Here is a 72,089-nt window from a genome sequence, read left to right on the forward strand (position 1 = left end):
GACTTCAAGAAAGAAATGGACAGCAACACAATTATAGTGGGAGATTTTAACACCCCACTATCAAAAATGGACAGATCTTCTAAACAAAATATCAACAAAGATATTGTGGCATTGAACAATACCCTTGATGAAATGGACTTTACTGATATATACAGAGCCCTCCACCCAAAAGAAGCTAAATATACATTCTTTTCAAATGTACATGGAATATTCTCAAAGATAGACCACATGATAGGTCACAAAACAAGCCTCAAGAATTTCAAGAAAATTGAGATCATACCAAGCATTTTCTCAGACCACAAGGGACTGAAGCTAGAAACCAATCCCAAGGAAAAAAACCAAAAACACTCAAAATCATGGAGATTAAATAGCATGCTATTAAACAATGAATGGGTCAAGGATGACATTAGGGAAGAAATCAAAAGGTTTCTGGAAACAAATGAAAACGAACTCACAACAACCCAAAACTTATGGGACACAGCCAAGGCAGTCCTGAGAGGGAAGTTCATAGCGATACAGGCCCACCTAAAAAGGTTAGAAACATTCCAAACAAACAACCTAAGCCTGCGTCTACAAGAACTCAGGAACAACAACAAAGGCAGCCCAGAGCAAGTAGAAGGAAGGAAATAACCAAGATCAGAGAAGAATTAAATGACATAGAGACTAAAAGCACAATTCTAAGGATCAATGAATCCAAGAGCTGGTTCTTTGAAAAGATAAACAAAATTGATAAGCCTTTAAGCAGACTCATCAAGAAAAAAAGAGAGAAGACCCAAATAAACACAATCAGAAATGAAAGAGGAGAGATTACAACAGATACCACAGAAATACAAAGGATTGTAAGAAATTACTACAAAGAACTGTATGCCAAGAAATTTGAAAACCTAGGTGAAATGGACAACTTTCTAGAAAAATATAATCTTCCAAAACTCAATGAAAAAGAAGCAGAAAGCCTAAACAGACCAATAACAACAAAAGAAATTGAAGCAGTAATCAAAAAACTCCCAACACACAAAAGCCCTGGGCCAGATGGTTTCACAGGAGAATTCTACAAAGCATTTAAGGAAGAGCTAACCCCTATCCTTCACAGACTATTCCAAAAAATCCAAAAAGATGGGAGTCTCCCAAACTCTTTTTATGAGGCCAACATCATCCTAATTCCAAAACCAGATAAAGACACAACAAAGAAAGAAAACTTCAGGCCAATATCACTGATGAACATTGACGCTAAAATCCTCAACAAAATCCTGGCAAACCGCATCCAACAATACATTAAAAAGATCATACACCATGACCAAGTGGGATTCATTCCAGGGATGCAAGGATGGTTCAATATTTGCAAGTCAGTGAATGTAATACATCACATAAACAAAAGCAAAGCCAAAAACCACATGATCATATGAATAGATGCAGAAAAAGCATTTGACAAGATACAGCACCCATTCATGATAAAAACACTCAGCAAAGTGGGAATGGAGGCAGCATTCCTCAACATAATAAAGGCCATATATGAGAGACCTACAGCCAACATCATACTCAATGGGCAAAAATTAAAATCTTTTCCACTAAGATCAGGAACAAGGCAAGGCTGTCCACTTTCACCACTTCTGTTCAATATAGTACTGGAAGTTTTAGCCACAGCAATCAGACAAGAAAAAGAAATAAAAGACATTCAAATCGGAAAGGAGGAAACAAAACTGTCACTGTTTGCAGATGACATGATAATATACATAGAAAATCCTATACACTCCACCAAAAAACTGCTTGACCTAATAAATGAATTTGGCAAAACAGCGGGGTACAAAGTCAATATCCAGAAATCAAAGGCATTTCTGTACACCAACAATGAAACAGCAGAAACAGAGATCAAGGAAAAAATCCCATTTGAAATAGCAAAAAGAAAAATAAAATACCTAGGAATAAACCTAACCAAAGAGGTAAAAGACCTGTATTCAGAAAACTACACAACACTGAAGAAAGAAATCAAGGAAGACACAAACAAATGGAAACATATACCGTGTTCATGGATTGGAAGAATTAATATCATTAAAATGTCCATACTACCCAAAGCAATTTACACATTCAATGCAATTCCTATTAAAGTACCAATGGCATATTTCACAGACATAGAACAAACACTTCAAAAATTTATATGGAATTATAAACGACCCCAAATAGCTGCTGCAATTTTGAGAAAGAAGAGTAAAGTAGGAGGGGTCACAATACCCGACACTAAACTATACTACAAGGTCACTGTAATCAAAACAGCCTGGTACTGGCATAAAAACAGGCACATAGACCAATGGAACAGAACAGAGAGCCCAGAAATAACCCAAGTCTCTATGGTCAATTAATATTTGACAAAGGAGGCAGCAACATTAAATGGGATAAAAATAGCCTCTTCAACAAATGGTGTTGGGAGAACTGGACAGCCACGTGCAAAAAAATGAAACTTGAGCACCAAATTACACCATATACAAAAATAAATTCAAGGTGGATAAAAGACTTAAATATAAAACATGACACCATTAAAGTCCTAGAGGAGAACGTAGGTAGGAAAATCTCAGATATTTCATGAAGAAACTTTTTTACTGACTCGCCCCCTAGAGCAAGGGACATAAAGGAAAGAATAAACAAATGGGACCTCATCAAAATGAAAAGCTTCTGCACAGCTAAAGAAAACAGTATCAAAATTAAAAGAGAACCAACTGTATGGGAAAACATATTTGCTAATGATACCTCAGACAAGGGTTTAATCTCCAAAATATATAAAGAACTTACATGACTGCATTCTAAGAAGACAAGAAATCCAATTAAAAAGTGGGAAAAGGACTTGAACAGACACTTCTCCAAGGAGGACATACAGAAAATCCAAAGACACATGAAACGATGTTCAATATCGCTAGCTATCAGAGAGATGCAAATTAAAACCACAGTGAGATACCACTTCACACCAGTCAGAATGGCCATCATAAACAAGGCAACAAACAACAAGTGTTGGAGAGGTTGTGGAGAAAAGGGGACCCTAGTGCACTGCTGGTGGGACTGCAGACTGGTACAACCACTATGGAAAGCAGTATGGAACTTCCTCAGGAAACTAAAAATGGATCTGCCTTTTGACCCAGCAATTCCGTTGCTGGGACTCTATCCTAAGAATACTAAAACACCAATTCAAAAGAACCTATGCATCCCAATGTTCATAGCAGCACAATTTACAATAGCTAGATGCTGGAAGCAACCAGGATCCCCATCAGTAAATGAATGGATCAACAAACTATGGTACATTTACACAATGGAATTCTATGCAGCAGAAAGAAAGAAGGAGCTCCTACCCTTTGCAACAGTATGGATGGAGCTGGAAAACATTGTGCTTAGCGAAACAAGCCAGGCAGTGAAAGACAAATACCATATGATCTCACCTTTAACAGGAACCTAAATAACAAAACAAAGAAACGAGCAAAATATAACCAAAGACACTGAAATAGAGGACAGGCTCACGGTGACGGGAGGGGAGAGTAGAGGGAATTTAATGGGTCAGTGGGAAGGGGTCACAGGAACAAACTTAAAGGGCACATGGTCATAAACTAAGGGGAGGGTGGTAATGGGAGGGAAGTGGGGAGGGTGGGAGGGGTAAAGGATTGGGAGTAAAAAGGAGAAAACTGTATTTGAACAATGATTAAAATATAAAAAAAACAAATAGAGATTCATGGGCAGAAAAACTAAAAAAAAATGCATTGTTAAAAACTGAAAAAATAAGAATGCTGTTTTGCATTTATACAATAGAGTATTACAGATCCATGAAAAAAATCTTAATTTTTGCAACAGCATGGAAGGACCTGTGAAGTGTTAGGCTAAGTGAAATAAGTCAGTCAGAGGAACACAAGTACCATATGATTTTACTCACATGTGGAATCTAATGAACAAAATAAGCTAACAAACAAAATAGGGACAGACTCATAGATACAGAGAACAGGCTGACACCAGATACAGGGGAGCAAGTTTGGAGCCTGGGTGAAAATGGTGAAGGGAGTAAGCAAAAACAAACAGAAAAAAAAAATGACTCATTGACACAGACAACACTATGGTGCTTACCAGAGGGAAAGGGGCTGGAGGGAAATAGGAGAGGTAAAGAGGGGATAAATGGTGAGGGAAGGAGACCTGACTGGGTGGTGAACACATAATCAGTATACAGATAACATAATATAGAATCATACACTGGATACCTATATAATTTTATTAACCAATGTTACTCCAATAAAGTCAATAAAAAAATTTAAAATGAATAAAGTCTATCTTAATATATTTTTAAAAAAATAAATGTGTCATGGGCCTGGCTGGCATAGCTCAGTGGATTGAGTGTGGGCTGAGAACCAAAGCATCGCAGACTCGATTCCCGGTCAGGGCACATGCCTAGGTTGCAGACCATGGCCCCCAGCAACCACACATTGATGTTTCTCTCTCTCTTTCTCCCTCCCTTCCCTCTCTAAAAATAAATTTAAAAAATAAAATCTTTTAAAAAATAAAAAATTAAATGTGTCATAAAAAGAGAAAGTGCTCAAAAGCTTTAACTGCTGTTGTATAATTTTTAAATGCAATCACCCTGAGCCTCCGTTTCCTTATTTCTGACTTTGATGTGGGATGGTAAATCTAACTCATGCGGAAGTCAGTAGAAATAAATGAAATGCTTGGAAATACTCTGTTACGTCCAAGAACTCTACTTATAAGTAAGGGTCATATCTATGTATATGCATGTGTACACTTGTAACTGATTTTCTTTCAAAAAAGCACACAAACACACATACATGAATACAGACTCACTATAAACCCATCTTTTATGCTGAAAGGAAATTTGTGACCAGTTTTGACAGGATAGAAATTAAAAGAACGACTGCTTGAGTTAATACAAAATTAAAGGAATGTAGTAATTCTGACACAAAGAACAGGGAGTTCCAGCTAATGCCCCAGATCTCCAAATGGACTATTTTTGGCATTTGTATTTTTAGTTTTCAATTACAGTTTACTTTCAATATTATTTTTGTATTGATTTCACAGGTACAGCACAGTGGTTTGACAATCATATACTTTACAAGGTGTTCCCAATGATATTTCCAGCACCCACCTGGCACCAAACTTAATTATCATAACATTATTGACTATATTCCCTATGCTGTATTTTACATCCTCATGACTAATTTGGAACTACCTGTTCATACTTTTTAATCACTTTGACTCAGCCCCCCAACCCTCATCCTCTCTGATACTACCCATTCGATCTCTGTATCTATCAGTCTGATTGAATATGTCTTCCTTTATTTTGTTCTTTAATTTCCACCTATTAATAAAATCATGTGGTATTTGTCTTTCTCTTACTGACGTATTTTACTCAGCATAATACCTTCTTCTCCATCTTGCTGTTTCAAATAGTAAGATTTCATTCTTTTTAATGGAGAAGTAATAGTCCATTTATGTATGTACCACATTTTATTTATGCAATCACTTACTGATTGGCACTTGGATTGATTTCATATCTCTTTTATTGTAAATAATGCTGCAATGAACATATGGGTGTGTATATTCTTTCAAATTAATGTTTTGGGTTATTTCAGATAAATACCTAGAGTAGAATCACTGGGTCATAAAACTTCTAGAAGAAAACATAGGCAGTAAAATCTCTGACATTTCTTTAAGCAATATTTTTTTTGATATACCCCCTTGGGCAAAGAAAGCAAAAAATAAATTAATAAATTAATAAATTAATAAATAAAGGAACTATATCAAACTAAAAAGTTTTCAACAGCAAAATAAACCATCAACAAAATGAAAAGACATTCTACTGAACTGGAGAACATATTTGTCAATGATACATCTGATAAGGGGTTAACACAGAAAATTTAGAAAGAACTCATACTACTCAACACCAAAAAAGAAAAAATGAAACAATCCAATTTAAGAATGGGCAAAGGACATGAACAGATAATTCACCAAAGAGGACATACAGATGGAAAACAGACATATAAAAAGACATTCAATGTCACTAATTATCCAAATTGACTTTACTTTTTGTCTCTACTTAAGATGAAATTTCAACACAAAAAGCCCTTACCCAAGGAAAGCTAAATTAATGAATTGAAAAGCTAAAATTCCATTCCCTTACCTATGTTTTTTAATAACATCTGTACTCCATTCCTGGTGCTGCTGTCACAAATTACAACAGTAGGATATAAATGAAACAAATTTAAGATTTTTCTGTTTTGGAGGTCAGAGCCCAAAACTAGTCTCAGTGAACTAAAATCAAGTTGTCTATAGGACCAGGTCCTTCTGGAGGCAGGGGGCAGTTCCATTTCCTCTCCTATCCCAGTTTCTCATGGCCACAAGCATGCCTTGGCTCATGGCCCTTTCTCCATCTTCAGAGAAACTGGTGCAGCATCTTCAAATCTCCCTCTGATTCCAACTATTCTTCCTTCCTCTTCCACACTCAGAGCACCATGGTGGCTTTGTTAGTAGCACCTGCATAATTATGCCAAACTCTTTGTCTTTTTCTAAATTAAAAAAATTTTAATTATAGTCGACATTCAGTGTTATACTAGTTTCAGGTGTACAGCATAGTGGTTAGACATTTATACAACCTACAATGTGATACCCCAATAAGCCTTGCATCCACCTGACACTAAATAAAGTTACTATAATATTATTATCTATATTCCCTATGTTGCATTCTACATCCCTATGACTATTCTGTAACCACCAATATGTACTTCTTAATCCCTTCACCTTTTTCACTCATCCTCCCAAGATACCTTTCATCTGGCAACCATCCATTTGTTTCCTGGATCTATGAGTCTGTTTCCATTCTGTTTGTTCATGTTTTTGTTCTTTAGATTCCAAATATAAGTGTAATTATATGGTAATTTCTGTTCTTGGTCTGACTCATTCCCCTTAGCTTTATACCCACTAAGTCCATCCATATTGTCACAATAGCAAGATCACATACTTTTTGGGGCTAAGTAAAAGATGCATTCTATAGTATATGTTTATCATGTCTTTTTATCCATTTGTCATACTATTGGAACATTTCATCCATTTCTGTTCAAAGTAATTGTTGACAGGTATGTAGTTATTGCCATTTAATTCATTGTTTTCAGGTTCTTTTGTATTTCTCTACTCAGGACACATACAAGAAGCATCAAGTGAATGCATCAAAAAGTGGAAAAGTAGGTTTGTATCTCTCTCTCTCTCTCTCTCTCTCTCTCTCTCTCTCTCTCTCTCTCCCAATCCCATCCTCTCCTTCTCTCTCTCTCTCAAAATTAATAAAATAAATTTTCTTAAAAAAACATCTGAATTGGGACTTTGGCCTCTTGCCTTCCTCGTTGAACAACATGAGCTCACAACCTATTCTGGCTTCTCCACAAACTACCAGACCCTGGGCTCCTGCAGTAACCCAGCCAACAACCCAGCCAGCCTGCAGCTCAGTCAGCATTTCTACAGGTTCTGGGTACTTGGAATCCCAGGTCTCCATGTTCCACACCACCAGTGCAAGGGGCAGCTGGGGATTTGGCAGGCAGAGGGCACATCCAGGGCCAGAAGAAGTCTATGCAATGCCTGAATGACCACCTGGTTGCTTACCTGAAGACAGTGAGAAGTCTTGGAGGCTGATAATCAAAACTGGAGAGAAAAATCTGGAAACACCTGGAGAAGAAGGGACCCCAGAACAGATACTGGGGACACAATTTCAAGGCCATTGAGGACCTGAAAACTCAGGTCTATGCAAGTTCTGTGGACAAAGCTGCATCACTCTGCAGATTGATGATGCCCATCTTGCTGCTGAAGACTTCAGAGTCAAGTACAAGGTGAAGCTAGCCATGCACCAGTCTGTGGAGAGGGATGTCAGTGGGCTCAAAAAGTTTAATGTGTCTCTTTTACTTATTTACTAGAGTTTCCACTTATTTGAATTCAACTTCTCTAAACAATAGAAGGACTTCAGTTTATCATGTCTCCTGCTGTAATATATAAACATTTTCTCTTTTGTCCATTATCTCACTCTCACAGAGTTTTTCCAAAATTTGAATAAAAAATATTTGGATTTCGTAAGAATAATTTCTTCTCAAATGGCTCATAGGATCTCAAGAATTTTCTTTAGATTTACTGAAAGAATATTCATGAGATGTGTTACCCACATGAAATAAACTCCACTTGTTAACTAAGTCTGACCATGTGATGTTTTCACAAAGAAATGTGAAATACAGTTTTCACTTTGGTCTATGATTCTAGTCTACTTCACTCTCTTAACTATTATTCCTGACAATGTGGACTTTCATATTCTGCTGATTTTTAACTGGACTCCTGCTTTTATTCTCTCATTCTGTTCAGTGTCCACAGTGCCTGCCATAGTCCCTGGAAAACACTGATTATCAAAATGTATCTCCAGGCAGAGTCCACATGAAAAGACAAATTTTTTAAATAGATTAACCTAATATGAACTTTCATCAAAACTGACCTTAGAGATGGCAGAGCATTGTTTATTTGATTACTCTGTTAAAAAAATTCATGCTGTAACCTACTCATGCATAGAAGATGGATTCTATGTGTGAGAGCAAGTTTCCTTTGAGGTAAATGATGGTTAATGTATCTTAAAGTTTATTGCTAAATTATTTTCCTGTTTGTTCTCCAGAATTACAGTGCTGTATACAAATATGATTCCTCTATGAATCTAAACATGATATCTCCACTTTTCTAAATTTTGTCCTAATTACAAAATGGACAGTGAATGAACTACATCAATATCATTGATTCATACCTCCTCATTCTCTAGAATCTCTTCCATCTCCATGACCAGAGGGTGATGCACAAGAGAACTTAAGTTGCTACCAAGTCCTGTGATGCAGGGTCACCAGTCTTACACTAAACATGCAAATCCTTCCAACCTATCCACGTTACCTGGAAGGGAACCTAAATAGAGTCACTTGTTAATCCAATTATCCAAAATAAACTTCAGTAGGCTTCTGGTCAAGATGGTGGAGTATGTAAATGCTGTACTCCCTTCCTCCCACAACTATATCAAAAGTACAACAAACTACAGAAACACTATCATTCAGAACCACCAAAAACCAAGGTGAATGGGAGTCCTACAACTACAGAATTAAAGAAGAAATGACAGCAAAACTGGTAGGAGGGCAGAGACATGGAACCGGCTGGTCCCACACCCACATGTGGTGGATATCAATTGTAAGGGTAGCAACTGAGGAATGAGAGGTCCCAGCCTCACACCATGCCCTCCAGCCCAGGGTTCCAGTGTTAGGGAGAGAAGTCCCCATAACTTCTGGCTGTAATAAAAAAGCAGGGATCAAAGCTGAGGAAGATGAAAACTCCTGGAGTTCCAGGCAGTTCCTCTTCAAGGATCCATGCATGGACTTACTGAGACTCACTTTCTCTGAGCTCCAGAGCCAGGTCAACTGATTGCAAGGCATCAGAGATACATGGAGAGGAAATGAATTGTTTGGCATCAGGGTGAGAGCTGGAGGGGCAGCTTTCTCCCAGACAGATGTGCTGCCAGAGGCAGTTGTTCCTTTGATGAGCCCTCCTCCCACAGAGCTGGCAGGCGAGTGCCATATCTGAGACTCTTTCACCTGGCTCACACTCTTTGCCCCACTGGTGATTCCCTCAGATCCTGCCCCACCAAACATTTGGTCTCTCCCAAGCTGTTTTCAGTGGTTTTCCAATACAAAAGGCTTGTCTTGTCTCATGCTTCAGATTTTCATAAACTCTCTTAAACAAGCTGTATTGGCGAGCCCAGTACCATTTGCTAAGCACTAAAAGCCTTGGTTCACAGATTGGCCTCACCTAAACACATCTAAGCCCAACAAAAGTAGAAGTCATCTGCAAATAGCTAATGCCAGATGACCCTGGGCATTAGACAGAGCTCACTAACCTTGGTCTGCACCTTCTGGGAGTTCCCAGAGTCATACCACCCAGTGGACAGCTTCAGACCACATCAGAGCATCACCACCCAACCACCTCTACAAGGGACACACTCAAAGGGCAAACTCAGAAAGCACCAGAGCCTTTCTGAAGTAAGTCCTACTATGTAGAGTGGGCCCCTGCATAACTAATCCTCCAAGCTGGTTGGAGGTGAGTAGTCAGTGGTGACAGCCAATCCCTGCACTGATTAGCATCACTAAATCCCTCCCATAGAAGTGCTAACAGTAGTCAAAGTCAACTACAAGCGGAGAGTGTACGCAGCCCACACAGTGAGCACAAGTTAACTACCCACCTTGGGTGATAGGGAAGGCTGTGACACTGGCCCCTACAGGACACCTACTACATTAGGCCACTCTACTAAGCCTGGGGGATGTCGCAGCTCCACCTAATACATAGAAACAAACACAGGGAGGCTTCAAATATGAGGAGACAAAGAAATGTGACCCAGAAGAAAGAACAGGGAAATAAAACACCTCCAGAAAAAGAGCTAAACAAAATGGAGACAAGCAATCTATTAGACACAGAATTCAAAACACTGTTTATAAGGATGCTCAGTGAACTTAACAAAGACTTCAACAGCATAAAAAAAGATACAGTCAGAATTGAAGAATACATTAATTGAAATAAAGTATGATTTACAGGAAATCTACAGTAGAGTGGGTAAAGCAGAGAATCAAATAAGTGATTTGAAATATAAGGAAGAAAAAAATACTCAACCAGAACAGCAAAAGAAAAAAGAATCTAAGAAAATGAGAACATATTAAGGAGCCTCCAGGACAGCTTCAAGCACACCAACATTCACATCATGGGGTTGCCAGAAGGAGAAGTGAGGGACCAAGAAATTGAAAACCTATTTGAAAAAACAATGACAGAAAACTCACTACCTTGGTGTAGGAAATAGATGTAAAAGTCCAGGACATGCTTCCATTGATGAGTGAGAGAGGGACAGACAGGAAGAGAGAGAAAGACAAGGAGAGAGAGAGAGAAACATTCACATGGGAGAGACAGACTGATATGTCTCCACTGGCACACACTGCAACCAAGGGTCAAACCCACAATCCAGGCAAGTACCCTGACTGGGAATCAAACAGGCAACTTTTCCATATGTGAAGTGATTCTCCAATCAACTGAGCCACATGGCTAGGGTGGTTGGTCTTCATTTTTTTAAAAAATTATTTTTAAATGAAGGTTGTACATTTAATTTCTTTGGCTTTATATTTTCTACACTATTCTTAACCTCCCGCTATCTATTCTCTACGTACAATTTATGCTACTTATTCTCTGTACCTTTTCCCCTTCTCTTTGTCCCACTCCCCCACTGATAACCCTCCTTGTGACCTCCATTTCTGTGATTCTATTCCTCTTCTAGTTGTTTGCTTAGTTTGTTTTTGTTTTTGTTTTTAGGTTTGGTTGTTAATAGCTATGAGATTGTTGTCATTTTATTGTTCATTTTTTATCTCCTTTTTCTTAGATAAGTCCCTGTAACATTTCATATAATATGGGCATGGTGATGATGTATTCCTTTAACTTGACTTTATCTGGGAAGCACCTTATCTGCCCTACCATTATAAATTATAGCTTTGTTGGGTAGAGTGATCTTGGATAGAGGTCCTTGCCTTTCATGACTTCAAATACTTCTTTTTTTCTTTATTTTAATTTTATTTTAATCATTGTTCAAATACAGTTTTCTCCTTTTTACTCCCAATCCAGCCCCCAATCCCAACCCTCCTCACTTCCCTCCCATTACCACCCTCCCCTTAGTTTATGACCATGTGTCCTTTAAGTTTGTTCCCGTGAACCCTTCCCACTGTCCCCTTAAATTCCCTCTACTCTTTTCTGTGGGCACTGTCAGCCTGACCTCTATTTCAGTGTCTTTGGTTATATTTTGCTCGTTTCTTTGTTTTGTTATTTAGGTTCCTGTTAAAGGTGAGATCATATGGTATTTGTCTTTCACTGCCTGGCTTGTTTCGCTAAGCACAATGTTTTCCAGCTCCATCCATACTGTTGCAAAGGGTAGGAGCTCCTTCTTTCTTTCTGCTGCATAGAATTCCATTGTGTAAATGTACCATAGTTTGTTGATCCATTCATTTACTGATGGGGATCCTGGTTGCTTCCAGCATCTAGCTATTGTAAATTGTGCTGCTATGAACATTGGGATGCATAGGTTCTTTTGAATTGGTGTTTTAGTATTCTTAGGATAGAGTCCCAGCAACGGAATTGCTGGGTCAAAAGGCAGATCCATTTTTAGTTTCCTGAGGAAGTTCCATACTGCTTTCCATAGTGGTTGTACCAGTCTGCAGTCCCACCAGCAGTGCACTAGGGTCCCCTTTTCTCCACAACCTCTCCAACACTTGTTGTTTGTTGCCTTGTTTATGATGGCCATTCTGACTGGTGTGAAGTGGTATCTCACTGTGGTTTTAATTTGCATCTCTCTGATAGCTAGCGATATTGAACATCGTTTCATGTGTCTTTGGATTTTCTGTATGTCCTCCTTGGAGAAGTGTCTGTTCAAGTCCTTTTCCCACTTTTTAATTGGATTTCTTGTCTTCTTAGAATGCAGTCATGTAAGTTCTTTATATATTTTGGAGATTAAACCCTTGTCTGAGGTATCATTAGCAAATATGTTTTCCCATACAGTTGGTTCTCTTTTAATTTTGATACTGTTTTCTTTAGCTGTGCAGAAGCTTTTCATTTTGATGAGGTCCCATTTGTTTATTCTTTCCTTTATGTCCCTTGCTCTAGGGGGCGAGTCAGTAAAAAAGTTTCTTCATGAAATATCTGAGATTTTCCTACCTGCGTTCTCCTCTAGGACTTTAATGGTGTCACGTTTTATATTTAAGTCTTTTACCCACCTTGAATTTATTTTTGTATATGGTGTAAGTTGGTGCTCATGTTTCATTTTTTTGCATGTGGCTGTCCAGTTCTCCCAACACCATTTGTTGAAGAGGCTATTTTTACTCCATTTTATGTTGCTGCCTCCTTTGTCAAATATTAATTGACCATAGAGACTTGGGCTTATTTCTGGGCTCTCTGTTCTGCTCCATTGGTCTGTGTGCCTGTTTTTATGCCAGTACCAGGCTGTTTTGATTACAGTGGCCTTGAAGTATAATTTAGTGCCGGGTATTGTGATCCCTCCTACTTTACTCTTCTTTCTCAAAATTGCAGCAGCTATTTGGGGTCGTTTATGGTTCCATATAAATTTTTGAAGTGTTTGTTCTATGTCTGTGAAATATGCCATTGGTACTTTAATAGGAATTGCATTGAATACTTCTTTTCAGCCCCTTCTTGTCTGCAAGGTTTCTTTTGAGAAAGCAGCTAATAATCTAATGGGAACTCCTTTATTGGTAACTATCTCCTTTTCTCTTGCTGCTTTGAAGATTCTCTCCTTCTCTTTAATCATGGCTAATGTAATCATGATGTGCCTTGGTGTGTGCTTCCTTGAGTCCAATTTCTTTGGGACTCTGAGCTTTGTGGACTTCCTGGAAGTCTATTTCCTTTGCCAGATTGGGGAAGTTCTCCTTCATTATTTGTTCAAATAAGTTTTCAATTTTTTGCTCTTCCTCTTCTCCTTCTGGCACCTCTATGATTCAGATGTTGGAACCTTTAAAGATTTCCCAGAGGTTCCTAAGTCTCTCTCTCTCTCTCTCTCTCTCTCTCTCTCTCTCTCTCTCTCTCTCTCTCTCTCTCTCTCTCTTTTTGAGTTCTTGTTTCTTTATTCTGTTCTGGTTGAATGTTTCTTTCTTCCTTCTGTTCCAAACCACCGATTTGAGTCCTGGTTTCCTTCCCATCACTGTTTGTGCCCTGTAAATTTTATTTTATTTCACTTTTCATAGTGTTCACTTTTTCCTCTAATTTGTGACCATATTCAACCAAGTCTGTGAGGTTCCTGATTATCAGTGTTTTGAACTGTGTATCTGATAGGTTGGCTATATCTTCATCACTTAGTTGTATTTTTTCTGGAGCTTTGATCTGTTTTTTCATTTGAGCCATATTTTTTTTGTCTCAGCATGCCTCTTATGTAGAACAGAGTAGAGCCTTAGTTTTCACCAGGGAGAGGCAACCCACGTCGCTGCATTGTGGCACTGTATGTTGGGGGGGGGGGGGGTTCAAGAGAGAGCAGTACCCCTTGTTCTGCTCTCTGACAGTTTTTAGTCACTTCCTCCACTACCTGCAATCAAATTGGGCCCTTCCATTGCTGATTCCTGGTGGGTGGCTTTGTGACATCATATGACCCTGTGGGTCTCTCCAGCAAACTCTCCTGTGAGGTTGGGAGTTTTCCTGCCACCTCAACTCTCACAGGTGTTTTCAGTCCAAGGTTTTGAGGCTTTAGTTCCCCACACTGGAACCCTGGGTTGTGTGGTCTGTCTCACTCCCCAGTTGTTCCTCCAAGTTTAGCTGTGCCCAAATGTGGGACTACCCAGTCTGCCAGCTGCCACCTTGCCACAAGTCTTCTCCACCTGGCTGGGAGTCTCTGCCCCTCCTAGTGGTTTGGATGAATATTTCTTCTTTAACTCCTTGGTGATCGAACTTCCATACAGTTCAAATTCTTGTCAGTTTTGGGGTTTTTTTGTTTTTAAATTTGTTGTTGTCCTTGTTTTGGTTGTGCAAGGAGGTATAGTGTGTCTACATACACCTCCATCTTGACCAGAAGTCTGAACAATGAATTTATAACAGCTTCTGGAAGGAGTATATATCCACTATCCATTCAAAATTACATGCAAAATGATTTTTGGTTCTGAAGACCTATACTACCTACACTCAGCTCTAACAGAGGTACAGTCTTACCAGAATATGGGGCCCACAGACCAGCACATGCAGCATCAACACTGCCTGGGAACTTGTTTCATTCAAAGAACCTCTGGGTCACCAGGACCTGCATTTGAATTATAATCCTGGATGACTTATGTGCACCTTGGAATTGGGGAAGTGCTGGTCTAGACTAGGCTTTCTCACCTTCTCATGTTAACAAAAGGGGTGAGGTAATTATTTCTGTTGGGTAGTGTGGGTGCTTAGCAGCCTCCCTCCACACATTGCCAAATGTCTCCAGGGGCAAAATCATCTCATGTAGAGAACTACTGGCCCTGACTTTAAACTGAAAGCAACCTGACAGGTTCCAATCAAGGCCCATCACACACTTAGTTCATAACTTTGAGCAAATTACTAAAACCCTTCACCTCATTTCTGCAAAAGGGAATGAAGTTCATGATAGTAATGTCTCATAGAATAGACTTTTCAAAAAAATAAAGACAAATACCATATGATCAGTGCTTTAAGGGTCAAAGGGACCGCCTCCCTCACCATTAACAGGAACCTAATCAACAAAACAAATAAGGAAGCAAAGTATAGCCAAAGACATTGAAATTGAGAACAGGCTGACAGTGACCAGAAGGGACAGGGGAGGGGATAAGGGGGGGAAAGGGTGAAGGGTTTACAGGAACAATTATAAAGGACATATGGACAACAACAAGGGGGAGTGGAATTGAGTGAGGGAGGCGGGGAGGGTTGGGGTGGTGGGGAGGGGTAGGGGGAAAAGGCAGAAACTGTAGTTGGAAAACAAAAAAAAAAGTAATAATAAAAATAATAATAATAAATTAATTAATCAATTAAACCAGACAAAATCAATATGGTATTAAGCTCAGATTATATGAGGTAAAACTATCAAAGTGTATCTGTCAAAATTAACATGTTTTATAATGAGACACTAGATCACAGCTTTTAATTTGTGAAACAAATACAAAATCTGTAATTATTTTGAAAAATGTGTCAGGAAGGAAAATATTGTGGTGCTCAGAATTCCATATCAAAAGAACACAGCTCTCCTCTCATTGAAGATGGAAATCCAATGCTCTGGAGACATCAGGGCTGTGTCCCCACCACAATTCAGTGCTTTAAGGGTCAAAGGGACCTGGTCCTAAGAGGTTCCATAGTCTCAGACCGTGGAGAAAATGTTAACTCACTGTTTGAATAAAGTAGGAGGAGGTGAGACCTCTGGGAAGCAGGTGAGATCCAAGACAAGGAGTTATAAAATCTAAATCCACCTGGCTTCTAACCTGGTCTCTTGGGATCTGAAAATCATTCAGAGAAATTTTCTTTCTATTTATTCCAGAGGCCCAGAGGGAAATCATGTACTTAGAATTTGGAATAACACAACAGAAATGTGCCTGATGAGCAGATATACAGAGACAATAAATATCTCCCCATAAAGCCCCTGAGCTTGTACAATGTTGGTGGACAGGACATGGTTGTTGCTGCTGATTCCTAAGTCTGTCTCAGGAACTGATGCTTCACTCCTTCCTGCTGCCTTCGGTGAGATAAAACTTCAGTCTCCATCATCCACCATCCAGGGACCAATTCTGACTGGCACACGGAGACCTTCCTTTCAGAAAACCCATCCAGAAGGGTCTGGGAGCCTGGTAGGACATCAGGAAAGGGTCGCGGAAGCTGGAAACTGTGAACTTTTACCTGAGTCACTGAGACCCTAATCAGCCTAGCTCCAAGACCAGATTATGTCTGTTTGTATTCTTGGTTAAGGAACTAGTTTATACTTAATTTACTTAATATGTTAATAAGGATGCATTTGTTTGAGTCTGCACTCTAGGGCCATAGCTGACAATTAGGTGATGGGACTGGAAGTCCAGTGGGAAGATGCTGCACAATAACTGAGATGCAGGAAATGGTTGCAGGAAAATGAAAACACTTCTGAGGAGTTTTGCTGTTTGGGGAGAAGAAAACAGAGCATTAGGTGTAGAGAGCAGTTCAGTGAATTGAGTGTTTGTACTAAATTTCTAAGACAGGGTGTATTTCAGCATGTTTTGTATTCTTTGAAAAGATCTAACCAGTGAGGTAGACAGCACTTTGCAGCAGCAGTTAGTGAGACAGACATTGTAGTATCTTCTCTCATGCTGAGTATCCACATGAGAATTACTTAATAAATGTAAAAAGGAATACTAAATAGTATTACTTCACTACTGCCAAGGCTGTCTATGTGTTGGGGTTTGTACCCTCTTACTTTTTATATTTAAAAAGTTAGTAGAAATTCCTATCCCACACACAGCCTTTTCCCACAGTGACCACATTTCCATGCTTTGATTGACAGATTCATGCTCTTGGAGAATACAAATTGAGGACTGACCAAGTTCTACCAAAAAATATAGTGTGCTGAGCAACAAGTTTTGACAATTCAGTGATGAAAAAATTAAGGTCACACATTGTACCCTAAATCTTAATTTTAGGTACATTAATGTGCCTTATGTTTATATTTATGCCAAGAACACTTCACTGTCCCAGCTAACAGGGTGGAATATCTCCAAATTGTTTCAAATTTTCTTTTCTACTTCCTGTGCAGTTTCAAAATAAAATACCTCCCCAAGGAAGCTAATAATGAAGAGACTTAAGCTCAACCCCTCCATCACATGTCACTGAAGGAGTAACTAACTATTAGACTGCCTAGACTGCTGGGAAGCACTCCCACACCAGTTGTTCACAGTGAGCACAGATATGGGTGTACAGTTCTAGGTGTCAGAGCCTGGCTCGAGTCACACTGGCTAATCTCAAGGTGTCTGCAGGGCTGGGTCCCTTCTAGAGGCTCAGGGGAGAACCTGTTTTCTACCAATTCCAGTTTGTGTTCTGATCACCCCCATTCCTTGGCTCAGGGCCCTTCCTCCTTCATAAAAGCCAGCAGTGCCACCCTTTCTCTTGGTCTCCCTCTCTGCATCTAGGGGAGCACTGTGCTGACCTTAGTCCTCCCAGATGATCCTGCTCATCTTCTACCTTCAAGTCAGTCGATTAGCAGCCTTGTTCCATCAGATACCCTCATCCTCCCCTTGCTAGGAAAAAATATTTTATTTCAAGGTACTTGGGACTAGGTGGTATACACCTTATAGAGGTGCTTATTCTGCCTGCTAAAAATGGTTTTGCAGAAGTGTATTATTTTGTGCTAGTCAAGGACCCTGATATTAAGGATACACAGATTATATCATAGCTTCTGGAATGAGTGAACACACTCTTTCTCTACAACCCCATACAGAGACAATGTTTGGGTCACAAGAACTAAAACAACCTGCAACTGGGTCTAACACAGAACCATAGCCTTTCTTCCCAGAGCGTGGTCCACAGACCAGGACCTACAGCATCAACACTACCTGGGTGCTTGTCAGAAACACAGCTTCTCTGAGCCTGAAGGACCTGCTGAATCAGACTCTACATTTGAACTAGAATCCTGGGGACTTCACAAGCCCATGGAAACTGGAGAAGTGCTGGGCTAAGCTAGGTTCTGTCACCTTTTCTATTGACATTTGGGGAAGGACAAGAATTGGGGTAGGGGGTGTGAATTGTAGGTGTTTAGTGGTATCCCTCCAGGCATTGCTGGAGGAAAAATCATTTCTGGTGGAAGCCCACTGCCTAGAAGCAACCTGAAATGATTATAACCATGGCCCATCACATGCTCTGATATTACCTTTGAGCAAATCACTACACCCCTGCAGCTCCTCCGTAAGGCCTGGGTACTGGCGGTTGCCTCTGCTGGGCACACACTTGCCCACATAAGCTTGATCTTCCTCCCTTTCTCCCTTGAGTTTTGTGCTTAAACATCACCTTGTTGGCAGGTCATGCCTAAAGACACATGAGAAATAAGATGGCTTAGTCACTTTCTCCTTTAGACCTGCTTTCATTTTCTTCATAGGATTTGTCACTATCTGTAATGTTATATTTATTTCTATTATTTGTTTCTATATTCTATCCCCAAAATTGATGTGTAGGTATTTGTGTTCTTTTTTTCTACTCACAGCCCAGACAGTGCTGAAAACATGATCAGCAGTCAATTTATAGTTCCGAAGTACATGATATATTTCTCATTAAAACTGAAGTGTTCCTGACACCTTAGGAAGAAAACCTGTTGGGATAAATATTCCTGCTCTAAGATGACACAGACAACTCCTAGACAGGAATAGTCCATCCCAAAATATAGAAATTAATTTCTATTTTTACAAAGATTTTATTTATTTATATTCAGAGAAGGGGGAAGGAAGGGAGGAAGAGAGGGGGAGAAACACCAATTTGCAGTTGCCTCTTGCACCCCCTCAACCAGGGACCTGGCCCACAACCCAGGCATTAATCAAACCCAAGACTCTTTGGATTGTATCCTGGCACTCAATTCACTGAGCCATATCAGCCAATGGCTGAAATTAATTTCTTGACCGCAAATTATAAACTGTAACATTAGTGCAAAGTTAGTAATGCAGGTGTGTATGAAAATTACTCCTGTTTTTTTCTCCTTCCTGAAAGTTAGGAAGGAGAAAACCTCCACCTCATGGATCTAGGGAACCTTACTAGAGTGTCAGAATTTCATCTTCTGGGACTCTCAGAGGAACCAGGACTGCAGCCCCTCCTATTTGGGCTGTTCCTCTGCATGTACCTGATCACTGTGCTAGGGAACATGCTCATCATCCTGGCCGTCAGCTCAGACTCCCACCTGCACACCCCCATGTACTTCTTCCTCTCCAACCTGTCCTTGGTAGACATCTGTTTCACCTCCACCACCATCCCAAAGATGCTGCTGAACATCCAGACACAGAGCAAAGCCATCACCTATGCAGGCTGCATCACACAGATGTATTTTTTCATACTGTTTGGAGTGTTGGATGACTTCCTCCTGACTGTGATGGCCTATGACCGCTTTGTGGCCATCTGCCACCCCCTGCACTACATGGTCATCATGAACCCCAAGCTCTGTGGACTGCTGTTTCTGGTGTCCCTTATCATGAGTGCCCTGGATTCCTTGCTACAGTGCTTGATGGTGTTGAGGCTATCCTTCTGCCCAGGCTTGGAAATCCCCCACTTTTTCTGTGAACTCAGTCAGATGACCCAACTTGCCTGTTCTGACACCTTTCTTAATAATGTTGTGATTTACTTTGTAACTGTGCTACTGGGTGGTGGTCCCCTGGCTGGGATCCTTTACTCTTACTCTAAGATAGTGTCCTCCATACGAGCAATCCCATCAGCTCAGGGGAAGTATAAAGCATTTTCCACCTGTGCATCTCACCTCTCAGTTGTGTCCATATTTTATGGCACAATCCTAGGAGTGTATCTCAGCTCTGCTGGTACCCACAGCTCACAGTCAAGTGCAACAGCCTCAGTGATGTACACTGTGGTAACACCCATGCTGAACCCCTTCATCTACAGCCTCAGGAATAGAGACATAAAGGGGGCTCTGAAAAGATTCTTTGGATGGCAGGTAAACAAGAGATAATTAATCTGAAATTGAAAAAGTGACCTTGATTTCTAGGCCCTTAAATGCAAAAAAAAATATTAGAATCCAAATTGTGGAATTTTAATTAGATTGTGGTTTTTGAACTTGCTCCTATTATTTCTGTTCTGGAATTTCCATTTCCATGAGTTCAGCTTCTCTGTGAAAATTAAATCATCATTTTATTAAGCTTTCTGCTACATCTATTATCTAGACAGTATTTCTCTTTCTTATTTTCCTAGCTTCACATAGTTTTTCCCAACATTGATCAGAAATATTTGTAAATTCCAGTTTATTTCCTGGCAGCATTGATTTCTCTTTGTTTTATATATTTTTATTGTTGTTCAAGTACAGTTTTCTGCCTTTCCTTCCCTTGCCTCCCACCCCAACCCTCCCAACCTCCCTCCCCTATTTCCACCCCCCCTTGTTATTGTCCATATGTCCTTTATCCCTTTCCCCCATTGTCCCCTCTCCTCTTCCCTCTGACCACTGTCAGCCTGTTCTCGCTTCAATGTCTTTGACTATACTGGAGAGCATTATGCTAAGTGAAATAAGCCAGGAGGTAAAAGACAAATACCATATGATCTCACCTTTAACAGGAACCTAATCAACAAAATGAACAAGGAAGCATTGATTTCTTAAGACTGATTTCTCCTCAAATGACATACATCACTGTAGTAATATGATCTTGTTTCATAGATAGATAGTCATAAATATATTCTCATATGGAAAATTTTTTAACTTGGTTACTCACACCATTTATATACTTTCATTCCAGGAAAATCTGAAGCCTCAGCTTTTACTGTGTGTCCCTCATTCTTTGTACATCAGTACCTTAGTGGCTCTTCCTGAGGATGTAGAGTGATCATTGTTCCCTGTAAGTCTCAGCCTGTTGACAGTGATGCTACAGGATAGGAAGGCCTGGGCACTGGCCTGGGGTCCTGCTACTTGTTCCTCAGACCACACTTAATGTTGCATGACAACGGCATTTCATGGTCCTTATTGTAATTGCAACAACCATCATGGAACTATGAAACTGTAAGGATATTACTCTAAGGTCCTGGAGGGTACACGGCACCCTGAGGGCCACAGAAGGTTTGGAATGGGGGTGGGGAGAAGGAGAGAGAGAGAGTGAGAGAATGGATTGAGTTGGGTGGGGAGGCTTGGGTGTTTCTCTAAGAAGCCTTGTCACACAGTTGGAAGAAGAATTATTTGAGATGGATGTCTTTAAAACAAATGCCTCATACCTGAAAAACTATAATGTCATTATGAAGTGACCTTATGGGTCTCTTTTAATGGCCCTTGTTTTGAAGTCTATTTTGTCTGGTATGAGTATTGCTACCCTGGCTTTTTTTCCCTGTCCATTTGCTTGGAATATTCTTTTCCAACACTTCACTTTCACTCTGTGTACAATGGCCATCATAAACAAATCAACAAACAAGAAGTGCTGGCAAGGGTGTGGAGAAAATGGAAATCTAGTGCATTGTTCATGGGATTGCAAACTGGTGCAGCCACTGTGGAAAACAGTATGGAATTTTCTCAGAAAACTAAAAATGGAACTGCCTTTTGAGCCAGCAATTCCACTGCTGGGATTATATCCTAAGAACCCTGAAACACCAATCCAAAAGAACCTAAGAACCCCAATGTTCATAGCAGTGCAATTTACAATAGACAAGTGCTGGAAGCAACCTAAGTGCCCATCAGTAAATGAGTAGATCAAAAAAGTATGGTATATTTACACAATGGAATACTACACAGCACAAAGAAAGAAGGAGCTCCTACTTTTTGCAACAGCATGGATGGAACTGGAAAGCATTATGCTAAGTGAAATAAGCCAGGCAGAGAAAGACAAATACCATATGACCTCACCTGTAAGTGGAACCTAATCAACAAAACAAACAAATGAGCAAAATAGAACCATAGACATGGAAATAAAGAACAAACTGACAGTAACCAGAAGGGAGGTGTAAAGGGATAATGGGGCTAAAAGGGGGAATGGTTTTCAGGAACAACTATAAAGGACACAAGGACAAAATCAAGGGGCAGGTGGGATCAGGCAAGGGAGGTGGGGATGGCTGGCGTGGGGGGGAGTGGGGAGAGACTGCAGAAAACTATACTTGAACAACAATAAAATAAAAGTGTAATGTCAGGCATTTACACTAATCTCATCCTACTGGGTTTTATAACCAATCTCCTTGTTTTACTGTCCTATTCAGCTCAGTGCTCAGAATACCTGCTACAGTACCTACAAAAAAGGTGATTTTCAAGTATATATCTCCCAATGGGTTCTATGTGTATATGAGGCAGGACAGAAAGGACTTAGGGAAAATCCCAACAGGTGGCATGAAGTGGTAGGAACAGACATCCTCTCACCAGACCACACCCCCATTCAGTCATGATCAAAGAGAAAACAGTTTATCACAGGAAAACCTCTCTGGTGGGTGTCGAAGTCAACAACAAGGACTGGCTACTCCAGATGATACCAAAATGGAGGAAAAATGGACTGGAGACCCACCCATTATACCATCATTATAATGAAAATTGACACCACAAATTGAGGGGAGCAAAGGCCATGACACTTCCAGAAGGACCACGTTTGAACAAGGGCCCTTCCCAACCAGAAGGCGGAGTCAGAGTTTGGTGCCCTAAAGGTTGAAGAAACCCCTTCCTCCACCTTGGGCATACCCTCCTGCACCTTGTACACACATAAAATCCCAAAAACTAACTGGTGCGCAAACTCTGTCTCCAGGTAGCCCTCTTCCACTCAGATGGGTACTTTTCTTTCCCAGTGGTGCCTGGGCCTCTTTCTTTTTATCTACCTGAATAAAACCTACTCTATTGTCACCCTAGTGTGTCCTTGAAATCTTTCCTGGTAAAGTCAAGGACCTAGAGGTCGCCTGATACATGGAAGTTCACAGACAGAGCCTAGGCAGGGCCAGCCCAGGTGCAGAGGTGGTCTGGTAACAGATACGTAGGTGAGAGGAGCAGGGTCAAAGGGACAATGAGGTATATGTGACATTCTGAGCTAAAGGTAAAGTAAGGCACCTGGAGCATCACAGGGGAAAAAGGTCACTAGCAGGACAGTAGGATAAGCAGATATTTGGTAATTAGAGTTTGTCCTGTCCTATTCTTTGATCATAAAGAGTTAACTCTTCTGATAACTTTTATTATGGGCAAGGCCCCAAATTAAAAAACTGTTTGTATTATAGTGGTATTTTTAAATATGCTTTATTGTTTATGTGTTTACAGTTATCCCAATTTTTCCCCTTCACTTCCCTCCACCTAACCCACCTCCAACTTGCATAATCAATCCCCACACTATTGTCCATGTCCACGAGTCCTTCATATTTATTCTTTGACTAATCTTTTCACCTTCTTTCAACCAGTCCCCACCTCCCCTGCCCCTCTTACTCCTGTCAGTCTATTCCATGAATCTATACCTCTGGTTCTATTTTGCTCATTAGTTTATTTTGTTCATGACATTCCTCTTATAAGTGAGATCATATGGTATTTGTCTTTCACTGACTGACTTATTTCACTTAGCATAATAGATTCCAGTTCCATCCCTGCTGTTGTAAAATAAGAATCCCTTCTTTTTTTCTTTTTTCTTTCTTTTTTTTTCTTGCTGCCTAGTATTCCATTGTATAAATGTACCACAGTTTTTTAATCCATTCAACCACTGATGGGCACTTAGGCTGTTCCCAGCACTTGCCTATTGTAAATAGCGCTGCTGTGAACCCAGGGGTGCATACATTTTCTGAATTGGTGTCTCAGGATTCTTAGGATATATGCAGCAGTGGAATCACTGGGTCCAAAGATAGTTCCATTTTTAACTTTTTGATGAAATTCCATGCTATTTTCCATAGTGGCTGCACCAGTCTGCATTCCCAATAGTGCACTAGGATTAACTTTCTTCTAAATCTTTACCAGCAAGTGGTATGGTTTCTTTTTGTTGTTGTTGTTGTTGTTGTTGTTGTTGATTTATTAATTATAGGGAACTGTTCCAAGTGGCATGGAAAATGTATCCCAGCCCCCACTCAGAAAGGCCAGTGGGGAGCAAGGTCAGCACACAGGACTCACACCCACGGATAGGTTCTCCCATGGGGGATCAGGCCTGCATTATACCTAGGCTGCTATGAGACTTGCTTTTGCTAAAACTCTCCCACCTTGGATTGAGGCAGCAAATGTTTACTGCATATCTTTAAAGTAACTTCCTAAAGTCTGTGCTAAATCTTCCAAGTATGAAGTGTAACCAGTTCAACCAGTTTTTCCCTTGATCTGTAACATCCTTCTCTTTGAAGTAATCAGCAACATTCTTTCCTTTGTTATCTGTAAAAGGTAATCACCTTCAGTGAACCTGTGCATAAAATGAGGACCATTCTCAACACAATGTACCCAGAAAAGCAATAAAATCCTGTCCAGGCAGGGGTTGGGGCCCTCTCTTTCTCTTAGAGAGTGGCCATGCCATCCCTTTTTCTCCACAGGGCTTCTGTAGTCCGTGTGAATTTGTTCATTGCAGCCACAACACACAGACCATGCAGGCTGGGGTCCACAATAATTAATGATGGCCACTTTGGCAGGTGTGAGGTGATATCTCATTGTGGTTTTAATTTGCCTCTCTTTGATGGCTACTGATGTTGAGCACTTCTTCATATGTCTCTGGGTCATCTGTATGTCCTCCTTGAAGAAGTGTCTATTCAGGTCCTTTGCCCATTTCTTAATTGGATTGTTTGTTTTCTTGGTGTTGAGCTGTATGAGTGTTTTAGATATTTTGGAAATTAAAACCTTGCCCAATGTATCATTGCCAAACATGTTCTCCCATCCAGCTGGTTCCCTTTTCATTTTGAAGATGGTTTCTTTAGACATGCAGAAGCTTTTTAATTTGATGTAGTCCCACTTGTTTATTTTTCTCTATCTCCCTTGCCCTAGGTGATATATCAGCAAAATATTCCTACATGAGATATCTGCAATTTTACTGCCTATGTTTTCCACTGGGATTTTTATGGTATCCTGGCTTACTTAAAATACATTTAAGTATTTTATCCATTTTGAGTTTACTCCAGTGTATGGTGTAAGATGATAATCTAGTTTCATTTTTTTGCAAGTACTTGTCCAGTTCTCCCAACACCATTTGTTGAAGAGACTCTCTTTATGCCACTGTAGGTTTGTGCCCCCTTTGTCAAATATTAATTGACCATAAAGACATGGTTTTATTTCTGGGTCCTCTATTCTGTTGCATTGATCTGTGTATCTGTTTTTATGCCAGTACCAGACTGTTTTGATTACAGTAGCCTTGTAGTATAGTTTTGTATCAGGTATTGTGATCCCTCCTACTTTGTTCTTCTTTCTCAAGATTGCTGAAGCTATTTAGGGTCTATTATTTGGTTCCATATATATTTTTGGAGTATTGGTTCTAGATATGTGCAATGCACCATTGGTATCTTAATAAGAATTGCATTGAATCTATAGATTGCTGTGGGTAGTATGGATATTTTAATGATGTTAATTCTTCCAATCCATGAACACATTTTATGCTTACACTTACTTGTATCTTCCTCAATTTCTTTCTTCATGTCCTATAGTTTTCTGCTATAGGTCTTTTACCTCCTTGGTTACATTAATTCCTGGGTACTTTTTATTTTGTTTTTGCTGTAGTAAGTGTAAATAGTTTTCTTAGTTTCTCCCCCACCCCCCCGTAGTTCATTGTTGGTATGCAAAATGCTGTCAATTTCTGAATATTGATTTTGTATCCTGCTACCTTGCCACATTCACTTATTAGATCCAGTAGTTATCTCGTGGAGCCTAGAGAGTTTTCTATATACACTATGGTGACATCTGTGACTAATGGCAGTTTTGCTTCTTCCTTGCCAATTTGGACACCTTTTATTTCTTCCCGTTGTCTGATCACTGTGCCTAGGACTTGTAGTGCTATGTTGAATAAGAGTGGTGAAAGCAAACACCCTTTTCTTGTTCCCAATCTTAAGGAAAACACTTGTAGTTTCTGTCCATTAAGTACGATGCTAGCAGGGGTTTTTCTACATATGGCCTTTATCATGTTTAGATATGTAACCTCTATTCTCACTCAATATTCTCTGAGTATTTTGTCATAAATTGGTGCTGGATTTTATCAAATGCTTTTTCTGCATCTATTGATAGGACCATGTGATTTTTGTCTTTCATTTTGTTTATGTGACATATATGCAAATTTAAAATTTTAAGAGAGATGTGAAAGTTTCTATTTGGCTTCCAGGGTCTCCATTGCCTTTTGCTCAAAATAATCCACATTCACAGCTGTGGTTACTCATTCTGAATCCCTACATTAGTGACCAGATCCATTCTTTAGCATATACCGGTCTAATTTTCTCATTACCATTTATTGGAGACACTATCCTTTTTCTCATTGTATATTTCTGGCTCCTCTGGTTAACTTAATTACCTTATTGTATAGGTTTATTTCTGAGTTCTCTATTCTGTTTCATTGATCTATGAATCTATTTTTTGCCAGTACCATACTGCTTTAATTACTATAGCTTTGTGATGTAGTTTGAAACTTGTGAGTGTGATGCCTCCAGTTTTGTTTTGCCTTCTCAAGATTGGTTTGGCTGTTGAGGGTCTTTTGTGGTTCCATACAAATGTAAGGATTGTTTGTTCTATTTCTGTAAAAAATGCCACTGGAATTTTGATAGAGATTGCATCAAACCTGTAGATTGTTTTGAGTATGTTAAAAAACAGTTCAACTTAGTAAATTTGAAGCTCTAATTGGCTTTATAAAGTAAGTCATCCATCAGGCCATATCTCATCTAGCAACTAAGAGGGAGCTCTGGGGGCCTATACAATATGGAAGGTTTATATAGAAAGAAGAGTGGGGCGAGGGAGTTATTAACAACAGAAAAAGGATTTATTGGGAGCTGTGACATCTTTTACACAGGGCACACGGACAAGGGGATTTTTTAAAAAATATTGTTCTATGTATCTTAAGACCTGATTTTTAATATATTTTTTATTTTGAAGTTTTCATCATGCAGATTCCTTTTTCATTCTAGGGGACAGAGGGGGCCAGTGTGACAGGTTACAGTACTGTTGTTTCACCAGAAAATTCCAGCCTGTTTGATTAAAGTCATATTCCTATGAGATGTTGAAACTGCCTTAGATGCAGTATTAAATCTCAGTTTGGTATCCTGGGCTTTTAACACTAGTGATGCCATTTTGAGCCTGGGCTATGGACATTTTAACAATATTAATTGTTCCAAGCAGTGATCACAGTATATTTTCCTATTTATTAGTATCTTCTTCATTAATATTCAGCAGTACCTTATAGTTTTCAATGTACAGATTTATCACTTCCTTGGTTGTGTTTACTCCCAGTTTTATTTTTTGATGCAATTGCAAATGGAACTGTTTTCTTAATTTCTCTCTTTGAAACTTTGTTATTAGACACTACAGATTTCAGTAAACTGATTTTGTATCCCACAGAGGTACTGAATTCACTTATTAGTTCTAGCAAAGTTTCATATTTTAAATAATTTATTGGAGTTAATGACTGAACTAAATTGAACATTCTTAAAAAGCAAAATTTGTTGAATTAAAAGAGGCATACAGAAATTATGGGTTCAAATACATTTTTTCTTGAATAAATCCTCTTTGGTGCCAAAACCACAGTCAATAATATTTTTCAGTTCATAATAATACTTTGAAGTTGGAGAAGAGCTGGTCTTGACTAGGTTATATTTCCTTTTAAATTTGACATAATTATTTGTGTTGGGTATTGTAGGTACTTAGCAGCCTCTTTTCAGACATTGCCACAGAGCTGGAGGGGAAAACCATCCTTGAATGGGAACCACTGCGGTGTGTGAGAACTGGAAGCAGCCTGACATTCCAATCATCCCCCATTCCTTACTCTGATTATAACTTTGGGCAGATCACTCAACTCCTTCCAGTCCCATTTCAGCAATGGGGAATGGAGTTCATAATTGTTCCACCTCACAGAAGAAATGTTTATAGAAATTAAGTTAAGCAATGTTAACAATAGGCACTAAATTCAGCGTATATGGCATAAAATTATATAAATTCATCTTCTACTTAACAAAGGTTTTCTAGTGAGGGAATAAATGGCAGCCCTTCTGATCTCAGTATGAAATTTCTCATTAAATTGGCAAATGAAGCCAAGGAGTGTAGTGCCCAAAGCTCTACATCAAAGATACACAGTTGTCTCCCTTGTTGGAGAGAAATAACAATTGCCTGGAGGTATCATAGGATATTCACCACCACAAGTTCATGAATTGAAGTCCCAAGGGTTCTAGTGAAGGCAGTGTCCTCAGTCTTAGACTTTGGAGAAACTTTAACTCAAAGTGCTGGGAGGTGACAGGATTCCCTTGACTTCAAATCTAATCCATTAGAAACAGAGAATTAACAGGCAGATTTTCCATTCAGTCCACACGAGTGTCCCAAAGGGAAATGAAGTGCTCAGAGGAGGGAGTAACAGGGGGATGGTATCTAATGAGCAGATGAAGGGAGAAGTAAATATCTCCTCTGTGGCAGACTCTCAACATGGGCACCTTAGGATGCGCAGAATGTACTTGATTTTTCAGGAAACCTAACTCTGGTCCAGAGACCAATATCTGACTCCTTCCTGCTCTTTTGTCTGAGGACAGAGCTTCAGTCTCCAACATTAGCCATCCAGGGCAGGATTCGTACTTCTACAAGGAGCCCTTCCTTTCAGAGACCCTGCCCACGTGAGTCTCAGAGTGCAGCAGATGGTGTGGAAAAAATCCAAAGAGAATGGGTCCTAGAATTTCTACCACTGGTAACCTTAGAGACTAACCAGGCTAGCTCAGAGCTGAGAGATTACCATATCTGCTTGCTAGGTGAACTAATGACTATGAAATCAGTTTTGTATATTAAATTCAAATATTTTTTCCTAAAGACAATGCTACTTGACATAGAATTCCTTTACATAGGTATAGATAATTTAGGGAAATGTGTGAAAATGTACTAATTTTATGTGGTCACTCAGTCATATTGTGTCTCCTCCACTTACTTCTTTTTTAAAATATATTTTATTGATTATGCTATTACAGTTGTCCCATTTTTCCTCCCTTTACTCCCCTCCGCACTGCACACACCCTCCCACCCACATTCCCCCTCTTTAGCTCATGACCATGGGTCATATAAGTTCTTTGGCTTCTACATTTCCCATACTATTCTTAACCTCCCCCTGTCCGTTTTCTACCTACCATTTCTGCTACTTATTCTCTGTACCTTTCCCTCCCTCCCTCTCTCCCACTCCCCCACTGATAAGCATCCATATGATCTCCATTTCTATGATTCTGTTTTTCTTCTAGTTTTTTGCTTAGTTTGTTTTTGTTTTTTGTTTTTAGGTTTGGCTGTTAATAGATGTGAGTTGTCATTTTACTGCTCATATTTTTTATCTTCTTTTTCTTAGATAAGTCCCTTTAACATATCATATAATAAGGGCTGGGTGATGATGAACTCCTTGAAATTGACCTTATCTGAGAAGCACTTTATCTGCCCTTGCATTCTAAATGAAAGCTTTGCTGGATAGAGCAATCTGGGATGTAGGTCCTTGCCTTTCATGACTTGGAATACTTCTTTCCAGCCTCTTCTTGTCTGCAAGGTCTCTCTTGAGAAATCAGCTGACAGTCTGATGGGAACTCTTTTATAGGTAACTGTGTCTTTATCTCTTGTTGTTTCTGGGATTCTCTCCTTCATTTTAATCTTGGCTAATGTAATTATGATGTGTCTTGGTGTGTTCCTCCTTGGGTTGAACTTCTTTGGGACTCTCCAAGCTTCCTGGACTTCCTGGAAGTCTAGTTCCTTTGCCAGATTGGGGAAGTTCTCCTTCATTATTTGTTCAAGTAAGTTTTCAATTTCTTGTTCTTTCTCTTCTCCTTCTGGCACCCCTATGACTCAGATGTTGAAATGTTTAAAATTGTTCTAGAAGTTCCTAAGCCTCTCCTCATGTTTTTGAATTCTTGCTTCTTCATTCTGTTCTGGTTGAGTGTTTCTTTCTTCCTTCTGCTCTGAACCATTGATTTGAGTACTTGTTTCCTTCCCTTCACTGTTGGTTCCCTGTAGATTTTTCTTTATTTCACATAATTGACCTTCATTGCTGCCTGGGTCTTTTTTATGCTATTGAAGTACCCAGTGAGGTCCTGGAGCATCTTGATGACCAGTGTTTTGAACTGTGCATCTGATAGGTTAGTTATCTCTTTGTCACTTAGTTGTTGTTTTTCTGCAGTTTTGAACTCTTCTTTCATTTGGGCCATTTTTTTTGTATTGGTGCACCTGTTATGTAGTAAGGGGTGGAGACTTAGGTGTTCACCAGGGTGGGGCAACCCACGTGGCTGCGTCGTGACTCTGTATGTAGGGGATGGGTCCGAGAGGCAGCAATGCTGTTTGCTCACCTCTCTGCCAGTTTTCAGTCACTTACCCCACTACCCACAAGCAAATTAGGCGTTTCTGGTGCTGATTCACAGGTGGGTGGGTTTTTGTACATTATAGGACCCTGTGGGTATTCTCCACAAACTCTCCTGTGAGGCTGGGAGTTTCTCCCACTGCTGTCTCAACCCCCGCAGGTTCTTACATTCAGAGATTTTGAGGCTTTATTTCTCCATACTGCATCTCTGGGTTGTGCAGTCTATCTCACTCCCTAGTTGTTCCTCCTAGTTTATTTGCATGCAAATGTGGGACTACCCAGTCTCCCAGCCACTGCCTTGCCAAAAGTCCTCTCCACCCAGCTGCCTGTCTCCACCCCTCCTACCAGTGTGGATGAATGTTTCTTCTTTAACTCCTTAGTTGTCAGACTTCCATATAGTTTGATTTTCCATCAGATCTGGTTGTCTTTTGTTTTTAAATTTGTTGTCATCCTTGTTTTGGCTGTGTGAGGAGGCACAGTGTGTCTACCTACACCTCCATCTTGGCCCTCCCCCCCTTACTTTTTAAAGTAGAAGTTCTCCATATTCTTTAACCTTGGCAAAGAAATTATTTTTCTTTCAATTAATATTCAGTTGATATGACTAAATTATTATATTTTATAGCTTTGTCTTTTGGAATTATTTGTACGATTTCATTCCATTTTATTAATACCATTATAGAATCCTTCCATTTTTTATATTATGAATATTGCATACTTTAACATTTTTTCTATGTAAGAGCACATATTTACAATACCACATAAGTGAACAAAATCCATGAACACCCTGCTCATTTGATCTCACATTATAGAAAGGATGCCCTGTTCCATAAAGCGTAAGTGTGCTATGACATCATATCCTCAGGGAGAAATATGTGAAGAAAAGAAATCAATAATTGTCACATCAGCAGGATATGTAAAATTTGTTCATGAGGAACTTTGCATGTTGGCAAGATACAGAACCAGGACTAGTGTGTACCTATCAGATGTGTCACAAAAGAAATCAAAACTCAAAGCCAAGAACAGCAAAGGAAAGATGCCACAAAGATAATGAGAGATGTGCCAGCCTCATCCACTGCTGGACCATATAAACACAAGGGTGATGTAGTAACCACAGAAGAGGTACAGGAATGACAATTAGATCAGAGGTCAGTGGAATGATAACGGTCTGGTCAGTGTGTGGTCCCTTGAGTCTGAGCCTTCAGCACCCATGCTGGCTGACTCTTCTTTCTGCACCTGGCTCTTTGCTGGGCTCTTCACTCTTATTGCTTTCCCTCATTAACAAGAACTGGGCTTTTGAACTCTTCTTGCATTTATTGCATTGAATTCCACATTCTTTTGACATGTCCCAAACTAAGACATGCCTTTTACACTACAATCCAGCATTTTTGCACACAGGCCCAGAAACACACACACACACACACACACACACACACACACACAGTCATACACATGCATGATCAAAGGGAACCACAAAATGATTATGTATGTACTCTCACTATGTATGACACATTCTAATATTTTCTTTTGTGCCCTCTTGATTCAATTTTATTTCATTCTTATAAACCATAGTCTAACACCCTAGTTTATGCTGATCTCAGAATGTGGAGAAATATTCCTCCAGCATGTCCTCCACACCTAGGAATGAGATAATGAGATATCTCATTCCATTGTGGAGTACATGTTTATTCAGCTACACTCCACTGAGCCTGGTGGGGGAGGAGGAATTTGAATAACATGCTTCATGCTTCAGGCACTCACTCTCTAGCAAGTAAGAAAGACATGGAAATAAATAAAAATCACACCATTGGTGCTCTAACACCTCAATCAGGGGTGTGAGAAGTGTCCTTTTCCTGTGCTAATATTAGGTAAAAGAAAAGGCCCATGAAGGAGACAGTTCATCTCTCTGAAAGGGGAGATGGAGTTTGGAAAATGGAGAGGGGGTAAAGAGCTCCAAAGGGACCAGTGAGGAGACTCCAAGCACAGAAGAGTCAGTGTATCAAGGCCTCGAACCCTAGGCTGTGGTGTCAGGTGCAGCAGACAATCAAACCCAATGTTCAGGAGATCAGTGTGGGTGAGGGCAGGACCCTATGAAGGTGAAACTGGCAGAAAGGTCACAGAGACTTGAGCCTCATGTTTGAAGCTACAGAATTTTGGCCTCTGTCTCCACTGAGCAGTCACTAGTGGAGGCATTTAATTCAGAGATTCCATGATCTGCTTTGAAATACAGAAAGTTCTCTCTGACTCCACATGACCATTTGGCTAGAGGGGTGCCAGCATGATAGATGGGAAAGATGACAAGAAACAGAAATATGGCTGTGCAATTGGGGTCCAACATGTTGGGAAGTAGTGGAGACATTTGAGAGGCAGAAGGGAATAAACAGCTGCATCTCATCCCAGTGGTCACCACTCACTTAGCAACAGGAAGGGCCTAACCCAGCTCCTTTCATATAATGTGTTGATTATCTGTCCATGGTAGGCGGACAGATGCCTCAGTGCCCACTATCAGGTGAGATCATTAACAATTTTTATGTTGTGCATCTGAAACAGTTAATGTCAGAAACCAATGTTACCTCATTTTTAAAAAGGGAGCATATAAAAGTCATGTAGGTTGTACCAAAAAATACAATTAAATTAAAGAAATAAAATGGTTTAGATGGCCTGCAAGTTCAAACAGCTGATATTTGGTAGATAAGTTGAAATTAGCCATGTAATCCAAAAGCTTAGCATATATTATCATTTAGAAACTGGTTTCCATTTCATCTTCAAGAGCCTCCACTATTGTCATTGTATTTGCTGATGCTGACTGTGTTTGTTTCCTTTGCTTGTTTTTAGTAGGATGTTTGATGTGTATGACACCTTGACAATGTAAAATAACACTCTTCTGTCTTTGATAAATTGCTATTTGCTGTTTTATCAGTTATTCTGGGTGTGAAGGGCATAGAACTGGGGTTGAAATGCTGCCAGAACCAGGGAGCTTTGCCTCATCTCAGCCGCCAAGTACCACCTGAGCAGTTAGATCTTTCCCCTTTACATGCATGTTTTCCTCTCTGTTTTTTAACCAGTTTTTAAAATTTCTTTAAAAAAGGACGCATAATGGTCATATGAAAATAGAGTCCCATGATAACTTATCTATTCGAGGCTTAACAACTAGAAGTTGAATACTGTTTCTTTTTTTTATTGTTGTTCAAATACATTTGCCCCTCTTTTCCCCATCGTTACTCACCCCAGCCCCAGTCACCCCAACCTCCCACCTTTAATCCCCCCCACCATTGTCTTCCCTAAGAATCCTGAAACATCAATTCAAAAGAACCTATGCACCCCGATGTTCATAGCAGCATGATTAAAATAGCCAAGTGTTGAAAACAGCCTATGTGTCCATCGGTAAATGAGTAAATAAAAAAACTGGATACTATTTCTATATTCAGGAGAGTGAAGATAGTCTGATGTTGACATCATGCCTTGTATCCTTCCTTTTCCAATTACTGTGACAGAGTGAGAAGAGCTTGGTGATAACAAGGCCCCAGAAAGTCACAGTGTGTGTGTGTGTGTGTGTGTGTGTGTGTGTGTGTGTGTGTGTGTGTTGTAGGACAGTTTGACCTGGGCGCATATACTCCAAAATGTGTCCTTTAACAAACAGAAGCCAGAATATTAACCAACCCATGAAAATAAAAGGGAGATCTCTTGCTATTTACAAGATTTTTTGGAAACAACTTAATAAAATGCAGGGAACTGCATGTGAGCAAGGGATTCTTCCTGTCTCTGAGTTGCAGCAGCAGCAGGAAAGCCACCTCACTCCCCCTCATTCTCTGACGCCATCTCTCATCGCTCTGCTCTTTCTCCTTCTACTCCCCGTGCTGAGTCCTTTCTGAGTCCTGAGTGTCTGAAACAAGTGACATCTCTGGGTCTTTGCACTATTTTCCCCACCCCACCCCCTATTTCCTCGTGTCTCACACTCTGTTTTCCTAGAAGTCACTACTCAGGTGTCATCTTGTTTGCAGGGCTTCCTGAGGGCCCAGTTAAAAAAAAAAAAACCATCTACTCTCTTTTACACCTACTTTCTTTTTCTTCACCTAACACCATCTAACATGATGTATGATATAAATACATATTATATATTGCTTCACTATCATTATATTCTAATGATTTTGTCACTCACCATCCTAAACCCTTACCCTAGAGACTGGGATATCAATAAATATTCCTCAAGTGCATGAAAGTACTTCTCATTAAAATTGTGTAACCATGACAACCTTAGGCAAAGTGACTGAGGAGGACAGAAATTCCTAATGAGAGATGTCATGGAAGGGGATGCCATAAATAGCATGATACACACACAAAAATAGATATTATTTTACTGTAAAATACAGTTGTAGTATTTGAACTCTGCTAGTAAAATTTTCATTTGTATAAAAACTGATCATGCCATTTTTTTCCCTACTAGTCACCTGCACCACATGGTACAAGGCAATAATACCCCAATTTCAGAATTTCGTCTCCTGGGATTATCAGAAGTACCAGAACTGCAGCCCCTCCTATTTGGCTTGTTCCTCTGCATGTATCTGATCACTGTGCTGGGAAACCTGCTCATCATTCTGGCTGTCAGCTCAGACTCCCACCTGCACACCCCCATGTACTTCTTCCTCTCCAACCTGTCCTTGGTAGACATCTGTTTCACCTCCACCATCATCCCAAAGATGCTGCTGAACATCCAAACACAGAGCAAAGCCATCACCTATGCAGGCTGCATCACCCAGATTTATTTTTCCCTACTCTTTGCAGTGTTGGACAGCTTCCTCCTGGCTGTGATGGCCTATGACCGCTTTGTGGCCATCTGCCACCCCCTGCACTACATGGTCATCATGAACCTCTGGCTCTGTGGACTGCTGGTTCTGGTGTCCTGGATCTTGAGTGTTCTGGATTCCTTGCTTCAGTGCTTGATGGTGTTGCAACTGTCCTTCTGCCCAGACTTGGAAATCCCCCATTTTTTCTGTGACCTCAATCAGATGACCCAACTTGCGTGTTCTGACAATTTTTTAAATAACATTGTGATATATTTTGCAACTGTGCTACTGGGTGGTGGTCCCCTGGCTGGGATCCTTTATTCTTACTCTAAGATTGTGTCCTCCATACGGGCAATCCCATCAGCTCAGGGGAAGTATAAAGCATTTTCCACCTGTGCATCTCACCTCTTGGTTGTCTCCTTATTTTATGGGACCAGCCTAGGAATGTATCTCAACTCTGCCAACACCCACAGCTCACAGTCAAGTGCAGTCGCCTCAATAATGTACACTGTGGTCACACCCATGCTGAACCCCTTCATCTACAGCCTCAGGAACAAAGATGTAAAGGGGGCTCTGAAAAGATTCTTTGTCATGATAGTTACAAAAGGGACAATCATTCTGAGGCCAAAAAAGTAACCTTGCTTTCTTGGCCCCAAGTCTCAAAACTGTAAATGGTGATTCTTTCATCAGATTTTGGGTTTTAAACTTGCTCCTTTTATTTCTGTCCTGGAATTTCCTTTGTTTTTTTCAACTTCTCCATATAGTTTAAGCCACCATTTTATTAAGCTTTCTACTTTGTCTATTATATAAACAGTTTTTCCTTTTGTCCATTTTCCAAAAATCAAAAAGTTTTCTCAAACCCTGATCAGATGTATTCGGAAGTGTTTCTTTACTTCTGTGGCAACATTGATGTCTTTAGAATAATTTCTTCTCAGATAACATATAGGGCCAGCAGAAGTAAGGCTTGCTTGAGTGTGGTTGGTAGGGTACGTGAATACCTCACACGAGATGGACAGCAATTTCAACATTTCTCCTAAAGTATCATATGGTGTGTTTGACTATGATACTGCTTTGTTACAGAATTACATGCTTATGATTGTATAAGAAAAAGGAGGTGTTAGTGGTGCTGGACCATGTATATCATTGTAAGTAGTTACTTCTTTTTTTATAGATAGAATAGTAGTAAGTGGTATGACTCGTGGAAAAACTTCACTTGGCTACTAAGTCCTTTAGATAATTTCATTCCATAAAAATCTGAAACCTCCATTTTTACCTTGTGTCCCTCATTCTCTGTACATCAGTACCCTAGCGTCTCTTCCTGGGGATGTAGACTTCATCATTATTCCCTGTAAGTCTCAGCCTGTTGACAGTGATGCTATAGGATAGGAAGGCCTGGGCACTGGCCTTGGGTCCTTCTACTAGTTGCTGAGACCACAGTCAATGTTGTGGCTGGATGGGCCCTTATGGTCCTTATTGTAATTCCAAACACCATCATGAAAACATAACATTTATTATACACAAGTCAAACACATCTGAAAGCCACACAAGATGGTGTGTGTGTGTGTGTGTGTGTGTGTGTGTGTTTGCATGTGCATGTATCTCTCTGTGTGTGAAAGAGGTAGAGAGAGAGACAAAGAGAGAGAGAATGGACTTGGACTGAAGTGTTCTGCCTGTAACGGGGTTCAAGAGCAGGGTGGTTAGGGTTTTCAGATTCTCTTTTTATTGGCAAATTCAAAACATAAGAGTGGGAATTAGAGTTAGGAAATAAAAGCCAGCAGCATCCATGTGGTCAGTTATTTAGGTTACTCAGATTTTTCTAAAAGGGGAAGTTTATCACATGTTAATTCTTGTATAAAAATTACAAAAGTTCTGTGTATATTCCTGGGTGTAATTCCAAATGAACTTTGTCCCTGGATGGATCCATGGTCTAACTTACTCCCTTTGATCTTATTGAAAATGCTCCTAATTAAAAATGAAAGTGCTTATCTTTCAAGTTCCAAAACAAAATAAATACATTAAATTAAAACTAAAAAGGGAACTCTATGGTTCTGGGCAACTCGAATGCTTATGCAGTAGCTGTGTCATACATCTGGCACTGTGATGACCTGAAATGAATGGCTTTCAAACAAAAGCTCAGTCAGGTACTTACTCCACAAACATCCTACTGTGTTTACACCTAATTTCCAGGTTTTATTGTCTCTTCAGCTGCAGGGCCAGAATACCTACCACAGTACTGGCAAAACTTGATTATCAAATATACATCTCCCAGTGGAGTCTATTTGGAAACTTATGTGAGAGGTTCAGAGACAGAAGGAAAATTGAAGCATAAATGAAAATCTGAAATAAAGAAGAGGTAAGGCACCTGGGGTTTCAGAGGGACATTGTAGGAAGGACATTCAGGAAGGACATTGTAGGACAATAAGAAGAGTGGATGTTCAGTAATGAGAAATTTGTCCTGCCCTATGCAAAGGTCATAAAAGGTTATCTCTGATAATAACTGATTCTGGGAAAGACCCAAAATTTAAATTCTTTAATGGAGAAGTATAGGTTTCTCTTGGACTGCTAGGGTCTCAATTACATTCAGCTAAAAACTAACCCACATACATGTCTTGGGGTGACTCATTCTGAATCCTTACAGTAGTGACCTAGTGTCATCCTTTTGCATGTAGCTGTCCAGTTTTTTCAGCACCATTTATTGAAGTAACTATTATTTCCCCATTGTATATTCATGTCTCCTTTCCCTGGATTAATGACCTTATGTGTGAGGCTTTATTTCTGGGTTCTCTGTTCTCTTCCATTGATTTCTGTGTCTGTTTCTATGCCTGTACCATCCTGCTTAAATTACTATAGCTTTGTAATATAGTTTGCAATCAAGAAATATGTTATTTCCAGCTCTGTTTTACTTTCTCTAGGTTGCTTTGGCTATTGAAGGTGTTATGTGGCTCCATGCAAATTTTAGGATTGTTTGTTTTATTTCTGTGAAAAAATGACATTGGAACTTGACAGAGATTGAATTAGATCTGTTGATCATTTGGGGTATGTTTTAAAACAAAACTCAACCTAGTAGTCTTGAAGATTGAATTGGCTTTATTAAGTAATTTATTCTTTGAGTCATGGATCAGGCAGCATCCTATGTAGCAACCAAGAAGGACCTCCAAAGGGATGTACAGAATAGACATTTTTGTGGGAAAAAGAGGGGGCCAGAAAGGTATTAACAACAAAAAATAAAGGATTATTTTATGGCCATGATATCTTTTCTTTGGGGAAGAGATGGTGAAGGATTTTTACCTTACAGATTTCCTTTTCTTTCTATGGTGTCAAGGGCCCACGTGACAGATTTAATTACTGGTGCTGGACCAGAAAATTCCAGAGTGGTTGATTAAAATTAAGCTTCTGGGAAATTCAATCTAGATTTGTCATCATGGCTTTTAACTTGAGCGATGTCATTTTGGGCCTGTGGTTTTCTGTTTAATGGTAGTATGGACATTTTAACAATATTAATTTTTGCAGTCCATGGACACAGAGTAACTTTCTTTTTGTTTGTGCCTTTATCAATATATTTCTGCAATGTTTTATAATTTATTTCTAGATACTTTTTTGATGCAATGGGAAATGAAATTGTTTTCTTAAGTTCTCTCAGTTCATTATTTAGTGTATATACACAATAGATTTTTGTATGTTGATTTTGTATCCTGCATCTTCACCGAATTTGTTTATTAGTTTTAACAGATTTTTAAAAATAATTTGTGGGAGTGTAGTAACATAGAACAAACAAAACATATTAAAATGCAGGTTCTGGAAGATGGAGGCAAGATAGGTGGGAGCAGAGCCCACTTACCCCTGCACACAGGTGGGACACCTAGCCAGTCTTCTGAGGAACAGAGTGAACAACCAACAGTATCTCAGCATATATGAAGATTGGAAGTCAAAATTGTAGAGGACATTGAAAAATCAGACAGTAAGGAGAATGCCTTGGAACAATAAGGCCTCCAGGCCCAGAGCAGGGACCAGGGTGGCTGCAGCTGCAGGCCTGGTGCCTGCTGGGTCTGCTGCAAGATCCTTGGGAGAGAGGCAGGTCAACCGCTCTCTCCCCTGCCAAACAAGGTTTGAGCAGCACCAGGAGGGACCTGGATGCTTGAAGTCGAAGTGGGGAGGAATAAGGACAAAGTGACAAACACACAGGGTCAGTGTGCACCTGCTGAGACTGTGTGCACCTGCAGAGTCTGTCAGGAGGGGCCCTGACCCAGACAGTCCCCAGTCTGGTTGGTGAGTTGGGCTGTATGAGAGGTCAGGCCCTTGCGTGGAGCGTCAGGCTTGAGCAGGAGGGGTTTTTCAAAAAGAAAAAGGAAAAAAAAAACTGGCTGTTTGGGGAATTCTCCCGGGACAGCCACCCCCGCCTCCCTGGCTGTGCCTGAGCAGCCTCCACAGACTCAACCATGGGCCCACCTCTACCGCCAGGACTATGACTGAGCCCCCAACCCCGGCCCTAGCTGCGGAGGGCGCCCAGCCACACTGAGACCCCAGAGGCACGCCACAGACCTGGCTGTAGCCAGGCAACCGGCCTGGCTGTAGCCGCAATGGCTGCGAGCTCACACCGGAGTCCTCAAGGACAGTGCGCACCCAAATCCATGGCCCAGGACCAGCCCCACTCAAGCTGCAGAGGCTGAACACCCATTCCCGCAGCCCCAAGGTCAGAGCTGTGGCGGAGGCTGCGTGCTCCCACCTGAGGCCCGTGGGACAGTGCACACCTGAACCGCAGCCCAGCAGCTTGCCCACGCTGCCCAAGCAAAGGAAGCCGAGCGCTCACACCCACAGCCCCGGGGACAGTGTGCACTGGAACCCGAGGTTCAGGGGCTGCTGGTCCAACCCCAGGGTCAGAAGCCCAGCGCTCACACTCACAGACCCCAGGAGGAGTGGACCTGACCCTGCCACCCAGAGGCACATAGCACACAATCCCACCAATCTTCCCTCAGTTTGCTGCAACCAGAAAGACCAGCAGAACTGTTTTGTCTTGTTTAAAACCAGCAGGAGGCTTCCTTTTATTTTTTTCCTTTTTTCTTTTATTTTTTAAATTTCTTCTTCCTTTCTTTCCTTCTTTCCTTTTTTATTACTTCTTCCTTCCTTTCTAATTCCTCCTTCCTTCCTACCTCTTACTTATTTTTTTTAAATTTCTTCTTCCTTCCTTCTTTCCTTTTTTAATTCATTCTTCCTTCCTTTTTTCATTTTTATTTTTTATTTTTAATTCCTTCTCCTTTATTTCCTTCTTTCCTTTTTTTCAATTCCTTCTACCTTCCTTCACTTTTTTCTTTTTTTTATTCCCACAAGTGAGACAAGAAACCCTGAAGCTGTGAAAGGACGAGAGTTGGACCCAAAGAGGGGTCATCCCAGCAACTGAGACAGTGAGACAAATTCACTTTGCTACTACAAAGAAATTGCAAGTTATTGTATATTTGTATTTTTTCACTATTTTTACATCTTTTATTTTATTAGTATTTTTTTATTTCTCTTCTTTCTGTTTCATCTTCTTTGCTTGGTTTGTTAAATCGCAGTGTTTGATTGGTTTCCCTTGTTCTCTCTTTCATAGTGCGTTTTTAATTTTCTGTCTTCCACTTCACTTGTGTTCCAATACTACACTATGCTAGGTCCTGTACTTCCTATTCTTGTTATTCAGATCACATAGATTCTATCATATGATTGTTGCTCCATTACTAGTGTAAATATTGCTGTTCCATAAAATTGTAAATACTACACAGCACCCCTCTCAGACCTCATTTCACTTCCCTGTTTCCAGAATTTCAATACTGTTGTGGATAACTCTATTCTCTCATACACTAAACCTATTTTTTATCTTTTACTCTCGCTTTTCCTCAAAATCTGACCTGCCACAAGCTCACTAGTTTCTAGATCCAACTCACAATCCTTACCCCTGCCAACAAGAGTCTTATCTCTTTACCACCCTTTCTAAAAAGTGGCTAGTTGGGTGAAATATCATGGTTAACACTATACGTAGCCAAAGAATTTCCTATCTCTTCTCTACGGGTTGGTACATTAAATACCATAGAATACATTCCCATGGTCTTCAACCATTTTGCTTTTTCCCTCCAATGGAACACAAACAAACAATGGGAAAACAAAGAAAAAAATCCCCAAATGAAAGGAAGGAGGAAGTGTCAGAAAGAATGCTAAATGAGACTTCTGGCCAAGATGGAGGCATAGGTAGGCACACTGTGCCTCCTTGCACAATCAAAATAAGAACAACAAAAATTTAGAAACAAAATAACAACCAGTACTGACAGAAAATTGAACTGTGTGGAAGTCTGACAACCAAGGAGTTAAAATAGACACATTCATCCAGACTGGTAGGAGGGGCAGAATCAGGTGGCTGGGCAGAGAGGGGTTGCAGAAAAAAAAAACAGTGGCTGAAGGACCCCAGCAGGCACCCAAGGTGGCAGTAGGCAGACCCAGCAAGGTGGTGGATTGTGGAGTGGCTTCGTGCCCAAGGTGGCTTGAGGAACCAGGCAGTCCCACATTTGTGCAAATATAAACCAGGTGAAACTAGGGAATGAGACAGGCTGTACAACCCAGGGTCCCAGCATGGGGAAATAAAGCCTCAAAACACCAATTGAAAACATCTGTGGGAGTTGAGGTGCTGGGAGAGACTCTCAGCCTCACAGGAGAGTTCCTTGGAGAGACCCACAGGATCCTAGAACATACACAAACTCACCCACACAGGAATGAGCACGAGAAGAACCCAATTTGTTTGGGGGAAGCAGGGGAAGTAACTGAAATCCGGCAAAGAGTATACCAAGCGCCATTGTTCCCTCTCAGATCCCTGCCCCACATACAGCATCACAACCCAGCAACTATGGTTGCCCTGCCCCAGTGAACGCCTAAGGCTCTGCCCCTCACTATGTAACCAGTGTGTCAAGACAAAAAAAAATGGCCCAAACCAAAAAAAAAAAAACAGATCAAAGCTCTAGAAAAAATACAACTCAATGATGAAGAGATAGCCAACCTATCAGATGCACAGTTCAAAGCACTGGTAATCAGGATACTCACAGATTAGTTGAATTTGGTCTCAAATGAGATGAAAGAATGGAGGATATGCTAAGTGAAGTGAGGGAAAATGTACAGGGAACCAATAGTGATAGGAAAGAAACTGAAACTGAAATCAATGGAGTGGACTAGAAAGAAGAAAGAAACAACAAAACAGAAAAAAATTGAAGAAACAAGAAGTCAAGAAAAAAGTGAGGAGAGGCTTAGGAACCTCCAGGACATCTTTAAATGCTCCAACATATGAATCATATGGGGTACCAGAAGGAGAAAAGGAGGAGCAACAAGTGGAAAAGTTATTTGAACAAATAATAAAGAAGAACTTCCCCAATCAGGCAAAGGAAATAGACTTCCAGCAAGTCCAGGAAGCACAAAGAGTCCCAAAGAAGTTGGACCCAAGGAGGAACTCACCAAGGCACATCATAATTACATTAGCCAAGATTAAAATGAAGGAAAGAATCCTAGAAGCAGCAAGAGATAAGGGGACAGTTACCTACAATGGAGTTCCCATCAGACTGTCAGCCGATTTCTCAAAAGAGACCTTGCAGGAAAGAAAAGGCTGGAAAGAAGTATTCCAAGTCATGAAAGGCAAGGAACTACATCCCAGATTGCTCTATCCAGCAAAGCTTTCGTTTAGAATGCAAAGGGAGATAAAATGCATCCCACATAAGGTCAATTTCAAGGAGTTCATCATCACCCAGCCCTCATTATATGAAATGTTAAAGGGACTTATCTAAGAAAAAGAAGATGAAAACATGAACAGTAAAATGACAACAAACTCATAAATATTAACAACCACACCTAAAGCAAAAGCAAAAGTAAACTAAGCGAACAACTAGAAGAGGAACAGAACGACAGAAATGGAGATCACATGGAGGGTTATCAACAGGGGAGTGGGAGGGTAAGAATAGTATAGGAAATGTAGAGGCCAAAGAACTTATATGTATGACCCATGGACATGAACTAAAGAGGGGGAATGAGGGTGGAAGGTGGTGTGCAGGGAGGAGGGAAGTGAAGGGGGGGAAATGGAGCAACTGTAATAGCATAATCAATAAAATATATTTTGAAAATATATATTAATTGACCATAGAGACATTGGTTTCTTTCCCACATCTGTATTCTGTTCCATCAATCTATGTGTTTGTTCTTATGCCAATACGAGACTGTTCTGATTACCCTGGTCTTGTAATATTTTCTTGTCAGGTATTGTGATCCCTCCTACTTTATTCTTCTTTCTCCAAATTGCTGCAGTTACTCAGGGTCATTTATGGTTCCATATAGATTTTTGAAACGTTTGTTGTGTATCTGTGAAACAAGTGCCCTGGATTCCTTGATACAAAGCAAAGAAACATGGCCCAGATGAAAGAACAGAACAAAACTCCAGAAAAAGAACTCAACAAAGTCGATACAAACAATCTACTAGATGCAGAGTTGAAAACACGGGGTATAAGGATGCTCAATGAACTTAGGACCTCAACTGTATAAAAAGAGAGGCAGTCAGAAATGAAGAATTCACTAACTGAAATAAAGGATGATTGACAGAAAATCAACACTAGTGTCAGTGAAGCCGAGAATCAAATCAGTGACTTGAAATATAAGGAAGAAAAAACACTCAGTCAGAACAAAAAAAGAATCTAAAAACATGAGGATAGCACAAGGAGCCTCTGGAACAACTTCAAGCACACCAACCTTCCCATCTTATGTTAAAATTAGTCAATGAGCCAAACTAGCCCATGTGCTACTTTAATTCTGCCTTGCAATGAAAAGTTACATAGTTTCTGGGGATTATGATGTGGATGTCTTCGGAGGCTCTTATTCTGCCTACTATAAAATGTTTTTCAATAATATGTTCTATGATGTCACACAAGGGCCCTTACTTAAATGAATCAAATGAAGTATTTTTCAGAAGTATATTATATGATGTCATTCATTAATCCTTATATAAAATAATTAAACAATGAATTTATAACAGCTTCGGAATGAGTGAGTATGCACTATACATGCAAAATGATTTTCAGTTCTGAAGACCCAAAACCACTTATACCTGACTCTAACACAGGTTCAACCTTACTACAAAGTATGGTCCACAGACCAGCACCTGCAGCATTGGCACTGCCTGAGAACTCATTTGATTCAAAGAACCTCTGGGCCCACCAGGACCTGCATTTGAACTATAAGCCTGAGTGACTTATATGCACCTTGAAGTTGGAGGAGAGGTGATCTAGACTAGGCTTTCTCACCTACTCATGTTGACAATAGGGGTGGGATCATTATTTCTGTTGGGTAGTGTGGGTGCTGAGCAGCCTCCCCCCACACATTGCCAAGTACATCCAGGGGCAAAATCATCTCATGTAGAGAACCACTGGCCCAGAGTTTGAAAACTGGAAGCAACCTGACAAGGCCCATCTCTCACTTACATCATAACTTTGAGCACACTTAGTTCATAGCTTTGAGCAAACTATAAACCCCTTAAAGGCTGATTTCTGAAAGTGAGAATGAAGTTCATAATAGTAATACCTCATAGAATGGGCTTTTCAAAAAATTAAATCAGACAATGTCTATAAGTTACTAAGTTCAGTTAACTTGGCATTAAACTATCAAAACATAACTCTTATCATTCACAGATGTTTCATAATGATGCACTTAATGACAGCTCTGAGTTTATGAAATATGTACAAAATCCCTAATTATTTTGGCAGATGTGTCAGAGTGTGGAAAAGAGTGTGGTGGGCAGGACTGCACGTCAAAGAACCCAGCTCCCCCCTCATTGAAGGGGGATAGCAACGCTCTGCAGACATCAGGGTTGTGTCCCCACCACAAATCAGTGCCTTAAGGGTCAATGAGACCTGTTTCTCATGGGTTCCTTAATCTCAGACATTGGTGGTAATGTTAAGTCAGGGTTGGGAATAAGGTAACAGGAGGTTAGACCTCTGGGAAGCAGGTGAGATCCAAGACAAAGAGTCATACAAATTAAATTCAGTAGACTTCCAACCTGGTTTCTTGGGATCAAAGAATCATTAGGAAAAATTTCCTTTCTGTTTGTTCCAGAGGCCCAGAGGGAAACCACATACTCAGAGGATGGAATAACACGAGGGAAATTTGTCTGATAGGCAGATATAGAGAGAGCTGTAAATCTCTCCCCTGTGCAGTCCCTAAGCTTTTGCAACATTGGTGTACGGGACATGGTTGTCACTGTGATTCCTAAGTCTGGCTCAGGAACTGATGCTTCGCTCCTTCCTGCTGCCTTCGCTGAGACAAAACTTCAGTGTCCATCACCCACCATCCAGGGAGCAATTCTGACTGGCACACGGAGATCTTCCTTTCAGAAAACCCATCCAAGGCGATCTGAGAGCCTGGTAGGTACATCAGGAAAGGGTCAGAGAGGCTGGAGCCTGAGAACTTCTCCCTGAGGCACTGCAAACCTAATCAGCTGACCCCAAGACCAGAGATCACCATGTCTGTATTCCCGGTCAAGTAATTGATTTATAACAATTTAGGTAATACATTAAATGCTGTTTGAGTCTGCAACAGAAGGACCATGTTTGACAATTAAGTGGTGTGAGTGGGAATCCAGTTGGAAGACACTGTAGAATGAGTGAGAGCTACAGAATTGTTGCAGTGAAATGAAAACATTCGTGATGTGCGGTCTCATTCAGGGAGAAGGAATAAAGTATTAGGGGTGGAGAGCAGGGCAGTGAAGTGAGTGTCTGTAATAAATATCTAGGACACAGTGCATTTGAGCATGTTGTGTATTCATTGAAAAGATCGAACCAGGGCAGGTAGACAGCACCTTGCAGCAGCAGTTAGTGAGACAGACATTGCAGTATCTTCTCTCATGCTGTGTATTCACATGAGAAATATTTAATAAGTCTAAAAAGGAACACTAAATAATTTCATGTCAATGATTTCATATCTGGTGAGGCTGCGTGTATTTTAGAATTTGTTACTCAGTTACTTTCTCTGTTGGAACACTTAATAAGAATTTCTACCCCACACTCAGACTGTTCCCCCAGTGGGCTTTATTCTATTTTGTGAGTGAGAAATTCTGTCATGCACTTGGGGACTATAAACTGAGGACTGACCAAGCTCTAGGCAACGAGCACTTGGTGCTGAGAAACAAATTTTTTACAATTAAGTGATGGATTATTTAAGGTCACACTTTGTATGACCTTAAATCTTCCTAACACAAAGCCATCATAGTTCTCAATGTTTACATTTATGCAATGAGGACTTCCTTGCACCAGCTCTTGGGGTGGCAAATGTGCAAATCAATTTAACATATCTTTTCTATTTCATGTGGGTTTTCAACATAAAATGCCCTTACCTAAGCAAACTAATGAATAAATTGAGAAGCTGAAACTCCGTTCCATCAACACAGTTTATTGTTAGATTCTGTTGCTGCTGTAAATATTCCCACAGTAGCTGTTTAAAAGAAACCATTATGTGCTATAACAAGTCCAGATATCAGAACCCTGGAATGGCTCACTGGCTAATCTCAAGGTGCCTGCAGGACTGAGTTGCTCCTAGTGGCTCAGGGGAGACTCTGTTTTCTCCTTATCTCCACTTTGTATTCTGACCACCTGCATTCCTTGTCTCTGGGCCCTTCCTCCTTCGTCAAAGCCAGCAGTGTTGCATTTTCTCCTGGTCTCCCTCTCTGCATCTAGGGGAGCATTGTGCTGACTGACCTTAGTGCCTCTGGATGATCCTGATCATCTTCTACCTTAAAGTCAGCTGATTAGCCCTGGCTGGTGTGGCTCAGTGGATTGAGTGCCAGCCTGTGAGGCAAAGGGTCACTGATTCAACTCCCAGTCAGGGCACATGCCTAGGTTGCCACCAGGTCCCCAGTAGGGAGCACAGGAAAGGCAACCACACACTGATATTTCTCTCCCTCTCTTTTTCCCTCCCTTCTCCTCTAAAAATCAATGAATAAAATTTTTTTTTAAGTCAACTGATTAGCAGCCCTGTTCCATCTGCTGACCTCATCCACCCTTACTATAAAAAAAAGAAATCACTCCAAGGTGTTGGAGATAAGGATTTGGACATCTTTGGAGGCCTTTTTTCTACTCACTACAAAGTCGTTTTCAGAAGTGCATTGAAATTTTGTCTCAGGGATTCAAAATTTACAGTCTCTGGAGGGAGTGGATACACTACTCCTTCAAAACTACAGGCAAAAACACTACTTGGGTCATGAGACCTAACACACTATACCTGTCCCTAACACAGAACCACAGCCTTGCTGCACAGAGAGCAGTCCACAGACCAGGACCTGCCCCGTCAGCACCACCTGGGAGGTTGGCAGAAATGCAGAATCTCTGAGCACAATAGGACCTGCTGAATCACATTCTGCATTTCTGGTAGGATCCTTGTTGGTTCATAGGCATACTGAAGTTGATTGAAGTGCTTCCACAGAACAGGTTTTCTCACCCTCTTACTATTGACTTTGGAGGCTGGAAAATAATTGAGGGGGCTGGGGTCAGGGAAAGGCACTTTCTTGTGAATTGCAGGTGTTGAGCAGTATCCCTTCAGGCATTGCCAGATACTGTGGGGACAAAATCACTTCTGGTTGAGACCCAGTGACTAGAAGTAACCTGAAAAAATGATAACCAAGGCCCATCACATACTCTGTTATCAACTTTGAATAAATCACTAAACCCCCACAGCTTCTCCCTAAGGCCTTGGCACTGACCATTCCCTCCTTTGGGCACACACTTGCCCACATGACTTTGATCTCCCCCCCTCTCTCTGTTGAGTTCTGAGCTCAAATGTCACCTTGTTGGCAGGTCTTGCCTAAAAACCCATGAAAAATGGAACAGCCTGGTAACTTTCTCCTTTAGACCTGCTTTCATTTTCTCCATAGGATCTGTTACCATCTGTAATGTTAAATGTATTTCCATTATTTGCTTCCATATTCTTTCCCCAGTATTGATGTGTAGAGATTGCGTTCTTCAGCACCTCCACTCACAGCCCAGACAGTGCCAAAAGCACGGTCAGCACTCAGTTTGTATTCCTGATACGTGACATATTTCTCATTAAAACTTCAGAATACTACACAGCAGAAAGAAATGGATGGAACTGGAGAACATTATGCTAACTGAAGTAAGCCAGGTGGTGAGAGAGAAATACCATATGATCTCACCTACAACTCCAACCTAATCAACAAAGCAAAGAAGCAACAAAATACACTAGAGACATTGAAACAAAGAACAAATTGACAGTAACCACACAGGAGGGAGAAAAACAGATTGGAACAAAACAGATTGGAACAAAAATTCCTACTCTGAGATGACATGAAAACTCCTGAAGCAGAACAGATCTGTCCCAAAATATGAAATTAATTTCTGAACAGCAAAATATAAACTGCAGCATTGGAGCTGTGTGAGTAAGGCAGGTGTGTATGAAAATTACTCCTGTTCTCTTTCTCCTTCTTCAAAGTCAGCTCCACCACATGGATTCAGGGAACCTTACTAGAGTGTCAGAATTTCTTCTCCTGGGACTATCAGAGGACCCAGAACTGCAGCCCCTCCTATTTGGCCTGTTCCTCTGCATGTACCTGATCACTGTGCTGGGAAACCTGCTCATCATCCTGGCTGTCAGCTCAGACTCCCACCTGCACACCCCCATGTACTTCTTCCTCTCCAACATGTCCTTGGTAGACATCTGTTTCACCTCCACCACCATCCCAAAGATGCTGCTGAACATCCAGACACAGAGCAAAGCCATCACCTATGCAGGCTGCATCACACAGATGTATTTTTTCATACTCTTTGCAGGGTTGGATGACTTTCTCCTGACTGTGATGGCCTATGACCGCTTCGTGGCCATCTGTCACCCCCTGCACTACATGGTCATTATGAACCCCCGACTCTGTGGACTGCTTGTTCTGGTGTCCTGGATCATCAGTGTCCTGAATTCCTTGCTGCTTTGCTTAATGGTTTTGAGACTGTCCTTCTGTATGGCTTTGGAAATCCCCCACTTTTTCTGTGAACTCAGTCAGATGACCCAACTTGCCTGTTCTGACACCTTTCTTAACAACATGGTGATGTATTTTTTAGCAGTGCTACTGGCTGGTGGTCCCCTGGCTGGAATCCTTTACTCTTACTCTAAGATAGTGTCCTCCATACAAGCAATCCCATCAGCTCAGGGGAAGCATAAAGCATTTTCCACCTGTGCATCTCACCTCTCAGTTGTCTCCTTATTTTATGGTACAAGCCTAGGTGTGTATCTCAGCTCTGCTATTACCCACAACTCACAGTCCAGTGCAATTGCCTCAGTGATGTACACTGTGGTCACACCTATGTTGAACCCCTTCATCTACAGCCTCAGGAACAAAGACATAAAGGGGGCTCTGAAAAGATTCTTTGGGATGGTGGGTAAGCAAGGGACAATTGTCCTAGGGCTGATGAAGTCCCCATTATTATAGGACCCAAAGCCTTGTAGTCAGAATTTGCAGTTCTTTAATCAGGTTGTAGAAACACAAATTGCTTCTTTCATTTATTTATTAGAATTTTTATTCAATTTCTCTGTGCAATTTAAGTAACCACTTTCTTTAAATTTATTCTTCTGATATCTGATAGTTTTCCTTGATATCAATTTTTTTCTTCCTGTTTTCCAAATTTATTCCCAATCTTGGATATGAAATTTTTGGAAGTTTTCATTTATCTCATGAAACTGCTTGGATTGCTTAAGAGTAATTTCTTCTAGAATGAAAAATATCACCCATGTAGTATCTCCTTAGTTTTACTAATAAAATAGCTATAAGTTTTACCACTTGAAAGAACAAGCTAAGCTTGGCAACTAGGCCATTTCTATAATTTTCAAATGAGGATAATTTGAGACCACAGTTTTTTACTTTTGTGTCTGTCATTCCTTTTGTTATCAACACTTTAACTGCTATACTTGCTTACATGGACTTGAACATACTAGCTTATTTCATAACACATTGGGTTTTATTTTCCTCATTTGAATGCTGTTCTCTTATTCAGTTCTATGTCCTCATTGCTTATCGTAGTCACTGGCAAAACCTGCTTGTCAAAGATGTGTCTCCTAGTGGCATCTACATAGAAACAGAAATTTGAATAAACAGATTTAGCAAACACTTTGATTCTGACTAAACAAATGTTAAATTATACTTTACATTACTGTGCATTAAATTTCTTTTCAAGCTGTACCTCTACTTACTGATGTATGAATACCAATGTTGATGTGGGGGAAGTCATAGCAGTAAAGGATTGGTTAGCAGGTGTCATGCTTTCTCATGGAATTATCTTACTGTTTCTGCTTCAAAACCTTCAGTGATGATACCCTGGCTGATGTGGCTCAGTGGATTGAGTGCTGGCCTGTGAACTGAAAAGTCATCAGTTCGATTTCTGGTCAGGGCACTTGCCTGGGTTGTGGGTCAGGTCCCCAGTTGGGGGCATGCAAGAGGCAACCCATCAATATTTCTCTCTCCCATTTTTCTCCCTCCCATTCTTTCTCCTCCCTTCCCCCAGCTCTAAAATATAAATAAATAAAATCTTTTAAAAATTAAAATTAAAACACAATTTCAGTGATACTACAGACATGACTTTTCCATGCCCTAAATAAAATATCTCATCTTTTTCTAAATTTCATCATAAACACCAAAGGGGTATGAATGAACAATGTCATTCATTATAAACAAAGGAATTTCCTCAGTTTTCATGATCAGAAATGACTCATAAGAAAACTTAAATTACTGCCTACTCATAGATTCAGGGTCACCAGTTTTAATTTACAAGCATGCATGTCCTTGCAAGGTCTGCTGGGTACCTAGAAAGGAACCTCACTGCAGTCACTTTTAAGTCAGTTATCTGAAATTAACTTAAACAACAGGCTCATCTGGAATGACATTAAATATATCAGAATAAGTGCCAAAAATAAGAAGCAGTAGACACCCCAAACGATGTGGCTCAGTGGTTGGGCACCATCCTGCAAAGCAAAGTGTTGCTGGTTCAGTTACCACTCAGGGCACATGCCTGGGTTGCAGGTTTGGTCCCTGGTCAGGGCACATATGACAGGCAACAAATTGATGTTTCTCCCCCACATTGATGTTTCCCTTTCTCCTTCCCTTTCCCTCTCTCTAAAACATAAATAAATACAATCTTTTAAAAATAAGAAGTAGCAGATTATTACAATTGCCCTCAGTTCTGTTCACATGGATTACTATATCAGCTAGCTAATGCTGCATAACAAGCCATTATAAAATAAAATGGTTTAGCCTATGTCCTTATTAACAAATGAAATGGTGTGGTGAGGAGTTGTTCTGAGCCCTGTGAGCTCTCAGCTGTCAGTCCCTATATTGTGCTTCTCAGACTCATCGATGATCCTGTACAAGTTCTAGAGATTTGCTGTGCAGCGTAGTTAACAATATGGTATCGTACACTTCAAAACTTGTTGAGAGGGCAGATCTCATGTTAAACATTTTACCATCAAAAAAGGAACACAAGGCAAATTTAGGAGGCGTTAGATATGTCTACTACCTCGATAGTGGTGATGGTATCACAGGTGTTTACCTATGCCCAAACTCATAAAATTACATGCATTAAACATGTATAGTTTTGTAGAGCATTTTTTAAACAGGCAACTACTGCCATTCTCTGTGACATCCAAGGTGGCTGGGGAAAAGCACACACTCACACCAACAAGGATGTCCATACATGGATGGCCACAAACCCTCAGTGCGATGGTCCTCCTTTTCTGCAGTTTCACTATTTGTGGGTTTAGTTACCTGTGGCCAACCATGGCCCAAGATATTAAATAACAAATTCCACAAATAAATAATCCCTAAGTTTTAAATCATGCTCCATTCTGACTAGTATGATTAGATCTCATGCCATGCCACTCCATCCTGCCCAGGATGTGAACCATCTCTTCGTGCAGCATCTCCAGGCTGTAGTCACTCCCTGTCGGTTCGTCACTTAGTAGCTGTCTCCGTGATCAAATTGACTGTTGTGGTATCACAGTGTTTGTGTTCGAGTCACCCTTACTTTACTTAACAATGGCCCCAAGCCATTCACATAACTTTTATTACAGTATTCCATTGTAAATGTTTTATTTTATTTTTAGTTATTGTTCGTCTCTTACTGTGCTAATTTATAAATTACTTTTTATTATAGGTATGTATGTGTGTGAAAAAACATAGGACATATAATATTTGGCACTGCCCTTCTGATTGAAAAGGTGTCATCCTGTTGAAGACTTTTCCAGGCCGAAAATAGTCCCTCAAAGAGGACACCCTAAGTATTCTACTGTTCTTATTTTTTGGAAATGTTTTACTAATGTATGACTTAGGCTATAAGAATAAGTCCCCCGTGATGGAGGTGTAGGTAGACACACTGTGCCTCTTCACAAAACCAAAAGAAGGACAACAACAAATTTAAAAACAAAAAAACAACCAGAATTGACAGAAAATTGAACTGCATGGAAGTCTGACAACCAAGGAGTTAAAGAAGAAACATTCATCCAGACCAGTAGGAGGGGCAGAGATGTGCAGCTGGGCAGAGAGGCCTTGCAGCAAGGTGGCACCTGGAGGACCTGGACGAGGTGAGGACTTGAAGACTGGGCAGTCCCATATTCACATGCAGAAACTGGGAGGGACAACTAGGGAGCAAGACATACTGGGAAACCCAGGGCTCCAGCACAGGGAAATAAAGCCTTCACCTCTGACTGAAAACACCTGTTGGGCTTGAGGTGTCAGTGGGAGAAACTCCCAGCTTCACAGGAGAGTTTGCTGGAGAGACCCACAGGGTTCTAGAATGTGCACAAGCCCAGCCACCCAGAAATCAGCATCAGAAGGTCCCGATTTGATTGTGGGCAGTGGGGTAAGTGGCTGAAAACCGGCAGAGAGCTTAACAAGTGGCATTGTTCCCCCTCAGACCCATCCCCCACATACAGCATCACAACACAGGGATGAGGGTTGCCTCACCCTAGCGAACACCGAAAGATCCACCCCTTACTACCTAATAGGCACACCACGACCAAAAACAAATGGCCAAAATGAAAGAACAGATCAAAGCTCCAGAAAAAATACAATTAAGCAATGAAGAGATAGCCAAACTATCAGATGCACACTTCCAAACACTGGTTATCAAGATGCTCCCGGACCTCACTGGATATCCAACAGCATAAAAAAGACACAGGCAGCAATGATGGTTGCATCATGTGAAATAAAGAAAAATCTGCAGGGAACCAACAATGAATGGAAGAAAACCAGGACTCAAATCAATGGTTTGGAGCAGAGGAAAGAAAGAAACATCCAACCAGAACAGAATGAAGAAACAAGACTTTAAAAAAAGGAGGAGAGGCTTAGGAACCTCCGAGACATCTTTAAATGCTCCAACATCTGAATCATAGAGCTGCCAGAAGGAGAAGAGAAAGAACAAGAAATTAAAAACTTCCTTGAACAAATAATGAAGAAGAACTTCCCCATTCTGGCAAAGGAAATAGATTTCCAGGAAGTCCAGGAAGCTCACAGTGTCCCAAAGAAGTTAGACTCAAGGAAGAGCTCACCAAGGCACATCACAATTACATTAGCCAAGGTAAAAATGAAGGAGAGAATCCTAGAAGCAGCAAGAGATAAGGAGACAGTTACCTACGAAGGAGTTCCCATCAGACTGTCAGCTGATTTCTCAAAAGAGACCTTGCAGGCAAGAAGGCGCTGGAAAGAAGTATTCCAAGTCACGAAAGGCAAGGACCTACATCCCAGATTGCTCTATCCAGCAAAGCTTTCGTTTAGAATGCAAAGGGAGATAAAATGCATCCCACATAAGGTCAATTTCAAGGAGTTCATCATCACCCAGCCCTCATTATATGAAATGTTAAAGGGACTTATCTAAGAAAAAGAAGATAAAAACATGAACAGTAAAATGACAACAAACTCATAATTATTAACATCCACACCTAAAGCAAAAGTAAAAGCAAACTAAGCAAACAACTAGAAGAGGAACAGAACCACAGAAATGGAGATCACATGGAGGGTTATCAATAGGGGAGTGGGAGGGTAAGAATAGTATAGGAAATGTAGAAGCCAAAGAACTTATATGTATGACCCATGGACATGAACTAAAGAGGGGGAACGTGGGTGGAAGGTGGTGTGCAGGGAGGAGAGAAGTGAAGGGGGGGTGGAAATGGGACAACTGTAATAGCATAATCAATAAAATATATTTTAAAAATATATATTAATTGAACATAGAGACATTGGTTTCTTTCCTGGATCTGTATTCTGTTCCATCGATCTATGTGTTTGTTCTTATGCCAATACCAGACATTCTGATTACCCTGGTCTTGTAATATTTTCTTGTCAGGTATTGTGATCCCTCCTACTTTGTTCTTCTTTCTCCAAATTGCTGCAGTTACTCAGGGTCATTTATGGTTCCATATAAATTTTTGAAACGTTTGTTGTATATCTGTGAAATAAGTGCCCTGGATTCCTTGATACAAAGCAAAGAAACATGGCCCAGATGAAAGAACAGAACAAAACTCCAGAAAAAGAACTCAACAAAGTCGATACAAACAATCTACTAGATGCAGAGTTGAAAACACGGGGTATAAGGATGCTCAATGAACTTAGGACCTCAACTGTATAAAAGGGAGGCAGTCAGAAATGAAGAATTCACTAACTGAAATAAAGGATGATTGACAGAAAATCAACACTAGTGTCAGTGAAGCCGAGAATCAAATCAGTGACTTGAAATATAAGGAAGAAAAAACACTCAGTCAGAACAAAAAAAGAATCTAAAAACATGAGGATAGCACAAGGAGCCTCTGGAACAACTTCAAGCACACCAACCTTCCCATCTTATGTTAAAATTAGTCAATGAGCCAAACTAGCCCATGTGCTACTTTAATTCTGCCTTGCAATGAAAAGTTACATAGTTTCTGGGGATTATGATGTGGATGTCTTCGGAGGCTCTTATTCTGCCTACTATAAAATGTTTTTCAATAATATGTTCTATGATGTCACACAAGGGCCCTTACTTAAATGAATCAAATGAAGTATTTTTCAGAAGTATATTATATGATGTCATTCATTAATCCTTATATAAAATAATTAAACAATGAATTTATAACAGCTTCGGAATGAGTGAGTATGCACTATACATGCAAAATGATTTTCAGTTCTGAAGACCCAAAACCACTTATACCTGACTCTAACACAGGTTCAACCTTACTACAAAGTATGGTCCACAGACCAGCACCTGCAGCATTGGCACTGCCTGAGAACTCATTTGATTCAAAGAACCTCTGGGCCCACCAGGACCTGCATTTGAACTATAAGCCTGAGTGACTTATATGCACCTTGAAGTTGGAGGAGAGGTGATCTAGACTAGGCTTTCTCACCTACTCATGTTGACAATAGGGGTGGGATCATTATTTCTGTTGGGTAGTGTGGGTGCTGAGCAGCCTCCCCCCACACATTGCCAAGTACATCCAGGGGCAAAATCATCTCATGTAGAGAACCACTGGCCCAGAGTTTGAAAACTGGAAGCAACCTGACAAGGCCCATCTCTCACTTACATCATAACTTTGAGCACACTTAGTTCATAGCTTTGAGCAAACTATAAACCCCTTAAAGGCTGATTTCTGAAAGTGGGAATGAAGTTCATAATAGTAATACCTCATAGAATGGGCTTTTCAAAAAATTAAATCAGACAATGTCTATAAGTTACTAAGTTCAGTTAACTTGGCATTAAACTATCAAAACATAACTCTTATCATTCACAGATGTTTTATAATGATGCACTTAATGACAGCTCTGAGTTTATGAAATATGTACAAAATCCCTAATTATTTTGGCAGATGTGTCAGAGTGTGGAAAAGAGTGTGGTGGGCAGGACTGCACGTCAAAGAACCCAGCTCCCCCCTCATTGAGGGGGATAGCAACGCTCTGCAGACATCAGGGTTGTGTCCCCACCACAAATCAGTGCTTTAAGGGTCAATGAGACCTGTTTCTCATGGGTTCCTAAGTCTCAGACATTGGTGGTAATGTTAAGTCAGGGTTGGGAATAAGGTAATAGGAGGTTAGACCTCTGGGAAGCAGGTGAGATCCAAGACAAAGAGTCATACAAATTAAATTCAGTAGACTTCCAACCTGGTTTCTTGGGATCAAAGAATCATTAGGAAAAATTTCCTTTCTGTTTGTTCCAGAGGCCCAGAGGGAAACCACATACTCAGAGGATGGAATAACACGAGGGAAATTTGTCTGATAGGCAGATATAGAGAGAGCTGTAAATCTCTCCCCTGTGCAGTCCCTAAGCTTTTGCAACATTGGTGTACGGGACATGGTTGTCACTGTGATTCCTAAGTCTGGCTCAGGAACTGATGCTTCGCTCCTTCCTGCTGCCTTCGCTGAGACAAAACTTCAGTGTCCATCACCCACCATCCAGGGAGCAATTCTGACTGGCACACGGAGATCTTCCTTTCAGAAAACCCATCCAAGGCGATCTGAGAGCCTGGTAGGTACATCAGGAAAGGGTCAGAGAGGCTGGAGCCTGAGAACTTCTCCCTGAGGCACTGCAAACCTAATCAGCTGACCCCAAGACCAGAGATCACCATGTCTGTATTCCCGGTCAAGTAATTGATTTATAACAATTTAGGTAATACATTAAATGCTGTTTGAGTCTGCAACAGAAGGACCATGTTTGACAATTAAGTGGTGTGAGTGGGAATCCAGTTGGAAGACACTGTAGAATGAGTGAGAGCTACAGAATTGTTGCAGTGAAATGAAAACATTCGTGATGTGCGGTCTCATTCAGGGAGAAGGAATAAAGTATTAGGGGTGGAGAGCAGGGCAGTGAAGTGAGTGTCTGTAATAAATATCTAGGACACAGTGCATTTGAGCATGTTGTGTATTCATTGAAAAGATCGAACCAGGGCAGGTAGACAGCACCTTGCAGCAGCAGTTAGTGAGACAGACATTGCAGTATCTTCTCTCATGCTGTGCATTCACATGAGAAATATTTAATAAGTCTAAAAAGGAACACTAAATAATTTCATGTCAATGATTTCATATCTGGTGAGGCTGCGTGTATTTTAGAATTTGTTACTCAGTTACTTTCTCTGTTGGAACACTTAATAAGAATTTCTACCCCACACTCAGACTGTTCCCCCAGTGGGCTTTATTCTATTTTGTGAGTGAGAAATTCTGTCATGCACTTGGGGAATATAAACTGAGGACTGACCAAGCTCTAGGCAACGAGCACTTGGTGCTGAGAAACAAATTTTTTACAATTAAGTGATGGATTATTTAAGGTCACACGTTGTATGACCTTAAATCTTCCTAACACAAAGCCATCATAGTTCTCAATGTTTACATTTATGCAATGAGGACTTCCTTGCACCAGCTCTCGGGGTGGCAAATGTGCAAATCAATTTAAAATATCTTTTCTATTTCATGTGGGTTTTCAACATAAAATGCCCTTACCTAAGCAAACTAATGAATAAATCGAGAAGCTGAAACTCCGTTCCATCCACACAGTTTATTGTTAGATTCTGTTGCTGCTGTAAATATTCCCACAGTAGCTGTTTAAAAGAAACCATTATGTGCTATAACAAGTCCAGATATCAGAAGCCTGGAATGGCTCACTGGCTAATTTCAAGGTGCCTGCAGGACTGAGTTGCTCCTAGTGGCTCAGGGGAGACTCTATTTCTCCTTATCTCCACTTTGTATTCTGACCACCTGCATTCCTTGTCTCTGGGCCCTTCCTCCTTCGTCAAAGCCAGCAGTGTCGCATTTTCTCCTGGTCTCCCTCTCTGCATCTAGGGGAACACTGTGCTGACTGACCTTGGTGCCTCTGGATGATCCTGATCATCTTCTACCTTAAAGTCAGCTGATTAGCCCTGGCTGGTGTGGCTCAGTGGATTGAATGCCAGCCTGTGAGGCAAAGGGTCACTGATTCAACTCCCAGTCAGGGCACATGCCTAGGTTGCCACCAGGTCCCCAGTAGGGAGCCCAGGGAAGGCAACCACACACTGATATTTCTCTCCCTCTCTTTCTCCCTCCCTTCTCCTCTAAAAATCAATGAATAAAATCTTTTTTTTTAAGTCAACTGACTAGCAGCCCTGTTCCATCTGCTGACCTCATCCCCCCTTACTATAAAAAGAAAAATTTCACTCCATGGTACTGGAGATTAGGATTGAACATCTTTGGAGGCCTCTTTTCTCCTCACTACAAAGTCGTTTTGAGAAGTGCATTGAAATTTTGTCTCAGGGATTCAGAATTTACAGTCTCTGGAGGGAGTGAATACACTACTCCTTCAAACCTACAGGCAAAAACACCACTTGGGTCATGAGACCTAACACACTATACCTGACCCTAACACAGAACCACAGCCTTGCTGCACAGAGAGCAGTCCACAGACCAGGACCTGCCCCGTCAACACCACCTGGGAGGTTGGCAGAAATGCAGAATCTCTGAGCACAATAGGACCTGCTGAATCACATTCTGCATTTCTGGTAGGATCCTTGTTGGTTCATAGGCATACTGAAGTTGATTGAAGTGCTTCCACAGAACAGGTTTTCTCATCCTCTTACTGTTGACTTTGGAGGCTGGAAAATAATTGAGGGGGCTGGGGTCAGGGAAAGGCACTTTCTTGTGAATTGCAGGTGTTGAGCAGCATCCCTTCCGGCATTGCCAGATACCGTGGGGGCAAAATCATTTCTGGTTGAGACCCAGTGACTAGAAGTAACCTGAAAAAATGATAACCAAGGCCCATCACATACTCTGTTATCAACTTTGACTAAATCACTAAACCCCCACAGCTTCTCCCTAAGGCCTTGGCACTGACCATTCCCTCCTTTGGGCACACACTTGCCCACATGACTTTGATCTCCCTCCCTCTCTCTGTTGAGTTCTGAGCTCAAATGTCACCTTGTTGGCAGGTCTTGCCTCAAAACCCATGAAAAATGGAACTGCCTAGTAACTTTCTCCTTCAGACCTGCTTTCATTTTCTCCATAGGATCTGTTACCATCTGTAATGTTAAATTTATTTCCATTATTTGCTTCCATATTCTTTCCCCAGTATTGATGTGTAGGGATTGCGTTCTTCAGCACCTCCACTCACAGCCCAGACAGTGCCAAAAACACGGTCAGCACTCAATTTTTACTCCGGAAACACATGAAATATTTCTCATTAAGACCGTAGCATACCAGGCACCTTATGAGAAAAACAGATTGGAAAAAAAATTCCTACTCTGAGATGACATGAAAACTCCTGGAGCAGAACAGATCGGTCCCAAAATATGAAATTAATTTCTGAACAGCAAAATATAAACTGCAGCATGAGAGCCGTGTGAGTAAGGCAGGTGTGTATGAAAATTACTCCTGTTCTCTTTCTCCTTCTTCAAAGTCAGCTCCACCACATGGATTCAGGGAACCTTACTAGAGTGTCAGAATTTCTTCTCCTGGGACTATCAGAGGACCCAGAACTGCAGCCCCTCCTATTTGGCCTGTTCCTCTGCATGTACATGATCACTGTGCTGGGAAACCTGCTCATCATCCTGGCTGTCAGCTCAGACTCCCACCTGCACACCCCCATGTACTTCTTCCTCTCCAACCTGTCCTTGGTAGACATCTGTTTCACCTCCACCACCATCCCAAAGATGCTGCTGAACATCCAGACACAGAGCAAAGCCATCACCTATGCAGGCTGCATCACACAGATGTATTTTTTCATACTCTTTGCAGGGTTGGATGACTTTCTCCTGACTGTGATGGCCTATGACCGCTTCGTGGCCATCTGTCACCCCCTGCACTACATGGTCATTATGAACCCCCGACTCTGTGGACTGCTTGTTCTGGTGTCCTGGATCATCAGTGTCCTGAATTCCTTGATGCAGTGCTTAATGGTTTTGAGACTGTCCTTCTGTACAGCTTTGGAAATCCCCCATTTTTTCTGTGATCTCATTCAGGTGGTCCAACTCACCTGTTCTGACACCTTTCTTAACAACATGGTGATATATTTTTTAACTGTCCTATTGGGTGGTGGTCCCCTGGCTGGAATCCTTTACTCTTACTCTAAGATAGTGTCCTCCATACAAGCAATCCCATCAGCTCAGGGGAAGTATAAAGCATTTTCCACCTGTGCATCTCACCTCTCAGTTGTCTCCTTATTTTATGGTACAAGCCTAGGTGTCTATCTCAGCTCTGCTATTACCCACAACTCACAGTCCAGTGCAATTGCCTCAGTGATGTACACTGTGGTCACACCTATGTTGAACCCCTTCATCTACAGCCTCAGGAACAAAGACATAAAGGGGGCTCTGAAAAGATTCTTTGGGATGGTGGGTAAGCAAGGGATAATTGTCCTAGGGCTGATGAAGTCCCCATTATTATAGGACCCAACGCCTTGTAGTCAGAATTTGCAGTTCTTTAATCAGGTTGTAGAAACACAAATTGCTTCTTTCATTTATTTATTAGAATTTTTATTCAATTTCTCTGTACAATTTAAGTAACCACTTTCTTTAAATTTATTCTTCTGATATCTGATAGTTTTCCTTGATATCAATTTTTTTTCTTCCTGTTTTTCCAAATTTATTCCCAATCTTTTGTGAAATTTTTGGAAATTTCCATCTATCTCATGAAACTGCTTGGATTGCTTAAGAGTAATTTCTTCTAGAATGAAAAATATCACCCATGTAATAATTCCTTAGTTTTACTAATAAAATAGCTGTAAGTTTTACCACTCTGGTGAAAAGAGCTAAGGTTGGCAACTAGGCCATTTCTACAATTTTCAAATGAGGATAATTTGAGACCACAGTTTTTTACTGTTGTGTCTGTCATTCCTTTTGTTATCAACACTTTAACTGCTATTCTTGCTTACATGGACTTGAACATACTAGTTGTTTTATAACACATTGGGTTTTATTTTCCTCATTTGAATGCTGTTGTCTTATTCAGCTCTATGTCCTCAGTGCTTATCGTAGTCACTGGCAAAACCTGCTTGTCAAAGATATGTCTCCTAGTGGCATCTACATAGAAACAGAAATTTGAATAAACAGATTTAGCAAACACTTTGATTCTGACTAAACAAATGTTAAATTATACTTTACATTACTGTGCATTAAATTTCTTTTCAAGCTGTACCTCTACTTACTGATCTATGAATACCAATGTTGATGTGCGGGAAGTCATAGCAGTAAAGGGTTGGTTAGCAGGTGTCATGCTTTCTCATGGAATTATCTTACTGTTTCTGCTTCAAAACCTTCAGTGATGATATCCTGGCTGGTGTGGCTCAGTGGATTGAGTGCTGGCCTGTGAACTGAAAAGTCATCAGTTCGATTTCTGGTCAGGGCACATGCCTGGGTTGTGGGCCAGGTCCCCAGTTGTGGGCATGCAAGAGGCAACCCATCAATATTTCTCTCTCCCATTTTTCTCCCTCCCATTCTTTTCCCCCCTTCCCCCAGCTCTAAAATATAAATAAATAAAATCTTTTAAAAATTAAAATTAAAACACAATTTCAGTGATACTACAGACATGACTTTTCCATTGCCCTAAATAAAATATCTCATCTTTTTCTAAATTTCATCATAAACACCAAAGGGGTATGAAAGAACAATGTCATTCATTATAAACAAAGGAATTCCCTCAGTTTTCATGATCAGAAATGACTCATAAGAAAACTTAAATTACTGTCTATTCATAGATTCAGGGTCACCAGTTTTAATTTACAAGCATGCATGTCCTTGCAAGGTCTGCTGGGTACCTAGAAAGGAACCTCACTGCAGTCACTTTTAAGTCAGTTATCTGAAATTAACTTAAACAACAGGCTCATCTGGAATGACATTAAATATATCAGAATAAGTGCCAAAAATAAGAAGCAGTAGACACCCCAAACGATGTGGCTCAGTGGTTGGGTACCATCCTGCAAAGCAAAGTGTTGCTGGTTCAGTTACCAGTCAGGGCACATGCCTGGGTTACAGGTTTGGTCCCTGGTCAGGGCACATATGACAGGCAACAAATTGATGTTTCTCCCCCACATTGATGTTTCCCTTTCTCCTTCCCTTTCCCTCTCTCTAAAACATAAATAAATACAATCTTTTAAAAATAAGAAGTAGCAGATTATTACAATTGCCCTCAGTTCTGTTCACATGGATTACTATATCAGCTAGCTAATGCTGCATAACAAGCCATTATAAAATAAAATGGTTTAGCCTATGTCCTTATTAACAAATGAAATGGTGTGGTGAGGAGTTGTTCTGAGCCCTGTGAGCTCTCAGCTGTCAGTCCCTATATTGTGCTTCTCAGACTCATCGATGATCCTGTACAAGTTCTAGAGATTTGCTGTGCAGCGTAGTTAACAATATGGTATCGTACACTTCAAAACTTGTTGAGAGGGCAGATCTCATGTTAAACATTTTACCATCAAAAAAGGAACACAAGGCAAATTTAGGAGGCGTTAGATATGTCTACTACCTCAATAGTGGTGATGGTATCACAGGTGTTTACCTATGTCCAAACTCATAAAATTACATACATTAAACATGTATAGTTTTGTAGAGCATTTTTTAAAAAGCCAACTACTGCCATTCTCTGTGACATGCAAGGTGGCTGGGGAAAAGCACACACTCACACCAACAAGGATGTCCATACATGGATGGCCACAAACCCTCAGTGTGATGGTCCCCCCTTTCTGCAGTTTCACTATTTGTGGGTTTAGTTACCTGTGGCCAACCATGGCCCAAGATATTAAATAACAAATTCCACAAATAAACAATCCCTAAATTTTAAATCATGCTCCATTCTGACTAGTGTGATTAGATCTCATGCCATGCCACTCCATCCTGCCCAGGATGTGAACCATCTCTTCGTGCAGCATCTCCAGGCTGTAGACACTCCCTGTCGGTTCGTCACTTAGTAGCTGTCTCCGTGATCAAATTGACTGTTGTGGCATCACAGTGCTTGTGTTCGAGTCACCCTTACTTTACTTAACAATAGCCCCAAAGCATTCACATAACTTTTATTACAGTATTCCATTGTAAATGTTTTATTTTATTTTTAGTTATTGTTCGCCTCTTACTGTGCTAATTTATAAATTACATTTTATTATAGGTATGTATGTGTGTGAAAAAACATAGGACATATAATATTTGGGGCTGCCCTTCTGATTGAAAAGGTGTCATCCTGTTGAAGACCTTTCCAGGCCGAAAATAGTCCCTCAAAGAGGACAGCATAAGCATTCTACTGTTCTTATTTTTTGGAAATGATTTAATAATGTATGACTTAGGCTATAAGAATAAGTCCCCTGTGAGGGAGGTGTAGGTAGACACACTGTGCCTCCTCACACAACCAAAAGAAGGACAACAACAAATTTTAAAACAAAAAAACAACCAGAATTGACAGAAAATTGAACTGCATGGAAGTCTGACGACCAAGGAGTTAAAGAAGAAACATTCATCCAGACCAGTAGGAGGGGCAGAGATGTGCAGCTGGGCAGAGAGGCCTTGCAGCAAGGTGGCACCTGGAGGACCTGGACGAGGTGAGGACTTAAAGACTGGGCAGTCTCATATTCACATGCAGAAACTGGGCGGGACAACTATGGAGCAAGACATACTGGGAAACCCAGGGCTCCAGCACAGGGAAATAAAGCCTTCACCTCTGACTGAAAACACCTGTGGGGCTTGAGGTGCCAGTGGGAGAAACTCCCAGCCTCACAGGAGAGTTTGTTGGAGAGACCCACAGGGTTCTAGAATGTGCACAAGCCCACCCACCCAGAAATCAGCATCAGAAGGGCCCGATTTCATTGTGGGCAGTGGGGTAAGTGACTGAAAACCGGCAGAGAGCTGAGCAAGTGGCATTGTTTCCCCTCAGTCCCATCCCCCACTTACAGCATCACAACACAGGGATGAGGGTTGCCTCACCCTAGCGAACACCTAAGGATCCACCCCTTACTACCTAATAGACACACCACGACCAAAAACAAATGGCCCAAATGAAGGAACAGATCAAAGCTCCAGAAAAAATACAATTAAGCAATGAAGAGATAGCCAAACTATCAGATGCACACTTCCAAACACTGGATATCAAGATGCTCCCAGACCTCACTGGATACTCCAACAGCATAAAAAAGACACAGGCAGCAATGATGGTTGCATCATGTGAAATAAAGAAAAATCTGCAGGGAACCAACAATGAATGGAAGAAAACCAGGACTCAAATCAATGGTTTGGAGCAGAGGGAATAAAGAAACATCCAACCAGAACTGAATGAAGAAACAAGACTTTAAAAAAATGAGGAGAGGCTTAGGAACCTCCGAGACATCTTTAAATGCTCTAACATCTGAATCATAGAGGTGCCAGAAGGAGAAGAGAAAGAACAAGAAATTAAAAACTTCCTTGAACAAATAATGAAGAAGAACTTCCCCATTCTGGCAAAGGAAATAGATTTCCAGGAAGTCCAGGAAGCTCAGAGTGTCCCAAAGAAGTTAGACTCAAGGAAGAGCTCACCAAGGCACATCACAATTACATTAGCCAAGGTAAAAATGAAGGAGAGAATCCTAGAAGCGGCAAGACATAAGGAGACAGTTACCTACGAAGGAGTTTCCATCAGACTGTCAGCTGATTTCTCAAAAGAGACCTTGCAGGCAAGAAGGGGCTGGAAAGAAGTATTCCAAGTCATGAAAGGCAAGGAACTACATCCCAGATTGCTCTATCCAGCAAAGCTTTCGTTTAGAATGCAAAGGGAGATAAAATGCATCCCACATAAGGTCAATTTCAAGGAGTTCATCATCACCCAGCCCTTATTATATGAAATGTTAAAGTGACTTATCTAAGAAAAAGAAGATAAAAACATGAACAGTAAAATCACAACAAACTCATAATTATTAACAACCACACCTAAAGCAAAAGCAAAAGCAAACTAAGCAAACAACTAGAAGAGGAACAGAACCACAGAAATGGAGATCACATGGAGGGTTATCAACAGGGGAGTGGGAGGGTAAGAATAGTATAGGAAATGTAGAAGCCAAAGAACTTATATGTATGACCCATGGACATGAACTAAAGAGGGGGAATGTGGGTGGAAGGTGGTGTGCAACGAGGAGAGAAGTGAAGGGGAGGAAATGGGACAACTGTAATAGCATAATCAATAAAATATATTTTAAAAATATATATTAATTGAACATAGAGACATTGGTTTCTTTCCCGGATCTCTATTCTGTTCCATCGATCTATGTGTTTGTTCTTATGCCAATACCAGACATTCTGATTACCCTGGTCTTGTAATATTTTCTTGTCAGGTATTGTGATCCCTCCTACTTTGTTCTTCTTTCTCCAAATTGCTGCAGTTACTCAGGGTCATTTATGGTTCCATATAAATTTTTGAAACGTTTGTTGTATATCTGTGAAATAAGTGCCCTGGATTCCTTGATACAAAGCAAAGAAACATGGCCCAGATGAAAGAACAGAACAAAACTCCAGAAAAAGAACTCAACAAAGTCGATACAAACAATCTACTAGATGCAGAGTTGAAAACACGGGGTATAAGGATGCTCAATGAACTTAGGACCTCAACTGTATAAAAGGGAGGCAGTCAGAAATGAAGAATTCACTAACTGAAATAAAGGATGATTGACAGAAAATCAACACTAGTGTCAGTGAAGCCGAGAATCAAATCAGTGACTTGAAATATAAGGAAGAAAAAACACTCAGTCAGAACAAAAAAAGAATCTAAAAACATGAGGATAGCACAAGGAGCCTCTGGAACAACTTCAAGCACACCAACCTTCCCATCTTATGTTAAAATTAGTCAATGAGCCAAACTAGCCCATGTGCTACTTTAATTCTGCCTTGCAATGAAAAGTTACATAGCTTCTGGGGATTATGATGTGGATGTCTGCGGAGGCTCTTATTCTGCCTACTATAAAATGTTTTTCAATAATATGTTCTATGATGTCACACAAGGGCCCTTACTTAAATGAATCAAATGAAGTATTTTTCAGAAATATACTATATGATGTCATTCATTAATCCTTATATAAAATAATTAAACAATGAATTTATAACAGCTTCAGAATGAGTGAGTATGCACTATACATGCAAAATGATTTTCAGTTCTGAAGACCCAAAACCACTTATACCTGACTCTAACACAGGTTCAACCTTACTACAAAGTATGGTCCACAGACCAGCACCTGCAGCATTGGCACTGCCTGAGAACTCATTTGATTCAAAGAACCTCTGGGCCCACCAGGACCTGCATTTGAACTATAAGCCTGAGTGACTTATATGCACCTTGAAGTTGGAGGAGAGGTGATCTAGACTAGGCTTTCTCACCTACTCATGTTGACAATAGGGGTGGGATCATTATTTCTGTTGGGTAGTGTGGGTGCTGAGCAGCCTCCCCCCACACATTGCCAAGTACATCCAGGGGCAAAATCATCTCATGTAGAGAACCACTGGCCCAGAGTTTGAAAACTGGAAGCAACCTGACAAGGCCCATCTCTCACTTACATCATAACTTTGAGCACACTTAGTTCATAGCTTTGAGCAAACTATAAACCCCTTAAAGGCTGATTTCTGAAAGTGGGAATGAAGTTCATAATAGTAATACCTCATAGAATGGGCTTTTCAAAAAATTAAATCAGACAATGTCTATAAGTTACTAAGTTCAGTTAACTTGGCATTAAACTATCAAAACATATCTCTTATCATTCACAGATGTTTTATAATGATGCACTTAATGTCAGCTCTGAGTTTATGAAATATGTACAAAATCCCTAATTATTTTGACAGATGTGTCAGAGTGTAGAAAAGAGTGTGGTGGGCAGGACTGCACGTCAAAGAACCCAGCTCCCCCCTCATTGAAGGGGGATAGCAACGCTCTGCAGACATCAGGGTTGTGTCCCCACCACAAATCAGTGCCTTAAGGGTCAATGAGACCTGTTTCTCATGGGTTCCTTAATCTCAGACATTGGTGGTAATGTTAAGTCAGGGTTGGGAATAAGGTAACAGGAGGTTAGACCTCTGGGAAGCAGGTGAGATCCAAGACAAAGAGTCATACAAATTAAATTCAGTAGACTTCCAACCTGGTTTCTTGGGATCAAAGAATCATTAGGAAAAATTTCCTTTCTGTTTGTTCCAGAGGCCCAGAGGGAAACCACATGCTCAGAGGATGGAATAACACGAGGGAAATTTGTCTAATATGCAGATATAGAGAGAGCTGTAAATCTCTCCCCTGTGCAGTCCCTAAGCTTTTGCAACATTGGTGTACGGGACATGGTTGTCACTGTGATTCCTAAGTCTGGCTCAGGAACTGATGCTTCGCTCCTTCCTGCTGCCTTCGCTGAGACAAAACTTCAGTGTCCATCACCCACCATCCAGGGAGCAATTCTGACTGGCACACGGAAACCTTCCTTTCAGAAAACCCATCCAAGGTGATCTGAGAGCCTGGTAGGTACATCAGGAAAGGGTCAGAGAGGCTGGAGCCTGAGAACTTTTCCCTGAGGCACTGCAAACCTAATCAGCTGACCCCAAGACCAGAGATCACCGTGTCTGTATTCCTGGTGAAGTAGTTGATTTATAACATTTTAGGTAATACATTAAATGCTGTTTGAGTCTGCAACAGAAGGACCACGTTTGACAATTAAGTGGTGTGAGTGGGAATCCAGTTGGAAGACACTGTAGAATGAGTGAGAGCTACAAAATTGTTGCAGTGAAATGAAAACATTCGTGATGTGCGGTCTCATTCAGGGAGAAGGAATAAAGTATTAGGGGTGGAGAGCAGGGCAGTGAAGTGAGTGTCTGTAATAAATATCTAGGACACAGTGCATTTGAGCATGTTGTGTATTCATTGAAAAGATCGAACCAGGGCAGGGAGACAGCACCTTGCAGCAGCAGTTAGTGAGACAGACATTGCAGTATCTTCTCTCATGCTGTGTATTCACATGAGAAATATTTAATAAGTCTAAAAGGGAACACTAAATAATTTCATGTCAATGATTTCATATCTGGTGAGGCTGCATGTATTTTAGAATTTGTTACTCAGTTACTTTCTCTGTTGGAACAGTTAATAAGAATTTCTACCCCACACTCAAACTGTTCCCCCAGTGGGCTTTATTCTATTTTGTGAGTGAGAAATTCTGTCATGCACTTGGGGAATATAAACTGAGAACTGACCAAGCGCTAGGCAACGAGCACTTGGTGCTGAGAAACAAATTTTTTACAATTAAGTGATGGATTATTTAAGGTCACACTTTGTATGACCTTAAATCTTCCTAACACAAAGTCATCATAGTTCTCAATGTTTACATTTATGCAATGAGGACTTCCTTGCACCAGCTCTTGGGGTGGCAAATGTGCAAATCAATTTAAAATATCTTTTCTATTTCATGTGGGTTTTCAACATAAAATGCCCTTACCTAAGCAAACTAATGAATAAATCGAGAAGCTGAAACTCCGTTCCATCAACACAGTTTATTGTTAGATTCTATTGCTGCTGTAAATATTCCCACAGTAGCTGTTTAAAAGAAACCATTATGTGCTATAACAAGTCCAGATATCAGAAGCCTGGAATGGCTCACTAGCTAATCTCAAGGTGCCTGCAGCACTGAGCTCCTACTAGAGGCTCAGTGGAGACCACCTGCATTCCTTGTCTCTGGGCCCTTCCTCCTTCGTCAAAGCCAGCAGTGTAGCATTTTCTCCTGGTCTCCCTCTCTGCATCTAGGGGAGCACTGTGCTGACTGACCTTAGTGCCCCTGGATGATCCTGATCATCTTCTACCTTAAAGTCAGCTGATTAGCCCTGGCTGGTGTGGCTCAGTGGATTGAGTGCCAGCCTGTGAGGCAAAGGGCCACTGATTCAACTCCCAGTCACAGCACATGCCTGGGCAGCCACCAGGTCCCCAGTAGAGAGCACAGGGAGGACAACCACACACTGATATTTCTCTCCCTCTCTTTCTCCCTCCCTTCTCCTCTAAAAATCAATGAATAAAATCTTTTTTAAGTCAACTGACTAGCAGCCCTGTTCCATCTGCTGACCTCATCCCCACTTACTATAAAAAAAAAAAATTTCACTCCAAGGTACTGGAGATTAGGATTTGAACATCTTTGGAGGCCTGTTTTCCCCTCACTACAAAGTCGTTTTGAGAAGTGCATTGAAATTTTGTCTCAGGGATTCAGAATTTACAGTCTCTGGAGGGAGTGAATACACTACTCCTTCAAAACTACAGGCAAAAACACTACTTGGGTCATGAGACCTAACACACTATACCTGACCCTAACACAGAACCACAGCCTTGCTGCACAGAGAGCAGTCCACAGACAAGGACCTGCCCATCAGCACCACCTGGGAGGTTGGCAGAAATGCAGAATCTCTGAGCACAATAGGACCTGCTGAATCACATTCTGCATTTCTGGTAGGAGCCTTGTTGGTATACTGAAGTATACATAGGTATACTAAAGTTGATTGAAGTGCTTCCACAGAACAGGTTTTCTCATCCTCTTACTGTTGACTTTGGAGGCTGGAAAATAATTGAGGGGGCTGGGGTCAGGGAAAGGCACTTTCTTGTGAATTGTAGGTGTTGAGCAGCATCCCTTCCGGCATTGCCAGATACCGTGGGGGCAAAATAATTTCTGGTTTAGACCCACTGACTAGAAGTAACCTGAAAAAATTATAACCAAGGCCCATCACATACTCTGTTATCAACTTTGAATAAATCACTAAACCCCCACAGCTTCTCCCTAAGGCCTTGGCATTGACCATTCCCTCCTTTGGGCACACACTTGCCCACATGACTTTGATCTCCCTCCCTCTCTCTGTTGAGTTCTGGGCTCAAATGTCACCTTGTTGGCAGGTCTTGCCTCAAAACCCATGAAAAATGGAACGGCCTAGTAACTTTCTCCTTCAGACCTGCTTTCATTTTCTCCATAGGATCTGTTACCATCTGTAATGTTAAATTTATTTCTATTATTTGCTTCCATATTCTTTCCCCAGTATTGATATGTAGGGATTGGGTTCTTCAGCACCTCCACTCACAGCCCAGACAGTGCCAAAAACACGGTCAGCACTCAATTTGTACTCCGGAAACACATGAAGTATTTCTCATTAAGACTGTAGCATACCAGGCACTTTATGAGAAAAACAGATTGGAAAAAAATTCCTACTCTGAGATGACATGAAAACTCCTGGAGCAGAACAGATCGGTCCCAAAATATGAAATTAATTTCTGAACAGCAAAATATAAACTGCAGCATAAGAGCTGTGTGAGTAAGGCAGGTGTGTATGAAAATTACTCCTGTTCTCTTTCTCCTTCTTCAAAGTCAGCTCCACCACATGGATTCAGGGAACCTTACTAGAGTGTCAGAATTTCTTCTCCTGGGACTATCAGAGGACCCAGAACTGCAGCCCCTCCTATTTGGCCTGTTCCTCTGCATGTACCTGATCACTGTGCTGGGAAACCTGCTCATCATCCTGGCTGTCAGCTCAGACTCCCACCTGCACACCCCCATGTACTTCTTCCTCTCCAACCTGTCCTTGGTAGACATCTATTTCACCTCCACCACCATCCCAAAGATGCTGTTGAACATCCAGACACAGAGCAAAGCCATCACCTATGCAGGCTGCATCACACGGATGTATTTTTTCATACTCTTTGCAGGGTTGGATGACTTTCTCCTGACTGTGATGGCCTATGACCGCTTGGTGGCCATCTGTCACCCCTTGCACTACATCGTCATTATGAACCCCTGGCTCTGTGGACTGCTGGTTCTGGTGTCCTGGATCATCAGTGTCCTGAATTCCTTGATGCAGTGCTTAATGGTTTTGAGACTGTCCTTCTGTACAGCTTTGGAAATCCCCCACTTTTTCTGTGATCTCAATCAGGTGGTCCAACTCACCTGTTCTGACACCTTTCTTAACAACATGGTGATGTATTTTTTAGCAGTGCTACTGGCTGGTGGTCCCCTGGCTGGAATCCTTTACTCTTACTCTAAGATAGTGTCCTCCATACAAGCAATCCCATCAGCTCAGGGGAAGTATAAAGCATTTTCCACCTGTGCATCTCACCTCTCAGTTGTCTCCTTATTTTATGGTACAAGCCTAGGTGTGTATCTCAGCTCTGCTATTACCCACAACTCACAGTCCAGTGCAATTGCCTCAGTGATGTACACTGTGGTCACACCTATGTTGAACCCCTTCATCTACAGCCTCAGGAACAAAGACATAAAGGGGGCTCTGAAAAGATTCTTTGGGATGGTGGGTAAGCAAGGGACAATTGTCCTAGGGCTAATGAAGTCCCCATTATTATAGGACCCAAAGCCTTGTAGTCAGAATTTGCAGTTCTTTAATCAGGTTGTAGAAACACAAATTGCTTCTTTCATTTATTTATTAGAATTTTTATTCAATTTCTCTGTACAATTTAAGTAACCACTTTCTTTAAATTTATTCTTCTGATATCTGATAGTTTTCCTTGATTCAATTATTTTCTTCCTGTTTTTCCAAATTTATTCCCAATCTTTTGTGAAATTTTTGGAAATTTCCATCTATCTCATGAAACTGCTTGGATTGCTTAAGAGTAATTTCTTCTAGAATGAAAAATATCACCCATGTAATAATTCCCTAGTTTTACTAATAAAATAGCTATAAGTTTTACCAC

The 72,089-nt window shown here is 40.8% G+C and overlaps 4 protein-coding genes across 4 annotated transcripts; all 4 read left to right on the forward strand.

Annotated features, from left to right (window-relative positions):
• The first annotated feature begins 19,047 nt into the window (after window positions 1–19,047).
• LOC114503711 (olfactory receptor 7A5-like) lies at window positions 19,048–37,343 on the forward strand. Its single transcript, XM_028521347.2, has 2 exons — window positions 19,048–20,206; window positions 36,033–37,343. Exons 1-2 carry the CDS (start codon window positions 19,283–19,285, stop codon window positions 36,054–36,056), a joined length of 948 nt encoding a protein of 315 aa, XP_028377148.2. The 5' UTR covers window positions 19,048–19,282; the 3' UTR covers window positions 36,057–37,343.
• Window positions 37,344–45,647: 8,304 nt separating this feature from the next.
• On the forward strand, window positions 45,648–50,369 carry LOC114503714 (olfactory receptor 7A10-like). Its single transcript, XM_028521349.2, has 2 exons — window positions 45,648–45,843; window positions 48,920–50,369. The coding sequence occupies exon 2, from the start codon at window positions 48,933–48,935 to the stop codon at window positions 49,905–49,907; it is 975 nt and encodes a 324-aa protein (XP_028377150.1). The 5' UTR covers window positions 45,648–45,843; window positions 48,920–48,932; the 3' UTR covers window positions 49,908–50,369.
• A 6,393-nt stretch (window positions 50,370–56,762) lies between these two features.
• Window positions 56,763–60,838, forward strand: LOC114503715 (olfactory receptor 7A10-like). The gene is made up of 2 exons (XM_028521350.2): window positions 56,763–56,958; window positions 59,851–60,838. Exon 2 carries the CDS (start codon window positions 59,864–59,866, stop codon window positions 60,836–60,838), a length of 975 nt encoding a protein of 324 aa, XP_028377151.1. The 5' UTR covers window positions 56,763–56,958; window positions 59,851–59,863.
• A 6,854-nt stretch (window positions 60,839–67,692) lies between these two features.
• On the forward strand, window positions 67,693–71,743 carry LOC114503716 (olfactory receptor 7A10-like). Its single transcript, XM_028521351.2, has 2 exons — window positions 67,693–67,888; window positions 70,756–71,743. The coding sequence occupies exon 2, from the start codon at window positions 70,769–70,771 to the stop codon at window positions 71,741–71,743; it is 975 nt and encodes a 324-aa protein (XP_028377152.1). The 5' UTR covers window positions 67,693–67,888; window positions 70,756–70,768.
• Window positions 71,744–72,089: the final 346 nt, after the last annotated feature.

This window comes from Phyllostomus discolor, chromosome 8 (assembly GCF_004126475.2).
Source record: "Phyllostomus discolor isolate MPI-MPIP mPhyDis1 chromosome 8, mPhyDis1.pri.v3, whole genome shotgun sequence".
NCBI classification, from domain to species: domain Eukaryota; kingdom Metazoa; phylum Chordata; class Mammalia; order Chiroptera; family Phyllostomidae; genus Phyllostomus; species Phyllostomus discolor.

Bases quoted from the DNA above. Each gene is read 5' to 3' on its own strand.
- LOC114503711 (XM_028521347.2), top strand. From the start codon at position 19,283: ATGGATCTAGGGAACCTTACTAGAGTGTCAGAATTTCATCTTCTGGGA. The intron at 20,207-36,032 runs GTAAACAAGAGA...TTGTCATGATAG, and splicing joins AAAGATTCTTTGGATGGCAG to TTACAAAAGGGACAATCATT.
- LOC114503716 (XM_028521351.2), top strand. From the start codon at position 70,769: ATGGATTCAGGGAACCTTACTAGAGTGTCAGAATTTCTTCTCCTGGGA.
- LOC114503715 (XM_028521350.2), top strand. From the start codon at position 59,864: ATGGATTCAGGGAACCTTACTAGAGTGTCAGAATTTCTTCTCCTGGGA.
- LOC114503714 (XM_028521349.2), top strand. From the start codon at position 48,933: ATGGATTCAGGGAACCTTACTAGAGTGTCAGAATTTCTTCTCCTGGGA.